General features: G+C 42.7%; 1 protein-coding gene across 3 annotated transcripts; it reads left to right on the top strand.

Moving 5' to 3' along the window:
• The first annotated feature begins 27,184 nt into the window (after positions 1–27,184).
• Positions 27,185–51,666, top strand: chst1 (carbohydrate (keratan sulfate Gal-6) sulfotransferase 1). Of its 3 annotated transcripts, none has more exons than XR_008831512.1 (3): positions 27,185–27,672; positions 28,233–28,358; positions 51,262–51,666. XR_008831512.1 is itself a non-coding variant. In XM_056413444.1 (3 exons), the coding sequence occupies exon 3, from the start codon at positions 29,510–29,512 to the stop codon at positions 30,779–30,781; it is 1,272 nt and encodes a 423-aa protein (XP_056269419.1). In that variant the 5' UTR covers positions 27,185–27,672; positions 28,233–28,358; positions 29,464–29,509; the 3' UTR covers positions 30,782–30,902. The 3 variants fall into 3 exon arrangements, 1 of the variants encoding a protein (XP_056269419.1); XR_008831511.1 differs by lacking the exon at positions 51,262–51,666 and adding an exon at positions 49,737–50,378; XM_056413444.1 differs by lacking the exon at positions 51,262–51,666 and adding an exon at positions 29,464–30,902.
• Positions 51,667–72,089: the final 20,423 nt, after the last annotated feature.

The following is a 72,089-nucleotide window of genomic DNA, read 5'->3' as shown; positions in this document are numbered from 1 at the left end:
TTTAGTTTTTTTGTATTAGGAGTATGCAGAAAATGTTGAAATTCTTATTCCTCTGTACTTTTTGTTGTTGTTGTTGTCCAAGTCCTTTCAGGTTTCAAGTTTTCACAGCATGACGTAACAATTTTATTTCAATGTCGACTTTGTAAATGTGTAAAAATCACACTTGACGTTTTAATTTGCGGTGAGGACAGCTGTTTGGGCGGTTTGAGTAACAATTATTTCTGTCTGAAGACAACGTGAGTGTTATGACTATGTAGTTGTTTTGTTTCAATGTTAGAAATATGATGATTTCCAATTTTTGTTTCTCCCCTCCATGCAGTAAGTGCCAGAAAACAAAGCACCAGGGAGAATAAGCACAAATAAAAAGCAGAATGGAGGGAAAAGCCACAAACTGATCACAGTGGAGAAGTGAAAGTTTAACCTTAAAGGTACATAAATTGACTGTTGTATTTAAATCATCAATTAGAAACTGTTGATCTGACAAAATAAGTCATTTTAAAATTTCACTTAAGACTTGAGATGGGGATGTTTCACTATTCCAGTTACTGTAAAAAATAAAAAGGTGTATTTTCTGGTTCTAAAATGATGATTTAGATCGTCATGATTAAATTGTTGTCCGAGTTAAATATTGCACGAAGAAAGCGTGTTTACTTTTATACTATTTAACAAAAGCAACAATCTTAACCCCAACTTTTCCAACGTGGGTAAGTAGCCTAAAGTATTTACGACATCGAACATCAACGCCCTCACAACTTCTGTACTTTTACCCGTTATTTTTGCGAAGCTACTTGAGCAATAAGAGGGTTTGTCTGGCTAACTAGCCCCTCCACTACAAAAGCTACGCAAAACACAACCCAGATTACAGTTTCATTCAGTTTTATGCTTCTTCGGGTTAAAAAATACACCAGGACCCGTCGACACAAGAACTGGAATTTACCGTGACGCTGCACTGAAGTTGCGGGGAAACACGTTGGTTGATATTGTGATTCCTCGTATGATAAAGATGTTGCGAGACACGAGGCTCCAAGCGGCACTTGTAATTTCAAAAATGAACAGGTTTGCCTACAATTTATTACTGAATGGCTAAAAAAATGCTTGAGTTTTAAACATGCTGACAAGGCAATATATGTCCTGAATGTGTATTTACCCGAGGAACTCTCTCTCCAACAACACTATCTGTGTAGCCTGACACACATTGCTTTTCTCCAACTCGACTTGACTTCAAGTCGGTAATTATTTGCCTCATTTTCACTCGGGAGGCTTCTGCTCAGATTAACACAGTTGCAGAGCATTTTTTTTTAATGAATTCCTAATAAACTGCAGCTGAATTATCATCAACAAATCCGCCTGAACGTCCTGGAAATCATTGCTACCTTCAGGCAACGATTTCATCATCACGGGACGAATGAAAGTGATCACGAACTCGAGTCGTAAGATGAAATACAAACTCTACTTCTCCTCTTTTTGTCCATACACTGGACTTCTCCATCTCCTTTGTAACTGATTTGCAGAGCCCATGGGTTGTCACATCAACCCCTTTAAGACGGACTTGGACGAAACCCGATGAATGAACAGTCAAAGAGTTGCAGTCATGAGAGAGGGGTTGTCAGAAGAGAGAGGGGTTATCGTGGTGATGGGCTTTCACAGAGGATATTCTCAAGGATCAGATCGGCCTCCGTCTGCAGGTGAGATGCTCATACTGAAACACACACACACACACACACACATTCCAGCCAGATAACATCCACGAGGCCCACCGGGGGCTGTATGCAAAACAAGGACACGCACACACTGTTTTCTGAATTAGCAGGAAACTTGAGCTGCGAGGGTCCCGAGGGTCTCGCATGTCAAAGTGGTCCATCGTTCCTCACCCGCTGACAAGGTCACCGTCTTCAAAAGCATCTTCTCAGCTAGTGCCAAATACACTTCCCTCAAAGAAGCCGTCTCATCCAATTAACCGTCGCGGCGCAGTGTTTGATTGACGACCAGAAACGATAAAGATCATATCAAAATCCAACTTAAAAGGGGCGATGTAAGTTCCCGAAGACGGTTGAAGTAGATCTAAATGGTGCCGACTATGGTTGTTCAGGGGATTTCAGTTAGCTGATAAGATCTGTACCTCAGCAAATAGCACGTAGGACTCACCGCAGAATATTTGAGTCTCACGTATTGTGAAGAAAAACCACAAAACGTGTCTTTCCAAACGTGAGCGTTGGTGCGGTTCAAGGGAATTCGTTCAGTTTGTGAAGTCCTCTGATCAAACTCCTGAACTGGTGCGGTTGCTTTGTGAGGTGGAAGGAAAGCAGAATCTTTCTAACTCTCCAGCTCTTCATTGCAACTGCTGGTCATGTGACTTGTCGAGGAAACAATACCCAGAAGCGTAATTGTGCAAGACTGTTAGTTTAATAATCTCGGTTACATGCATGCCAGCACATATTTGCTGATATTTAACTTTACAATATATACATTCGTAATGGGCCCTGTTGTATTTCCTGTTACAACGTAAGGCAAAAAGAAGGAAGGGTCATTACGTCATCGTGACTGCATTTACAATTGTGCGTCTGTGCCGGTTGTATTGAAGTATATGGGCGGGGTGGGGGAGGGGGTGGGGCACGCCAAGCCCTAGTATATATAACCCATGATATGTGTGTGTTTCCCTTGTTATTGGATACTCTCCCTCAGCTACTATTAACACTCAAGGCCGTTTGTGAAATAGTCACGAAATGCAATCTATTGGTTTCGTGCCGAGCGACACAAGATGTCCATTTCATCTACTGTATGTCGCTCAGCGCCACTTCTTTTTCGAGACACCATTGCGCAACGAAATAAAAGTTGGGGCTAAGGCAACAAAAACACTTACGTTTTGGGAAAAAAACGTCACGGTTTGGCTTAAAATAGCGACCTACAAAATCTAATTTGAAGACAACCATCCCAAGTTGGGGACTTGTCAGACACTAGCCTCGTAGTTTAAAGTCATGACCATCTCACCTCATCTTCAATGAAAAATGTCTATCAGAGGGAAAAGGAGTACAATCCGAGATGGATTGAGTCTGGGTCCTATATGTATTTCAGCAGCCCCTCTCTCTTAACCCTTGTGTTGCCTTAGGGTCATTTTGACCCGAATCAATATTACACCCTCCCCCCGCCTTTGGGTCATTTTGACCCGATTCAATGTTTCACCCTCCTGTTACCTTTATATTTACTAACATATTTTACCCTTTGGGTTCAATTTGACGCCAGCAATTAAAACCTCCAGAAAATTATTAGAATTAATATTGTTTTCCAAGTTTAAGTGTGAGGCACTTTATGTTTGTTTGTTGACTACCGAAAGAACACCGACATTAAACATTGAATGGGGTCAAATTAATCCTAAAGCGGGGGGAGGGTGTAATATTGATTCGGGTCAAAATGACCCTAAGGCAACACAAGGGTTAAGTAAAAAATATATATGAAATGTATTGCTCATAATCAAATGTTTGTGAGCTGTTTGTGAGAAGAAGATCAATAAAGCAGTAAAATGCATCACATTAGACCGTCACCAGAGTGTGATTCCCCATCATGATACAGGATGACGCTTGTCAAACTGCCCAATTATGAGTATGACCTGATACTTAATAATGTTAAAGTAGTCAGAACCAACTGTACAGTTGGTTGTCTCATCTGATGATAATTATAATTATAGTAATAAACAGATAACGGCCATACCCTCCCCCGATACCATTTGAAATTGGTGCAAATAACAAAAACACTAAAAACAATAACCATAACGTGACGTTAAATAACTGTGTGGAGGCAAAATGTCTATTTAGATTCAAAGAAAACGCATTTTATGTATTCGTATACTCTGATCTGATAATGCTGAAAACTGAGGTACTTATTATTCCACTCAAAATAACTTGACGATACATTAAAATAACATTAAAGACTAAATCAAATCCCTTTTGATATTTTTTCCTGCCTGTATGGATCTGGGTTAAAGGTCCTGTTGATCTCACACACCGAACACGATGTGAGTGAATCAGTCTCGGCCACCACTTTAGTAGCGGGTGAAGATTTGTGGTTTCCAACTACCCGAGTCCCCCCCATTTCTCCTCCCATCAAATCCAATCCCCATGTGGAATAACTTAACAGCCATTCAGTTTTATTCCCGCACATCCATCACGTTGATCCATTTGGGGATCATAAGGAGTCCGATCCGGCCCGCGTTCACTCCAAATGGATGCATATGAAATCTCAACCTTATAATATCATTACAATCTACAGTCTAATTGTAATGTAGTGAAAGTATTGACGTGTCGACAGTGCATACTGTGGCGTACAAAGCGCTCTCACACTGAAAGCAGGTGACCACGGAATATTCCAGAGAAGAGGAAACAAAATTAAATAAAAAAGCATTTCCTATTCCTTATCATCCGTGGCCAGAAATGGAGAGAGAAGATCTTATTCTCGAGTAAAGATTGATATCAACAGGTCCCAGTAGGAATTATGTGGCCATCTGCTTTTTCAAGGCTCTCTGTATGCTTAAAGGGGAGATACCCTGAAGCCTTTCGTGACCCCCCAACATCCCCCACATCCCCATAATATCTGACAGCATCATTTCCAGAGATGAAGTCATGATGAAGAGGAGGAGGGGAAGAGGGCATCTGTGAGTCTGCACCAAATTAAAGTATTTTCTCCCACAAGCACAAATCCCCCTTTTCCTTAATGTTCATATCAAAAATCGAATTTTTGAAAATGCGTAGTGCACATCACCAAATGTTACTGTTTGATAGCAGCTTGGGGGCTTTGTTAGTGTCCCTCCCTTTGCCCTAATTTACTAAAATGAATTGGTTTATGTGACATCATCACATAGAAATGTTAGTTAACGGTTGGATGTACACAAACGAGGTCACATATTTCAACAACTAAAACATGTTGTAAAGACTAACCTTCTGTTTCGTAGGTTTTAGCTCCTGAACTACGAATCACAACCTGTCAGATAAGATTAGAAGACGCGTGTCGATCTCGAGACGAAGTATTTCGGTTGTTGAAGTTGAAGGACTTGCCGCTCAAGAGGAAAAGCCCAAGTAAGCTCGCTGAATCAAACAAACAACAGCTCCTGTACTGACGTGAGATTTTATTTACACAGAAAGAAATGCTAAATCAGTCACACACACACACACGACACACACACAGACACACACACACACAGACACAGCTCGACTTAGCAGAAAGTTTTCTTAGTTCACTGTGTAGTCCCTGATATATAAATGTTTGTCAAATAGGAACTTTATTTCTCCGATTTATGAGCTAACGGTGATCCGTATGACCGCCCCGAGGAGCTAACGGTGATCCGTGTGACCGCCTTGAGGAGCTAACGGTGATCCGTGTAACCGCCTTGAGGAGCTAACGGTGATCTGTGTGACCGCCCCGAGGAGCTAACGGTGATCCGTGTGACCGCCCCGAGGAGCTAACGGTGATCCGTATGACCGCCCCGAGGAGCTAACGGTGATCCGTATGACGGCGGCGCTTGTAGCTGGCGTCTGCGTGAGGTAGAGAGTTCCACTACGTGATCAATTTACTTGACGAGGACTGTTTCAACCACAGATGATTTCACCGTTGTTGTTGTTGTTATTGTTGTTCGTTGAGAGACAATATGACTATTTTTCCCCATTATTATCTCCATGTGTGCACAATACCAGGTTTAAAAAGCTAATGAGACACCACAAGGCTAAATTTAAAGGCAGTAAAGAAGAAAAATGTAATAACATGTATTTAAAAATGTTTTCCCATATGTTGTCATACACGAAAATACCTCAAGTTAACACTTCAAGCGGAATACTTGCTAATAATAAGTGGATTAAACTATATATATATATATATATATACATATATGTATATGTGTGTGTATATATGTGTGTATGTATATATATATATATATATATTTGTGTGTATATGTAGATATGTGTGTATGTGTATATATGTGTGTAAATTATTCTGTCCCAAGCTTTTGGATCCAAATAAGGAGTTTACACTGTAAATCTGACAATAAAAAAGCATGTAAATATAACACAATGAATTTACGCGAACATAAATGCTAAATGACTTTTTGGACATGACAGCACAATTCCTCAATATCACCTCCATATTATATGGCCAAAATGTCAGAAGGGATAAACCTCAACCAATGTTATTTCTTCCTATTTAAAAATCGCAGTCATTTTTTACCAGTAAGCTGCCGCGGCCGTTAGAGAGATCAATGTCACTTCCTGATGGCGCCGCGGACGGCCGCCTCGGTGTGTTGGTGCGCGATGTTTTTTGTTGTTTTCGTTTTAAATACTGTTTTCTGCTGTGATTCCCAGAGCTCTTTCACCAGAGAAGAGCTCATGAACATCAGGGGAACAACTCCAGCGGATTTATTTCCAACGTTTTTAACTTCTGTGGAGTTACTGGACATTTTTGTAAAAGGTGTGCTCACCTTCGCCCACGCGTGAAACGCCGCGGAGAGGGAGACGCTCAGGGGCGCTTATACGGCTACGGAAACGGGGATCTCGTACAGCGCTGCCGGGCATATTTCTCTCCAACGTCCGCTCACTGTGCAACAAACTGGACGAACTCCAGCTGCTGGTGGGGAGAGACAGAGACTTCTCCTCATCCTCCGCCCTGTGTTTTACGGAATCATGGCTAAGTGGATCGATACCAGATTCTGCGCTCCAGCTCGCTGGCTTCCAGCTGTTCCGAGCGGACCGGGACACGGAGCTCTCCGGAAAAGCAAAGGGTGGAGGAATCTGCTTTTACCTCAACAACGGCTGGTGCAACGACGTAACGGTGATCCTACAGCACTGTTCGCAGGACCTGGAATCTTTATCATTCACTGCAAACCCTTCTACTCCCACGTGAGTTCGCTTCATTCATCCTGGCCGGAGTTTACATGCCGCCGCAGGGGAACGTGCACGAGGCACAGCGGACCCTCGCCGAACAGATACGGTGTGTGGAGCGGACCTTCCCGGACTCTTTAGTTATTGTACTGGGATTTTAACAAAGGAAACCTCAGCCACGAACTCCTAAATATAGACAGTTAATTAAATGCCCTACTAGAGAGAAGAGCATTCTGGACCACTGCTACACAACAATCAGCAGGGCCTATCACGCCGTCCTCGAGCTGCACTGGGAAACTCTGACCACGTCATGGTTCATCTGATTCCCTCATACAGGCAGAGACTAAAGCTCTGCAAACCTGTGGTGAGGAAGTTCAAGAAGTGGACCAGTGAGGCTCTGGAGGATCTACGGGCGTGCTTGGACTGTACTGACTGGGATGTCTTCAGGACTGCTACCAACAGCCTGGATGAGTACACAGAGGCTGTAACTTCCTACATCAGCTTCTGTGAGGACAGCTGTATTCCATCCAGCTCCAGGGTGAGTTATAACAACGACAAACCCTGGTTCACAGCGGAGCTCAGGAAGCTAAGACTGCAGAAGGACCAGGCATTCAGGAGTGGGGACAAGGACCTGTACACAGAGTCCAAATACAGGTTTAGCAAGGCGGTGAGAGATGCTAAACGTCTGTACTCTGAGAAACTGCAACAGCAGCTCTCAGCAAACGACTCTGCTTCTGTCTGGAGAGGGCTCAGGCAGATCACCAACTACAAGCCCAAATCACCCCACTCCATGAACAATGTGCTTCTGGCAGACGAGCTAAATGAGTTCTACTGCCGCTTTGAAAGACAATGGAGCAGTCCTGAGACCATCCCCCACAGCCCCATCAACATGCCACAGACCATCAGCCCACCCTCCCCCAGCCCATCAGGGGCTCACACCTCTGGAGCACCCTCCATCAACTCAGCGACGACCCTCGTCATCCTGGAGAGAGACGTCAACAGGCTGTTCAAAAAGCAGAACGCCCAAAGCAGCGGGCCCGGACTCCGTCTCCCCCTCCACCCTGAAGCACTGTGCTGACCAGCTGTCTCCGGTGTTCACCGACATCTTCAACACCTCCCTGGAGACATGCCATGTTCCAGCCTGCTTCAAGGCCTCCACCATCATCCCCGTCCCCAAAAAACCCAAGATCACAGGACTCAATGACTACAGGCCCATCGCCCTGACCTCTGTGGTCATGAAGTCCTTTGAACGCTTGGTCCTGTCACACCTCAAGACCATCACCGACCCACTCCTGGACCCCTGCAGTTCGCCTACAGAGCCAACAGGTCTGTAGACGATGCAGTCAACATGGCCCTTCACTACATCCTCCAGCATCTGGACTCCCGAGGAACCTACGCCAGGATCCTGTTTGTGGACTTCAGCTCTGCTTTCAATACAATCATCCCGTCCCTGCTGCAGGACAAGCTCTCCCAGCTGCACGTGCCCGACTCCACCTGCAGGTGGATCACAGACTTCCTGACCGACAGGAAGCAGCACGTGAGGCTGGGGAAACACGTCTCAGGCTCCCGGACCACCAGCACGGGTTCCCCCCAAGGCTGTGTTCTCTCCCCTCTGCTGTTCTCCCTGTACACCAACAGCTGCACCTCCAGTCACCAGTCCGTCAAGCTCCTAAAGTTCGCGGATGACACCACCCTCATTGGACTCATCTCTGGTGGGGACGAGACCGCCTACAGGTGGAAGACTGACCACCTGGTGACCTGGTGCAGCCAGAACAACCTGGAGCTCAACGCTCTAAAGACAGTGGAGATGGTTGTGGATTTCAGGAGGAATGCAGCCCCACCCGCCCCTCTCATCCTGTGTGACTCCCCCGTCGACGCTGTGGAGTCCTTCCGCTTCCTGGGCTCCATCATCTCCCAGGACCTCAAGTGGGAGCTGAACATCCGCTCCATCACCAAGAAGGCCCAGCAGAGGATGTTCTTCCTGAGGCAGCTGAGGAAATTCAACCTGCCAGGGAGAATGATGGTACAATTCTACACGGCCATCGTTGAGTCCATCATCTGCTCCTCCATCACCGTCTGGCACCCTGCAGCCACAGCCAAAGACAAGCGCAGGCTGCAGAGCATCATCCGCTCGGCCGAGAGGGTTATCGGTTGCAATCTGCCTTCCTCCAGGTCCTGTTCACTTCCAGGTCACTGAAGCGGGCCGGAAAGATTGTCGCTGACCCTCCCACCCTGGACACTCCTGTTCGAGTCCCTCCTCGGGAGGAGGCTGCGTCCATCATGACCAAGACCACCCGCCACACCAAAGCTTTTTCCCGACGGCGGTCGGGCTCATCAATGGACCCCGGGACTGACTGACTGTCACCCCCAGGACTACCACCTCTTCTTCCACCTTCCTCTCTCCTCCTTCTTCCCGCTCCTTCCTCTTCCTCCTCCTCACTCCTCCCTCCTCCTTCTTCTTCCCTCCTCCACACACGTCACTTTAACATGCACTTTAACTAAAACACACCACTTGAAGCACACACCCAAACACTTCACATTATTTGTTGTCTTTCTGTCGTGTTGATTGTTGTTTGTTTGTCATGTCCAAATGTTGCACCTTCCACCAAAAAAAATTCCTCGTTTGTTTGTGAAAACATTCCTGGCAATAAAACTGTTTCTGATTCTGATTCTGATTCTGATGTGAGGCTGAACGATGAGCTGCAAGATATTCTAGAGGAAGAAAAGGAAGCAGAAGGTCAACCAAAAACAGGAAAAGACAAAGTAACCCTGAGGAAAAAGGTTGAATACACTCTTGAGTGAGTGCGATTGGATGCTTTTTCTTTTACAAAGATCTTGTTGGATCAATAGTACGAGAAAATATAACACCTTTATGAATAAATAGTGAATAGAAAAATAAAGAAATAAAGGTTCTCGCACTCAATTTCATCCTGTGCTGCTGTCTGCTTGGTAGCAGATAGTATTAAAGGGGAAATGTGCCACCTTTTGGATGTGGATGTCCAATCAGTATTGATGGTAAATGTAGTCAATTGAAGCACTAAATGTCTCATTGCGTGCTATAAGGACAGATGAAGACGAGTTATACTGCGTGCATCGGATTGCATTTGCTATTGACACCAAATGTTAAAACTGAAGTCAAGGATTATGTATAAAAAAGAAAAGATAATCTCTTGTTCTAAACTGTGTCGCGAATGTAGCAACATTATTACGAATGCTACGATAGTGAAAGCAGAATACCAACCCCCCCCCCCCCCCCACGCCCTCCTCTGCCTCCGATTGGCTTTCTCTGATATTTATAATCTGATGCATGAGTAGGTTGCGGCACAAAGTGCTTTATATTTTCTTTTTTAATGGGTCATCAGGGTCATATGGTTTAAACTTTATGAAACTAACACATTTACATCAACGCAAAAAAAGCTGCGTTAGCTTGCGTCTCCAACAACCACGCAGAAGAGGAATTCTGCGTGTTTTTGGTCATTGGATATTTTTTACACACAGTATTTGTAAATATATTGTTGCTGAAAATGTCACAAAAGCAAAAAGCCGCAGAGGCAATACACAACAAAGATGCTCTGAAAGTGAAAACCGGAGACGGAGCATCTTTTATTAACATCAGCCGAGTGTCGTCATCTAGGAGAGATTTTGCTTTTGTCACCCTGGATATGAAGGAAGGACTCCGACCCCGACTTCGAGGGGTATCGATGGAACACGTTTATCAGCGGCGGTGCAAAAAAATCTGTTCTTTCTGCGTTCCGCAGTGACATTGATGTAGTGGAGGCCAGGAAGAACTTCAGGCTTCGGCTTGGATTTGTATTCTCTCCCCGTCGTAGCCAAGTTCCACGGTATTCGTGGCACTCGTTATAGGAACTCTTGGCTTGGATTGCGAATGAGAGAAATTGCGTCCCAAAAATACGAGTGCACAGATTGCCCTCTGATGCTCTCAGAAAATTAGATAATTTTGTTGTGAATGTCGCCGTGGGATGCCGTGGCCGACGCCGACCTTGACAGTGCGTTACGATTTCCTAAATGAACATCGCGCTGTTTTGAAGAAGACTTGAAACTGAGATGATCAAGTGAGATGAGGGTCATTTTTTGAAGATCAGATGTCAGGGTCGGTAGTGGAAAAGAGCTGAGAGGATTTGCACAAGCAAAAAACATTAATATACTACTGTATGTTTAAAAAGAGCCCTGTATTGTTGATTTAAAAAAATAATGAGATTTTTCTCTGTTCCTTAAATGTCCACATATATATTAAAGTAAGATTAATACTACGCCTCTGGAAATGTAAATGGTTACCCCTCACCTGGTACATTAATCAACTAATCAGTCATGTTTGTCTTCGGAGATGAAGAATTATTAATGCTTTGTCGCTTTTCCACGTAGTTTTTTTCTTGAATGAGCACCTAACGTTTCTAGTGAGCACATCTCTGGAAACCACAAGTTTGAAGTGGTGTTTTATGTGCGATTCTTTGTGGAGAAACAGATTTACAAATCTGTCGAGTGTCAGATGACTGAAGAATTCCTTTGGTCGAGGACAGCCTTTGTAAAATCAAAGCAAGCCTTTTTAAAGTCAGTTTTATCCAGAGAAGCCACCGGCTCACGCCATTGGCTGAGCAACCGGCACCGATTGTTTTTTCCGACCCGCGGAGCAATGGTGACGACTCCCGAGAAATTAACAGTCTCCGGCCGCGTTAGCTGATCTGTGAGGTCGACGATTACATTCACGTCGATTCGTGAACATGGGAAAATTAGGACAAATGGTTCGCGTTAGCCTCCCAGTAGAGTGCACTGGGAATTTCTGAAACCAATGATGTCTCCCTACTTTCCCACAATTGATGATCAAATGGCTCAAATGTATTGGCATAGCTATTTAATTAGGTATTTAACAGCATTTGGGCTAACCACGTATGAATAACGCGTGTTTTTAGTTTTTTTTCTTCCCCATTCGACGTTGCATCACTGCATCGTTTTACACAGTGGTATTTTTGAGCAAAATGCTGATATGCTAACGTTAAACAGATAATGCTTACAACGTTATATATGTAAAAAAACAACTATTTGCAATAAACGGGTGAGGCTGACGGCATTATTTTGCAGGTGTTTGCAAAAATTACTTGCAGTAGTGATGTTTTATGATTTACTTGAAATGGTTTAAAATAACGAATGTTTTTTCTTTGCTGACGACCTTGACGTTTCTGTAGAGACTTCTTTAATGAAAATATTGTTCCTGAATGGAACAGATTTGTATTTATTGTCCTCTGCACAAAAAAATTGTTGAATGAGGAACATGAAATGTTATCGGTTAAGTTCTACAAAGCTGCCAGAGCAGCAAATGAAGAGAAATAAACAGATGATAGCAAATTGCAATATAAGCTCATCATATATCATTTGAGCACTCAGCAGTTGTGGTGAAAGAGCAAAGTTAAATCAGATGGAGAAGTAATGTTAAGCACCACTACATAGTCCACATATCCAATGTCATCTCATTTTGGCTCCCAAAAGAGGTTCGCAACGATATTGCAATCATTAAAACGAGAGCAAAGCAATTTCTATAAACAATACAAAATATAACTTCTGCAGTGTCAAATGTGTCCACGAGAACCGAACACTGCGACACAAAGAAAGGCAGTATTACTTTTTGGGTCACCCCGTTTTCATCACCCTGTGTAGAAAATGATGTGCAAACTTCCGTTTATTTCACCATCTAACTGCTTTATGGAGCTGGCATTTGTCACGACAAGCCTAAACACACACGGATCATTCATATAAACAGATGCCCAAGGATCTCCTTTCAGCATTACAGAGTTTGAAATAGCTCCTTTCAGCCGGTGCAAGGCTCCAATGAGGCGTGAAAGATGGAACAGCGGCACTGAGGACCTTGACATTGAACCGAGTGGAAAAAAGGGGAAACACGAGGGCCCCATAGGCTGCATCTCGTGCATGGCTGCTCCCTACACATGTAAATGATATACTTTGAGTGGCCACCCCGGCACATCCTTGTATTCATGCTAAGCTGAATGGTTTTCCCCAGAGGAAGGAGTGGGGATAAGGACAGCAAATGGGGGGTGGGGCATTCGGGAGCTGGAGCTTTACAGAGGGAGGTTGTTGGGTGAAAGGGTGAAAGGGGACCTCGCTCTCTCCAAGGATTGGGTGAAAAGCCGTCTGCGTTCAACCCCCCCTCCCGTCCTCGACCTCATTCCTTTTCATTCCTGCTTTTCAATAAAAAAAAGGCGGGCGGGGCGGGGGTGGGCTGTCGCACATTTGTGTGGAACAGAGAGGAACGCGACATCGGACACCTGATCGGTCCGCTCCACCTCCCGGTTGCAGCTGATAGAAATCGCCTTTGATTGCATCCCCGTTGGCTCCGCCCATCCTCGGCGTAGACTCTGATCCCCCACCCGACAGACAATCCGGTGAAGGGTGGAACTCGGCTCTCTTTGGGTCGGGGCTGGGCCTTTATTTTTCTTGTTGTGTTTTCAGATGTTCAAGAGGAGTTATTTATGAATGTCTAGGTCTTGTTGTACCAAGAGGAAAAAGTTGAATAATGTCACCGTTCAAAAAGATCCGTGTTGACAGCCCTCAGGTTGATGCCTTCCTTCATGCACTAAGCTCACAATGATAGGAATAACCAATGCAAGTTAAGTTGTATTTCTTTTTTTATTCCTGTCACTTTAGGGGGAAGAATTTGTCTTTTTTTACTACAAGACTACAATTTTATAAAAATAAAATCATATTCGACCACTTGTTTAAATGTCAAATAGGAACAATAAGAAGCCACCTACATGATTTTTTTGACCTCAGTGTTTTTCTTCAAGGCCATATCAAAAGGGGGAGGGGTTTAGGTTACAAACTACATGAAGAAAAAGCCTGTGTTTGTAATCTTTGCATATTTTTGCTTCAAGGAAACAATATATATACATATGTAGAAAGTCCTACACGCATCCCAATAAACCCAAAATGTACACCCTCCATCAAACACGCATATTAAGTGTTCTGTGGCAAAGTCGTACAAGCGCCTTATCGTCCGTGAGCTTGAGAAGAAAACGTCTCGTGGCATATCTGGGTCGGAAAGCGGCACGAAACGTTCTCAACTCGCTAGCAGAAGCAACCGTTTCAGTTTGCCAAAATGGCCGTTTTGGAGACCTCGCCTAAATTCTCTGGACTAAAACGTCTCTAACTTTGTTCTGCTTCACTTTTTCAAAGTCAAACTTTGCAGGGAGAATGTTAACATATTGTAATATTATTTAATAAATATATATAAACCTTTCAACTGGCTCATTCCAAACATATAATCATCCTGGAAGTGCTTTTTTTCAATTCGGACCTGACATTTTTATAATTTTTCTGTGTGCCCTCTTCATTTACTCTTACCCAGTAACATATAGACCGATATGTACACATCTGAACTAAAGAAAAACAAATTTAAAAAGGTAAAAATTATTAAAATAGCCTTAGTGGTTGCAGAGATGCAGCCTTTTTAATTTGGTTATGCACTTTTCGGAGCAGAGGCCTAATAAAAGCTTGTTTCTTAAAAGGTTACGGGAAGAATTCGGCGAGTCTTGTACGATTTCCTGAGAAAAATCGTTCGGCATCAAGGTCGAATGAGAACTCATCGCGCGTGGCACAAGGACAGGCGCTTCTAACTTCAGTTAGACGTGACAAATGATGGCGGAGAAGCCAGACAGCCTCTCTTCTCTGAAGTCAAACTAATAGTCTTTAAGTGATAGATTGTCACTTAAAGAATTAGACGGAACACTTTCGAGCCATTTTGTGCTCCATCCAGGAGACGAGTGACAAAGACACAACCAATTAGTGCTATTGGATCAATATAAAAAAGGACTTTATAAATAACTTGGTTACCTAAATCACGCACTCGAGGACTGATATAGACACATCGCACAGCAGGACTCGATCTTCCTGAAGGTTTATTTAATTTTTTATTTCTTTTTTCTTTTGTCTATCTTGTGTATTTTTCATTTTATGTTTGAAATTTTGTAAAATGTTAAATATTATATAGGTGGAGGCTTCAAATAAGCCTTGTTGGCTTTTTGTCTCTTCCTGCATTGAGATATTTATGTATCTCTGTTGTGATTTTTGTTTCATTGTTTGAATTATACAAAATAATAAATGAAATAAATAAAATAAATAAATAAAATGAATAATATGTTTAACAGAAAACATGTGCCTAAATAAATATATATATATATATGTATATATATATTTATATATATGTATTTATATATATATGTATTTATATCTAAATTTATATATATAAATTTATTTAAATAGGAGGATATAATTGTCGATTAGCGGTTTGATCTGTAGGGCCTGTTGGAAGACGCCTGAGAGAATAAACATGTCTACAATGTCATACATCCTATTCATAAAGGTGTCTGCAGGATATTGTTAAGAGTTTTAAAAAGCTGTGTGCCGTCACCTCGAGCACTTTATCTCGATTTCTTTTCTTCTTTTCTCTTAAACAGATCACAGTATAAATCGGCGTGCTCTTCATCATTCACGTCCTTTTCCGGGAACACGCAGGATTCTTCCACAACTTTAGGGAGCAAAACGACATCATTTAAACTCTGAGAGAACACAAGACCCCATTTCTGAAACACGTCTTAATATGATTTATTTGGCTGCAGTAAAATGGGATGAATCTCAGATCGTTTGTGGATTTTCATTCCACTAACACCACTGTGCCGTTTGGATTATGACAGATGGCAGTGAAACAAGACTGTTAAAGATTTAACCCTTGTGTTGCCTTCGGGTCAATTTGACCCGATTCAATGTTTCACCCTCCTGTTACCTTTATATTTACTAACATATTTTACCCTTGAGGTCAATATGACCCCAGCTATTAAAATCTCCAGAAAATTATTAGAATTAATATTGTTTTCCAAGTTTAAGTGTGAGGTACTTTATGTTTGTTTGTTGACTCCCGAAAGAACACCGACATTAAACATTGAATCGGGTCAAATTGACCCGAAGGCGACAGGAGGGTTAAATATTGAATCGGGTCAAAATGACCGAAGGCAACACAAGGGTTAAGAGACTCATCCAAATTTTTAAAAAACAAAATCACAGCGATAAACACTCAGACGCGTGACCTTAACTTCCAGTCCAACGTTGCGTTGAGCAGCAGCATGCGTCTGCTTTTCCCCATTTTCCTCTGGAGCCCAGTGGAGAATATTCAAATCCAGATTTTATGGCATTGATTACCATGGCAACAAAGACGAATTTGGGTCAAGCCTGACAATAGCATGAGACCATCCAACTGACAATTGTTTTCATCTTACTGACAATTGGTATGAGAAACCTTCATTATGAGCTGGAACCAAACATGTGTGTGTGTGTGTGTTTTGCAAAAACAATATACAGATTCTCCATAGAGCTTCTATCCGTGTGAGATGAGATGAGATGAGTTGACACCTTTTGTGCGAACATTTGGGAGCACATGATGCATTATGAATGACTTACCCTGCAGATGTGGAGCGGCTTTCACTTAAATGTTCTGTATAATACTATTTCCTTTATTTGAGGACCACATTTAATATATACTACACCTACACCTTGTCAAGAAAATTATAAAACCAATACTGACCTCTACCATTCCATCAGATGGCCGATCAATTTAGAGCAGGGGTGTCACACTCATTTTCACCACATCAGCATCATGGCCGCCTCTTAAAGGGCCGGTGTAACTGAAACACTGTTTACACTGAAGCTTTAATAACTACTCCCGAACATATCGTGAAATAACTCTCTTTGTATTTGATTATTGTTTATTCGAGCGTAGGAGTATATTGTACATAAGAACATTTCCATAATTGTATAATGATGCAACCTACAAATTAAAAGCATGGGATATTTTTCTTACATTTCTTCAAGAAAAGGTGATCATACTGTATGTCTTTCAAGCAGGGATTCCAGAACTTTAATTTGAAACCTTCAAAATAAAAGCACAGGATATTTCTCTTACATTTCTTGAAGAAAAGTTGATCATTGGTCTTTCAAGCCGTCGTCGGGCCACATATAATGACTTGTCTGGTTCACATTCGGCATGCGGGCCTTGTGTTTGACACCTGTGATTTAGAGACTCCACAGACTATTGGGAAGAAGAAAATTCTATATTTTAACCAAAACTTGCACGAACGATCTTACATCGCGGCCGTCTCACGCGCTCTATTCCATTTCATGTTCCAGACGAGGTGCTTTAGCTGTTTCTCGTTTCAGAATCAGAATCAGAATCAGAAACAGGTTTATTGCCAAAGAATGTTTTCACAAACAAACGAGGAACTTTTTTTGGCAGAAGGTGCAAGAATCGCGCACCAAGACACCGAGGCGCCGTCCGCGGCGCCATCTAGGAAAGGGTGGATGAAAGATGACAGCATAACATGAGGGAAGAGAGGCGAGAAAAAGAAAAAGCCACCCCCCGACTATGCCCCTAGAGGGGTACAGTGTGGGAGCAGGAGAAACAAAAAACACCATTGCACATTTGCAGAGTCGGAGCCGCGTGAAAAAGAAAGAAAAAAAGCCGATTTAAAGCATATCTCATAGAACGTCAGGATAATGCAAACAGGCTTTCAGGGACCCGGAGTTCAGCCCACTGCATTAGGCAGGTCAATAAGAACAGGGCCCTTTTATTTCCTCTTATCTCCATAATTACACATAATCTCCTAGTCTGTCAGTACATACGAGAAAGAAATAGCAGGTTTTGATGGGTATCCCGCAGGGACGCAATGATTTAACTGGAAGGCTTTTTCCGTTCTATTTTCGCTCTTTTTTAGATAAGGGACTCTTCTCTAATCTAGCATTTAGGAAGTCTGTCACACATAAATGAGTTATCCCACAAGCGCATTACATGCCAGTCAGAGCAGCGGAGCGATGATTCACGGAGGTACAGTGGCTCCGTGACAGACGGATAACGTGCCCTCGCGACTTCCACGGCCAAAAATCCAAGCGCTGGTGAAATGACATCAGAAAGAAAGTTTCTACATATTTAAATCGTCTGAAATGAGGATCACGACAACTCGCCGTGACACAACTGGGTGAGCGTTGAAGTATTTTTTGGGGCAGCCCAAACTCCTATTTAAAGGTGTGCACATGAACAATTAATCATCATAATGAATTATATAATCATCCATTGAATGGTCAAATCATTTTTGGTTTTCAAAAGGATTATTTTAAAAACAATTAGAGTTATACATGTGATTAAAACGTATTTATATGGAAGATGTATGCGGATATATATATATATGTATTATTTATTATCGTTTTTTTTATTTTTCTTTATTTTATATTAATTTTCTGATTTATTTTATATTAATTTAGGATAGGAATATATAAGCATTTTTTGCTTCTACCTATAGATTTTCACTCTTTCCGTTTTGTATATCAGATAGAATAATATTGTATTGTATTGCAATGATTGACTGAATAAAGAAATACACAAAATAAAAATAAAAATATCGTACTTTGTATGTAAATAAAAAGGACTTTGATGAGAACATTTTTGGAAATAAAGCCTATTTGCATAGAATGGGACCAATTTTGTGCAGCAATTACACATTATATCCATATATATATTTAGGGGTGCTTTTATGGCGCAATTAGGGTGCACTTAGAGTATTAAATTGGGCGTAGGAGCATTTTTAGTGTGTGTTGCTCCATTCTTAACACACTCTTTCAAACGTTCCCCATGCGTGACTGTTGTTGGGTTTATTTCCTTCGTAGAGTTTGTTTGCGTTGAGCCGACGGCTCGTTGCTGTCATACTTTCTCAAAACACACCTTCTGTTGTCAGTTTTTATACCGCCACTGGCTGCCTCCGGTCTACCCCCCCCCCCCCCCCCGCTACTCGGAACCGGTACCCGGGGTGATGACACGACTGAGCGGACACGGTGGAGGAAAACGGTTCGCTTCCCTGTTATCGTTGTTTACGGTGTGTTTGGTTACCACCCACACGGCCGAGGACCTCTCAAAAAACTGTTTGCTCGAAACACTTGAAGCCTAAACCACCGCTCCACGTCGCCGATTGAAATGACAACGTATGTTTCTTTTTTGCACTCTTGCTTCCTGTCCAGCAAATAATTTACTTTTAAATCCTGCTGAATGGTTTAGGACCTGAATACATGTGTGACCTGCTGAGACCTTATGAACCACCCCGACCCCTCAGGTGGTCTGGGACTGGTTCCTCAGGTGGTCTGGGACTGGTTCCTCAGGTGGTCTGGGACTGGTCTACTTCCTGTTCAAAGAGTCAGAACTTAACGTGGAGAAGCAGCGTTCAGGTTTTATGCTCCACATATCTGGAACGAGGACCCCGAGAGACCTTGAGAGACCATCAGAGACCCTGAGAAACCCTCATAGACCCTGATAGACCCTCAAAGACCCTGATAAACCATCATAGACCCTGATAGACCCTGCTATACCCTCATTTGCCCTCTTAGACCCTGAGAGTCCCTCAGAGACCATCATAGACCCTTAGAAACCCTCAAAGACCCTGAGAGACCCTGAGAAACCCTCATAGACCCTGAAAGACCCTGATAAATCCGCTTAGACCCTGAGAGACCCTCAGAGACCCTCAGCCCCTTTAAATCCAGATTAAAGACTCTTCTGTGAGCTGTTGCCTTTAATTGAACCAGATTCCAGGATATCAATCCATGTCTATGTCTCACTGCTGCAACTTTGACTTTGTTTCTTGCTTTTTGACGTTTTTTTTAAATGTATGTTCTTAATTCTGTATCTTTTTTGTGTTTTTGATGCTTTGACTTGTTTTAATGCGAAGCACGTTGAATCGCCTCATTGTTGAAATGTGCTCCACAAATGAAACGTGCCTCGCATTGAGCGAGTGAACCGCAGTCTGGTCCCTTATGGTTCGTCTTCATTCAATCAAACATCACAGGTGTGGTTGTTGTGGACACACCTGGTGCTCTGCTCGACCACCTCTATGGTGAATCAGTGGAGAGCGTTGCCGTGGGGACATGTTTGAAATGTGTGATGTAACAGGAAGTGGGATTTTTGTTTCCTCTTCATTTGACACAAGCCCCACTGCAGTACTTACTCTGGAGGGTTTAGCACTAACCCGGTTTACTGTGCGCTCCGGCCGCCATCAGCTCGCCATCCAGCCCTCAGCTGAGAGTCCACCGGCCCGGCCAAGTCTCCAATGTTCGGCCCACCGAATGATTTAGGGCACCGGATAAGGCTAAAGATGTTCCAGAATCATTTGGAGCTCCAGTTAATCTGCTGTCGGCGGTGCCGTTCTGTGTATTGCGTTAGCTTTATGATGGCTGGTTACAGGAGCTGGAGGTCTCTGGTTCTGGTGGAGGCTGCACTGGGGCTAATGGAGACTTAGCCACAGTAATTCCAACTTCTACTCGTGGCTTAAATTCCTGGCAGCATGACACTGGAGAGGATATTTGAATACGCTCGTAACTGAGTTGTAACGATATGAAGGATTTACGACTTCCAAAATGAATATCTCGGCAGCATGTGAACACTGATCACCTCGAGTGGTTTGTGGATTGAAAGCAGGTTTTTCTACTTTATTATTATTGTATGTCTGGTCCCTAGAGGGATGTCCTCTCCACATAGTTCCACTCGCTAAAGGCTTTTCGCATCGCGATCGAAACGACACGGAAATGCGAAACGCGAGCATGCCAATTTGATATGTTTTGGGCTTTTATTTTGAAATGTAAGAACGGAAAGAGTGGATCTGGTGCCCTTTTTTAGGCGAGGTTTAAATTTGCAATAAAGATGATCGTTTTTTCCACCATCCATCCATTCTCGTCCGCTTAGTCTGGGGTCGGGTGGCGGGGGCAGCAGACCCAGCAGGCTGACCCAGACTCCCCTCTCACCCGCAACACTTTAGCTCATTCTGGGGGCTCCTGAGGCGTTCACAGGCCAGCCGGGAGATATAATCCCTCCAGCGTATCCTGGGTCTTCCCCAGGGTCTCCTCCCAGTTGGATGTAACTGGAAAACCTCTAAAGGGAGGCGTCCAGGAGGTGTCCGAATCAGATGCCTGAACCACCTCCACAACCCGTTCTGCACAATGGCTCCATCCAGATTTTTACCATCAATATTCTTACCAGCCTTAAAACCAAAGTATTAGGGTTTTACTCTTGTCTGGGTACAAGATGTGAGTCCCCACAATGTCACCATGGAAACAGATTAGTGTCCCCTGCTATGGGATGCGTACGCGTATATAATGTCCATTGATTTGATGATGTTATATGATCATAAACCCCTCACATGATGGAGAGTGGATTTAACGACCGGCAGTTACGCAACATGTCAATTTCCTGATTGCACCCAACACACGTGTCAAATATTCCTTTTTTTTAATTATAGTTAGTTTTAACCATGTACTGGCTCTGTGGCACTCTTGAGATTCTTGGATGAATATATACAAATATATATATTTATATATATATACAAATATAATCCATTATTATTTATCTGAAAAAAGGTACCGACTAATTAATACAAATATATATATATACAAATATATACAAATATAATCCATTATTATTATTTATCTGAAAAAAAATTACTTACTCATTAATACAAATATATATACATACAAATATATACAAATATAATCCATTATTATTATTATTTATCTCTAAAAAATGTTCTTTCTCATTAATACAAATATATATATATATACAAAAATAATCCATTATTATTATTTATCTTTTAAAAAATCACTTACTCATTAATACAAATATATATATACAAATATAATCCATTATTATTATTTATCTGAAAAAAAACCCAGAGATGGACCTCATTGTCAAAAGTATCATCCGTTCTGACGACTGAGATTTAAATAACTACCTGAAACAGATTGAAACCTACCTCTATGGGCCCCAGTGGCAAATTTAAGATTGTATTCTTATTTGCAGTCAAATGTGGTTCGTGTTTCCTCACGTGTGTGAGTGTGAGTGTGTGTGTGCTCCAAATGTCATGTTATTGTGCCTAGGCTATACATGAAGTCGTTTCTCAAAGGACCCCCGTATACATATGGATGGCGGTATATGGTGTGTATTTGATTAAGGAGACCTTTTGACAAAGGAGCCCGTACGGCGTCGTGACAGCTGAAGCTCAGCGGGTTTACACGGCGCATAAAGCTCAGCCCTGAGGGACCGGCGCTGCTGGAGGAAACCCACGAGACGGGAGCCTTTTCAGGTCACTAACATATTCAGCCTCGTGGATGCAGATTGGGCACTTCTTGTTTTGTCGGTGAATATCAAACAGTAGACCCAAAACACACTCCCGGAATAAAGCAGCTCTGGAAACTGGAGAAGACTAAAGTCCAGGCCTTCGGGAGGCGACGGTAATCGCAAAAGCAGCCACTTTCATTCAAATAGATTCATAAATCTCTCAATAAGAACACATTGTCCACGCTTTCCAAAACAGAAGTATAAGTGCGTCATCCGCAGAACAAAACGGCCATGGAAGATGTTGGCCGTGTAATCGGGAACCGCGATTACACGCGTTGGAAAACAGCCACAAAAAAACACTCATTTGAATACAAATGTGCACTAATGACTGAAATTCAAAAGCACACTTCTTTTGAATTGGAAAAATCCCAATGAGAAACCTTCGAAAAACTCATCGCGGACCTTGCACCTTTATGATTGAATGCGCGTCATGACATCATCGCGTGTGCGGGGATAGCGCGAGATGCCGAAGGCGGACGCCGCCGACGAAAATGGAACAAAAAAACAGAAAATTGAGCGTCGATGGTGCTCAACTCACAGACGTCTGCAATGCGCCCTCGTTGGACTCTCGATAAGACACCGCGAGGACGGTTGAACAAATCAATACTCTGCTTCCTGCTATGATGTCATCGATTGGCTCGTTTATACATTCGGAGACTTGATTAAAAGCTGCCTTCGCCGTTTCCAAGCCCCATAAAGTCGCGGCCGCGGTTCGACTAGCGTCTCGGGTAACGCTACTTTTCCCGTGATGGGTGGAGCTCATTGGATTGTAGGTAGTTGCAAATGCGTTGGAGGATTCTGCACCACATTGACAGCCCCCCCCCCCACACCCACCCCCCTCCTTTGTCTAAATGTCTAAATATAGTCACTTGCCCCTTTGGCTTTTGGTTTGCTGTTTGTCTAAATGTCTAAATATAGTCACTTGCCCCTTGGGCTTTTGGTTTGCTGTTTGTACATTCTGTTTATATAGAGTTGTACATTTCCACTGTTGACCATATCTGCACTGCATTTTTTTAAATTAATGATTTATGGTATACTGCTTCTTTGCACTCTCTGGTCAGATGTAAAACTACACGTCGCTGACCTAGTGCCTTTATTTGTGCAATCACAATAAAGTTGAATCTAATAATAATAATGGATTCCATTTATAAGGCAATCTTCATCCAAGGCCCTTCGAGTGCCACATAGCCAGTACATAGTTAAGACAATAAGTCATACAAGTCAAATAAAAGTGATAAATGCCTCTCTGAATAAATAATAGTAATAAATAATCTGAATCTGAAGAACGTGGCGTCGGAGGTCCCAACGCCACCGGAGACGGGCCCCATCACCTGTTCCATAACTCAGATACTAGATAGCTCACAGTTGAACCTAAAGTTTGGGGCTTTTCAAATGGACTCTAGACATCTAAAGGTTGTATTTCATGTATTTCAATGTTCTCAACTTTAAGAACTTAAAATGACTTCATTGCAATCAAACTGCAGAAATTATGGTTTAACAGGTTGTGTTTTAAACGGAGACGTATCAAGAAAAACTACCAAACCGCCATATTTTATAGTCACAAGTCATAATAGGGAGGAGCCTTAAAGAGACAGGCGCTAAAATGAGACATTTAAGAAAAAGTTATTTAATTTAGGTATTAATAATGTGTTTCCTGAATATTAAAGTATGTAAACAGGTCCAAGTAGAAACCCCTCAAATCACGAAAGAACCTGGAAATGAGCACTTGTCACACTTGACATTAAATGGCATTCGACTTAATTTATTCAGAAATGAATTTTTGTGTAAATATAAAATAGTTAGATGTACACTACCGTTCAAAAGTTTGGGGTCATCCAGACAATTTTGTGTCTTCCATGAAAACTCACTTTTATTTATCAAATGAATTGAAAATTGAATAGAAAATATAGTCAAGACATTGACAAGGTTAGAAATAATGATTAATATTTGAAGTATTAATTTTGTTCTTCAAACTTCAAGCTCAAAGGAAGGCCAGTTGTATAGCTTATATCACCAGCATAACTGTTTTCAGCTGTGCTAACATAATTGCACAAGGGTTTTCTAATCATCCATTAGTCTTCTAAGGCGATTAGCAAACACAATGTACCATTAGAACACTGGAGTGATCGTTGATGGAAATGGGCCTCTATACACCTCTGGAGATATTTCATTAGAAACCAGACATTTCCACCTAGAATAGTCATTTACCACATTAACAATGTATAGTGTGTATTTTTGATTAATGTTATCTTTATTGAAAAAACAGTGCTTTTCTTTGAAAAATAAAGAAATTTCTAAGTGACCCCAAACTTTTGAACGGAAGTGTAGTTCAATGGGCAGACAACATGAGAGGCACTTTATCGTACAAAACTCATTTATTCTACACGTGTGGTTTGAGGTAAACGGGTAAACAACTCCCACGACGGTGCACGATAAGGAGCGTCGCGCATCGATTCAATCGCGGTTGCGGCCGCGCACTCCCAAGATCCTCTCTGTTCCGCCTCCTCCTGTTGCGTTCGACGGGAACGAGACGATCCCGAGAAACATCGGAGTTCCAAGTTGTAAAAAAAGGCCATAAAAAAAAAAAAGCACCGTGTGCATACTGGCAACAGGATAATGGAGATCGAAGAACATAGCCCCCCCCCCCCCCTCCTTCACACACATGATTTAGCTTGGCATGTTATGAATCTATTACAGATCCTTTCACAATGCTCTGAAAAGGCCATCGCGCCGCAGCAGACGCCCCCGACATCCGCGTGGGAGTGAATGTGTTGATGTAACTCTGTAACGATTCCTTCTGGTCACATGACATCTATTGCTTCTGATCCTCCTCTGTTGCTCTCCTGAAGGGTTCTTCACATTTTTTCCCTGTGAATTTTTTTCTCTTCAATTTTTTTTTCCTGATCCGTTAAGAGGTCAAAGGTCAGGGGCGTCGTATGTGTTCTGCACAAGTCTCACTAACTTCATTTAAATAATGCTCACGTGTTATTTTGCATTTTCTTATCTATTGGTGTTGTCACCTTGTCCTGCTTAATGCCGATGCCCTGTTTGTTTGTTTGTTGTTTGTTTGTTGTATGTTGTATGTACTCACCCTGTGAACGAAAGCTTCCTCTAATGAAGGGTTATAACAATAAATGATGGCGACATGAAAAGAGGCCATTTCTCTCCCAAAAAAAAGCATTTTTTCCAGATTCAAATCATTTAAAATGTGAATTATTTATCTTAAACAGAAGCATTTTATGAATATCTTTTTGTGCGTACAATTTTTTTAAATCTCGAAGCTTACCGATTTCCCGCTGGACAGCGAGGACTCCGATTGAATTGATGCGGAGCTTTAATTTGTATTTTACGAGCATCTAAATATTTACGACACCACTTCAAGTCTCATATGACACTGGCCACCAAATATGCTTTTTTTTTTAATAGCCGCCACTCGTTGCTCCGCCCCCATGGACGGCGCCCCGTTGTATTTCACGTGACTCGTGGACTACTGGAGAGTCGAGCCGTCTCCGGACCCCTCTCTTAATTTTAAAACCCGGTTGGCGTCGCGAGGCCATTTGACGTCTGTGCGGTGGAACTCTCTCTCGGCCGCTTCACGGCGTTTTAACCGCCGGCCCCCTTCGAGAGCGGCGTAGGAAACCGATTCCCCGAGGGTCCCGCATCTCGATAGGCCGTCTGCTGGATTCACGAGGTCCTCAAACGGGTCCAGGTACGGTTCCCCAGACTCCCCAAAGCCGGACTGCATCTCTCTTAGACTTAGACTTAGACTTTCTTTATTGTCATTGTTACAGAGAACACGTTCAAAGAACAACGAAATTGAATAGCAGTCCCCTCGACGTCTCTTTTGAGATTCCTCTGGGAGATATTTTAAATCTGGAAAACCTTGTATTGACAATCTATCGAGTGTTAGAAAAGAGAAACTCTAGAAAATATAGCCGAAAAGAAGAAAAAAAGGAACGTTTAGATCCATGCAACCGTTGTGTCTCCAACGTCTTCATTGATATATATTTATATATATTTCAGGAGGTGTGATTTATTCAACAATAGCACGGCCATTTTATTCCATTGCCGAAATCTACCCGATGATGTCATGACGGTGGATGTAAACCCTTATTAATAATATTGGCGTATCTATAAAACATTAATACAATTATGAGCTGTTCGTAAAAAAATAAAATCATAAATATTTCACAAAAGATGCCTTGTTAGAACGCGGTAACAAACTCTATCATGTGTTCGAGCAGCCGGACCTAAACCCTTTAACAGGTGTGTGCTCCACACAGTTATAGACGTGGTGGGTGTCACTTACTTATCCTCCTCCTCCTCCTCCTCCTCCCTCATTCTCTTAACTTTTATATATTTTTTTAGTCTTCAGACACACTTTAGCTATATCCTGTTCATTATCTGCCACCCACTCCTGTACCGGTTAGCGAGGGCTTTGCAGAACCACTGAGCCCGAGGCGGTACTGCTGATGTGACGGGTTCACACAATAAGAAAAGATTATTCCACTATGTATATATACATATATATAAATATATAAATATATGTATATGAATAAATAAATATGAATAAATAATATAAAATAATATATATATGAGCGTGAGACTGAGGATGATGATGATGTGTGTGTGAGTGTCATGGTAAAAAATGCACAACCATATTATGCATATCTATGTGCAAACTTCATTTGCATCATTTACGAAGACACCTACTGGCAACGCCCTCTTGTTGCTTCATATGCACTGAAAGTAAAGAGGAGACAGGTCGACACCTCTGGTCTCACTTTGGGTGTCATGGAAACGGTGAAAAGGCCTCCGAACACCAAGAGATAACCTGTTGCTGTGCACATAAAGGTGTGTGTGTGTGTGTGTGTGTGTGTGTGTGTGTGTGTGTGTGATACACTATTCTGAACCACTGACTGCAGAAGCATGCTGGCTGTTGTAACTCAGAGAGAGAGAGAGAGAGAGAGAGAGAGAGAGAGAGAGAGAGAGAGAGAGAAGGGGGAGGAGCCTGTGCTGGTCCAGACAGTCGGTCCTTGTTTAGCTGTCGCTCTACCTCACACACTCTCAGCCTCTGCGCATCATTTTAAAAAGGGGAGCCCTGCTGTCGCCTATTTCTATTCCTCCTCTTCCTCCTCCTCCTCCTCTCCGACCGGCTGCTCGACAATAACACCACCGGCTCCAGCGTGTGTCCACCACTTTTTATTTTGTATTTTTTTATATATAATCTCTATTTGTTTTCTCCTCTTTTGATTTTGGCGTCCGAAGCTCCACCAAAAAAAAAAAGAAAAAAGAAGAGGAAGAAGAAGAAGAAAAAGAAGAAGCGTTTCAACTTCAAACCGACTCGCGCCCTCCGGTACATGGGAAAATACGGCTCCGCCAGGCGCATTTATTCTCTCCAACCGGAGAGGTGGAAAAACGTTTGAGGACTTAAAAAAAGAAGAAGACCACCCCCCCGACCCCCCCTCCTCTCCTCACCTCCATCCCTCCACCCGCGAAAAAACCCCACCAAAACAAACCCCGCCGCGCTCCGTGGACGCAGCAGCGCACCATGAGAACACCACCTCCTCCTCCACCACCTCCACCACCAAGGTACAGCGGGATCACCGCGACGCATCCGCTCCATCATCGGCGTGCTCCATCACATTCACGCGGGGAGGAGGAGGAGGGGAGGGGGGCTGTTTTTATTATTTATTTGTCTTACATCGTGCTTATAACACTTTGCGCGATGCGTTTTATTTGCGGGGGGGGGGGGGGGGGGATCTGCGTCGCCGGGAGATAGACCTCCTGCTCGGGAAGCCGAAGCCGGTGTCCCCCCCCCCCCCACACACACACACACACACAGACACACACACCCGCCGCAGCAGCAGCAACAGAGAGGGCTTTGCTTTTGCTTTTATTTCACTATAATTTGGGGGATGAGAAGAACGGCGTCTCTCTCTCTCTCTCTCTCTCTCAGCACGAGTTGCTGTCAGTATTTGGTGTTGTAAAGCCATAATCATCACCCCCCCCCCTCCAGCCCCTCTTCACACCAACAAGAGTAGGAGGAGAATTTAGATTGTGAATCTGCTTTCAAAAAAAAAACGGTCTGTGTATTTTATTAATATATTTTCTTCTTCTTCTTCTTCTTCTTCTTCTTCTTCTCTCCTCAGATGTTATTTACGATAGCCTCGATCCACGCCGCGTTGGAGTCAGAGGAGATACCCCCGGATGCGTCGCTTCTCTCCGGACCTCACGCGTCTCCTCGTGCGTGCTCTTCGGAAGTGACGATGACGATGGTGAGCATCAAGGCGTGTGACACTAAAGTGTTGTTTCGGGGGGGGGGGATATCTAAAATAGTATTCTCACTCCTTAAAACAAAAACAAAACCCGAACTCTACACTTGCAGCATCGTTTCCCCTTGACGTGACATTGGACGCTTTTAAACTATTTGTTTGTGGCGTTTTGTTCCCCTTGATGAACAAGTGGGCCACGGCGCGGGGCCCCGGCGCTCCAATCAGGCCAAACAAGGTCCTTGAGTTAGACGCAGACATGTTGGAGGAGACAGCCAGAGGCTGGATGTATGGGGTGCTACTGCAGCACAGGCTGTGGGATCGTGTACTTCAAGTAATCGGCGCCTCTAATAATGATTATATGTTATGCGCTTGGGGTTTTTTAACCCGTAAAAGCATGCTACTGGAGAGACGAGCAGAACATTCAATGTAATATTGACGGAGAAGCATTGGAAGAAAAAAAAAGAGAAAAGAAGAATTCTTCCATTTTTAGATACGGTGTCCAGCCTGTTGTCGTGTGTCGGACTGCTGTCGGCTTGTTGGCAGTCGGTGGGAGCCGATTGGACAGGAACCAAAAGTTAGAGCGCTCCTCTTTATCAATTTCCAAAAATTAGGCTGTGGCAAATGAAGGCGCGACGGGAGACAAATTGAATGATGAAGTCACCCTCCGACTCGTGGGCCACAGCGATCTCTATTAAGGGCTGCTCGTCTTCTTCTTCTTCTTCTTCTTCTTCTTCTTCTTCTTCTTCTTCTGCATACAGTACCATCTTCAACGCGAGTGCCCGAAAGTGAATGAAAATCAGTTTTGTCCCCTGGAATCATAAATAAATTACCGCCTTCATATTCAACCCGCTGGTGACTCACCCCCTCGATTCTAAAAATCAATCACATTTCACGTGGCCCCGCCCCTTAATTGGCATATTCCAATGAGATTACGCGGTAACGGTCCTCTCTCTCTCCGCTGCGCTGTGTCCAAGCGTCGTTTCAGGACCGGGAGGGATGGAAACAATCGAGTAAGACGTTCGAGAACTGTGTGACCCCCCAGAGGGCCGAATGAAATAACGAATGCGCTCATTTCCACGGAATAAAAAGAGACGTGTTTTGTTCACAGGGAGGAGCTGGCGTGGGCCGCTGTGTCTAAATGAAGAGGTTCAGCCATGCAATGTTCCTGGAAGGCAGTGATTCTACTGGCCTTGGCCTCCATCGCCATCCAGTACACGGCCATCCGGACGCTCACCTCCAAGCCTTTCCAGCTGTGCCCGTTGCCCAGCCCCCAGAACTGTGGTCTCGGGGGCCAGGAGACCGAACCCCCCTTTGAGCGGGCGGGCTGCGACGACTACCCGTACTTCTCTGTCAACGCCACGCGCAAGACGCACATCCTGGTGCTGGCCACCACCCGCAGCGGCTCCTCCTTCGTGGGCCAGCTGCTCAACCAGCACCAGGAGGTGTTCTACCTGTTCGAGCCGCTGTACCACGTCCAGACCACGCTGATCCCGCGCCTGTCGCACAGCCGCAACGCCGCCGACCGCCGCGTGATGCTGGGCGCCAGCCGGGACCTCCTGCGCAGCCTGTACGGCTGCGACCTCTACTTCCTGGAGAGCTACATCAAACCCACGCCCGCCAACCACACCACGGACCGGCTGTTCCGCCGCGGCGCCAGCCGGGCGCTGTGCCAGCAGCCCGTGTGCGACGCCTTCGGCCCGGCCGACGCCGACGTCGAGGAAGGGGACTGCGTGAAGAAGTGCGCCGCCCTGAACATGACCTCGGCGACGGAGGCGTGCCGCGAGAAGCGCCACGTGGCCATCAAGGTCGTCCGGGTGCCGGAGATCGGAGACCTGCGCGCCTTGGTGGAGGACCCGCGGCTGAACATCAAGGTGATCCAGCTGGTCCGGGACCCGCGGGGCATCCTGTCGTCGCGCATCGAGACGTTCAGGGACACGTATCGCCTGTGGCGGATCTGGAGGGCGACGGGGCGACGTCCCTACAATCTGGACTCGAGTCAGCTCACGGTGGTTTGTGAGGACTTCCTCAGCTCCGTGTCCACCGGTCTCAGCCACCCCTATTGGCTGAAAGGGAAATACATGTTGGTGCGCTACGAGGATTTGGCCAGGAACCCGCTCCTCAAGACCAAGGAGATCTACGACTTCCTGGGGTTGCCTTTGGATAGAAACGTGGAAGACTGGATACACGCCAACACCAGGGGAAGCAGCGAGCCCTCGGCCAAACACAAGTTCGGCACGGTGAGGGACTCGGCGGCGAACGCCGAGAGCTGGCGCCTCAAACTGTCTCACGACATGGTCGAGTACACGCAGACCGTGTGTCACAAGGTGCTCCACCAGCTGGGATACAAGGCGGTGAAATCGGCCGAGGAACTGAAGAACATGTCCCTCTCGCTGGTGCAGGACAAAACTTTTGTACCCTTTTTGTAACAAAGATAGTTCTCTAATGACTATTTTTGATATATTTATAACTGTCGCCTTATGATTTCCCTCCGCGTCGGTCTTCGTTTCTGTACTTTTTGGGGTTTCTTGAAGAATTTGCACTAAAGATTTTGAACTCTTTTCTCTTCTATTCTTCTTAAGACCTTTCTCTACTGCTTTTGGAGGGGAGGTCTGTCTCCCTGAGCCTCTTGTCCCTTTCCTCAATCTCTCCTCAGTCAATGTCCTCTCCTCTCTCTGCACTCTCTACACTCGTCTCTGTCATTCTCCCTATGAAGTTCTCTCGATGACACCCAACTGATCATGCTCAACTGATCTTCAAACTTCTTTGGCCCTCCTCAATCATCTACATCTCAGATCTCACTCTCTCAGTGATGTCTGATCACCACCTGAAGATCAACCTCAGAGATCATCCCCAGGGAACTGCCCAGGGAAAGGCTGACACCCTCACACTCCTGACTACCGACTTCAACAGCTCCTATCACCTTCAGGAGACCTGTGCCACACCCACCGGGGTGCTCTGAAACCAACTGTGAGGGCGACCTGACCGCTGCTCTGGCCAGCCATGCTGCACAATGCACGACAACATCCCTTCGCCAACATCTCTTTATACACCCTTCTTACTCAGAAGGCGGCGAGTCTCTGATCCACTCTGACTACTGCAACTCCTCCTGGCTGGTCTCTCTCCTCCTGCCATCCCCACTAAGGCCATCCCCTCCAGGCTGCAGCTCGCTATCCTCATCCGACCTGTCTTCAGCCCAGCCTCCAGCACCTCACCCCTCCCCCGCCTCCTCCGCCTCCTCATCTACTGTGGCTGCTCGCTCCGCTGCTGGTCTGGTGCTGTTGCGGGGGCCCCGCGGGGGCGCGGATATGGTCTGGCCCCGTCACGGGCACGCCACCCGCACACCCACACCGTCCGCACGCTCTGCAACAGCGCCAACAACCAACCTCCGCCTGCACAACGAGCTAATCATAAAGACTGTTTGTTTGCTGTCCTGGCTCCTCAGTGGCCACTGACATCAGGACCACAGCAGACAGGAATCAACTCTTCTTTCCGTCCGAGACTCAAAACATCTTTCCGCTTTTATATATATCTGGAAAACAGATTTAGCAAGATTCACACTTAGATAGATAGCACTTATGGTACTTTTTTTTGTAGTTCGACTTGTGGAAATGTTACTTACTGTTTATTTGTTTGTTCTTAGTTTGTACTCTAGGTTGAAATGCACTTATTGTAAGTCGCTTTGGATAAAAGCGTCTGCTAAATGACATGTAATAATGTAATGTAATGAATGCACCGAGGGAACCGCCCCCCCCCCCCCCCCCATTGTTACAGAACAGCACACTTTAAAGACACAGAGTAATCAAACAAGCGAGTTTACAAAATGTCTTCATTATTTAGTTATATTTTCGTGAATAGAAGCTTCAGAATACAAGGCGCCGTCTTCACGAATTGTCCTGTACAAAAGAAAAGTTGCCCTTCGAGAAACTGGGAGGGGTCGCGGTGGAGCCGCCATGTTTCTTTTGAACCCGCGACGGGGAAAACATTCGGACCGTACGAGCCCGACTGTGTAATAAATAGTGAACGTCGCAGTCAACCTTTACCACGGTGGCATTTCTATCCGCGTGGGAAGAGGAAGAGATACTTCTGACAGACGGCCGCGCTCGCAAGGGATAATTGCCGACGATTAATAGGCTCTCGAGTTAAAAGGGGCAGAATCCCACCGGAGGTCGCGAGCGTTTCACCGGAGGATTTACAACCATCTGTGACGGCCAAACGCATCATAATGGGAGATAATGTCAAAATTTTTAATCGCTGTAGGTGTTTAGAGAATACACCTCAATTGTCCAACATGATTACGCCATTATAGACGTGGATGTAGACACAATATAGGTCCTGATTCAAGTAGACGCCGAAGCTCTCCGACGAAATGTGTTTTTTTGTTTGTTTTATTTATGACTTTTCTTTTAATTTCTCTTGTTTGAATTTGTTGTCCATTTTTTCTGAATCATTCACAGTGTGAAATGAACATGGCCTTTTGTCTCGGATTAAAAATTGTGAAAGATATCGTCGTCCAGTGGTGGTATGACATCGACAGGGAAACAGGAACAAAAAGGATTTCCTTGTTTTTATGTCACCAGATAATCAGGGAAGGTATTAAATAAAAGAAAACTCAACGAAATATCTCTTTAACGGTTCATATTGGATCTATGTTCATCCTCCACATGAAAGATTCATAACCCAGGAAGACGTGTCTTTGTGGAACACGTTGCACGAAGATATTTATTATTTATTAATAAGATGAGTGTATCAAGAAGAATCCCCTGATCGTTGAAGTATTAGGGTGGAAGGTCACGGATGAAAAGACAAACAGCGAGGCTCGGTCAGTGGCACCAAGCCGCTTTTATGAGTATTATGTTTCCCGCGGGACACGAACAGAGGTTCTCCCGGTGAAAGTCCTGGGTTCGTTCGTCTCTTCTAGAGATTCGAAGTCTCGCCGAGTTCGTCCACGTTACCTTCGCTGCAAAAATAGTCTGTAAATTTAATTTTGGACTGTAAAGCGACGTCGTAGCAGCGACCTCACGACAGCTTCGATGTCTGGATCGGTAACGTGTCACAGACATGGGGGGGGGAAAAGTAAATGTGTATTTCCTACTAGATTCTTTCTGTTTCTATTTCAAAATAGAAGCGCTCCCGCTTCTTTCTGCCGATATTTGCAAGACATCGTTGTGGAAAACAAAATGATTTGTGTAAATTCTCCGGAAATTAATTAATTAAGTAAGTACCGACTTACCGAGTACCGGGTATTTTCTTATCACATAAAAAGGAGCTCACGCTTCTTAAACACCTCTCCTTCTGTAAAATAAATATCTATCACGTTTGTACGCCACAGTTATGTGTCCTCCTTTTTTTATGTTTCAGCCTACTCCTTTAAAAAGTAACGCTGAACACACTGGACGGTGGTGGCTGACAAACTGGCTTCAAAATTCACAATTTCCTCAACTCAAGCCCAAAGTCAAATTGAAAAAAATTGCCAATGTTCCGGTTTTGTTGTTGTTGTTGCGACGGTCAGTTTGCCAAACTGTCTTGAGGTCAGTGTGCGGACGACGCGATCGCCTCTGCACCGCCTTCCAGAACCTACCCCCGCTACTGCAGCGGCTTAAATTGAGCGTCGGGTTCGCTTTAAGTAGCACAGGAACAGTCACACGGCAATATGATGACGCTAAATGCATTTTTCTTTGGTCCATCTTTATATTCGGTCGATTTGGCTTTCTTTACATTCCTGACGTTGAGCGTTCCTCCAGTGGCAACGCTGCAGGTATCGACGTGGAGCCGCACGCGTCCCTTCATTTCCATACAATGACCACTTGTTTACCCATAAGATATATACAGCCTGTGAATGGCTCATCAGTATTGGTGACCGGATGTCCATTGAGATGCAGAGCACAAACCTTTGATCCTCCTCTGTGCCGAGGCTGGAGGCAATCTCTCTCTCTCTCTGCCTCCATCATCCACCTCTTTCTTTTCTTACCGAGATCTCAGGGGATTGTCCCTTTTTGCTTCGGCGCTCACTCTCTGTTTTTCACTTTACCTTAAAATCTTTTGGATGTGCTTGGCATACTTTGAAAAGTGCAACCGAAAAGAAAAAAAACGGAGAAAATGCTGCAAAGCTGGGAGTGAACATGCATAAAAGGTGGAGGTGGACTTATTTGCCCCCCCCCCCCCCCGTCGGGAGAGAGTGTGAGATTAGAAGATCGGCACTTTTCTCCCGTCTGTGTTCTTTGCGAAGCAACGACGAGCAGCTGCAGGTTAGCTTAGCTCAGCACACACGGTCTGGGAACACTCGGATCCCATTGGACGTTTAAAGAGAACGGGGCGCAGCGCTGGGCCGTGAAACCAAAATGTTGCCTGGACCTTCTGCCGACTTTCCAAATCTATACGGGCCGTAGTGCAAGAACACTACGTGAACATGAGTCGCGATTCAGCTGCTCGGGCATTTTACAACTTTGAGGAGTGACTGATGTAAATGACTGCTACTCAAGTCAGGGGTCACATACATGTTGATGGATTTCCAGGACTTTTCCTCGACTTTAACCTTTTAAGAAATAAGCTTTTTTTAGGCCTCTGCTCTGAAAAGTGCATACCCAAACTAAAAAGGCTGTATCTCTGCAACCACTAGGGCTATTTGAATCATTTTTACATTTGTACCTTTTTACACATTTTTTTCTTTTATTCAGATGTGTAAATATCAGTATATATGTGACTGAGTAAGAGTAAATGAAGATGGCACACAGAAAAAATATTAAAATGTCAGGTCCGAATTGAAAAAAAGCACTTTCAGGATGATTTATATGTTTGGAATGAGGCAGTTGAAAGGTTTAAAACTCTCACAAATCATATTACAATATGTTAACATTCTCCCTGCAAAGTTTGACATTGAAAAAGTGAAGCAGAACAAAGTTAGAGTGCTTTTAGTACAAAAACCTCTCTAAAATGTCCATCACCAAACATTTTGTGAAATCTCGGTGCATATACGTGAAAAAGTGAGAAAGGGTCGTATTCAAACTAAAAATGAGAATTCCAAAGCATACAGTATCTAACCTTAAATGACACGAATGAATGAGAGACAATAGTTTGATTAAAAGAATTAACATTTATCTCTTTTCAGTTAAGGTGCGTTCACTTGCAACGCGAAAAATGTGCGAGTATCAAAGAGCCGGCTTATATTTTGAGCGTCGTTCTTTTAAAAGCATATTCATTATTTAAAACTCAGCGTGAATGCACAATATGAATATAACACATTTCCATGACTTTTCCAAAACTTTGGGGATTCCCCCCCCCCCCCCCCAAGAACTTTTCCAGGCCTGGAATTTTCCATGACCGTACGGACCTGGAAAATGTTTCGCTGCTGGTGGCTAGCTCCGTCACCTCAAAGGAAAGAGGGGCCTGGGTTTGGTTCCTTCTGTGTGGAGTTTGCATGTTCTCCGATGGTTCCCTCCTGGGTTCTCCGGCTTCCTGCAGTTAATTGGACTCTAGATTGCCCGCAGGCCAGGGTCGACTGGCTGCCTGTCTGTGGATGTGCCCCGCGACACACTAGTGACCCGTCAATGGCGAACCCAGCCGGGATCGGATATGCGGTTCGGATAATGGAACGAAAAAAAACCCAAGTTATTTTTGTCCCAGTGGCATTAACGGGACATAGTCGTTAATTCCACTTCCAAATTGGATTCAAACCCGGCGCTCTTCCTGTGGGGCTTTGGTGGAACAGCTCGCTCGTGGTTTAAAAGCTGACTATTGAACACGTTGCAGCTCGTCCTGTGTGAAATCTAAAGCATCAGGATTGCCTATTTACACTGTGACTTTTTATTTTCCCGTCTTCATTCTACCTCCAAGCTTCATATTTACCGTGCGAGCCAAACGGAGAGTGGTTATCATCAACCTTCTCGTCTCACTCTCCTCGCCGCCATATAAAAATCGACTCAGCGTACGTCCCCAAACATTTTTTTTTTTACTCGTCTGCAAAAATTCTTATGCGCGCCGAGCTTTGCCGCCTCTTTCGGTTTCAGAATAAGATAATGATGTCCACGTGCTGGTGGAACGGTTCCAAGCTTTTGTAGGACAGTCTTTTTAGTTTGTCACCTGTGCAGCGACAGTAAATCTCTCTTTATGGCCTTTAATGGCTTCGGAGAGAGTCCATCAGCAACTCTCCGGCCTCTGAAAAGCTGAAACTGGATTGTGTTTTCGCTGTGTCATTTATACCTCGGTTATTCATTGCGACTGACCCGGCTGAACGGGCACTTTATTTTTTAAACTGAAGCTCTCAATTAAGCAGGGTTCATTCACAAGTTGACCAATAGGTCTTCAGGCCTTTAAACCACATTTTCTGGACCAAACGTATTATAAAATCGTGGTGTATACCCGGGTATAACCTCAAATGAGACACAATAGTTTGATTAAAAGAATAAATATTCATATTCTTTAAATCAAAACTGCGTAAATGAACAATAATATAACAAACTACCATGACTTTCCCAAAACTTTTGGAATTAAATTTTTTTCGAGGACTTTTTCAGGCCTGGAAATATATATATTTTTTATTACATGACTTTTAATAAACTGACCCCGTGGGACCGCACGACGGAGCGGAACCATATGTCCGCTTTTTACTGAGCCGACGGAACACATCAAGGCAGCTGCAAAAAAAAAACTACGATACGCGGAGAAAAATATCGGCTAGCTGAACAAATCGTGGGAACCGCGGCACTGAAACGCGTCGGTGTCACCGAGGCGATGACCGGATACGTTATGCAAGCGTTCCCGCGGCCTCGTCCGCTCGACCACCTCCACCTCCGTGGAACACTCCGGGCGGCCCGGGTGATTCAATCAGCCAACCCGCCGCCGCGCCGCTGTTAGCTAGCGCCCAGCCGTGCAATCAGAAGCATTTATGTGAAAATCACGAGATCGTTTTTTGTTCTTTTTTCTTTTACTTTCTCTACAGTTTGTCCAAGTTGTCATTTGATTGCTGGTGAAATGGCAGTGGTGCTGGTGTGTATGTGTGTGTGTGTGTATGTGGGGTAGGTGGAGAGGCGAGCTGGAGCGTTGCTCGGAGCGATATGAGCAGCGTAATAAAGCCGTCAGCAGGTCAGCATCAGAGAGGCGTAGCAACCGGGTCATTATGTCGCCGTGTTGGATATCCAGAGCGCCGTGATTTTTAATGGGCAGAGCAGCTTTGAAATCAGATTTAAAAAATTTAAATATTCTCTGTATTACCCGGAATGATAACTGTTTCATCGTTTCATATTACAGTTTTTGTGATTCGGTTGGATTTCCAATCGCTTTAATGGAAAATGTGGAGAAAGTATCCAGAATAATAAACACATAAAGTCCCAGCCCCTCCCTAAGGAAAATATACTTCCTAATATTAAAATCCATCTCTGCCAACAAGTCTTCCTAAATGCTACGCCGTTCCTTTAAGACGTGCTCCTGAAGCATTTCCAAGCCTCTTATGAATATGAAACATCCTATTAAGTAATATGGTCATTGAATGAATTACTTCTTCTTTTCCCCCCCCCCACTAGTTAATATTTTAAAGCATTAAAATCTTCTAGGGGATATTTTTTGAATAAGATGTGAAAATGTCTGTCGCTGAAATGCTCCGGGCCACAGCTGCAACTGGCAAGCATAGGTTACTCAGTCTGTCTCTCTCATTACACACAGAGACACACACACACACACACACGATCCATTCCCCCCGTGGCGATGTGGGTATAGGTGAGCGAGGCCATGTGTGTGTGTGTGTGTGTGTGTGGCGTCGGTCAGGCCGCTGAGCGCGAATTACGTCACTGTGGTCAGCTGTGGCTCTTTCTCCCTCCGGCTGGCCTGAAAAACTGAGAAAACATTAACACACACACACAAGCTAACAAGTATGAGCAGTCATGAGCTAAAAAACAAACACAAAAATGAAGCTGTGAGAGAGGGAACAGAGAAAACGTGGAAATACCTCAATTACGCATGACGCAGACTAAATGCCGTTCGAGTATCTGCATCATACGACGGGCACGAATCCTCTTAAAACTCATGAGTACAGGCACAATTGTTTCTCCCAGACACCGAGTCTGTAAAGTCTGAGCTCTGATGGCGTTGTGATGGAGCGTTGAATTGAAAAAGGCAGTGATGCCGGTTCTGAACAATATTATTTCATGCTAAACCGTAGTCACGTAATGGATTTGTCATCATCATACTACCCCCCCTTACATCTACACATTGGATAAAGAGGGCATTTATGATAAATCCTAACGGAGATAAGCACTTTGTTTTGCGGATCTGCAAGCAGATACTTTTTCCAATTAATTTCAGTACCTCATCGCCGTGTCAATGCACTTGAAATGCTTTCGGCGCATCTCCTGGAGAAAAAAAAACTGCTTGAAGTGGTAAACAGGGTTCTTACACATTTTGACCAATGGATTTCCATGACTTTTCCATGACTTTTCCATGACTTTAAACCAAATTTCCATGAACAAAATGAAATCTCGGTATAAACATGAACAATTTAGAAAATGCTGCGTATTGAGAGCGTACGCCGGCTTATATTTTGAGCGTCTTTCTTTAAAAAACATATTAATTATTTCAAACTCGGTGTAAATGAACATGTGATTATAACAACATGAATTTTCCAAAACTTTTATGATTTAAGTTTTTTCCATGACTTTTCCAGACCTGGAAATGACCATTTTAAAATTCCATGACTTTTCCAGGTTTTCCATGACCGTACGAACCCTGGGTAAAGAAGTAAATAACAATGACAACACCACATTTATACATTCAAACCAATAATAATTATAAACCTGCTATTTCGCGATCGATTTTGAAGTGTCTCTTCGGGTCTGTGCCAATGCCCTTTGGAAGTGCTTGCAGGCTGATGCTAGTTCCACTACTCAAGAGGGTAATAAGCGAAATCTCCCCACACCTGAAAAAGGATTATCCTTCCGAAGAGGGAGCTCCCGAGATTTACGAGGCCGAAGACACTTTCCACGGTAGCGCTGTGGGTCAAAGTTCATCGGCGTTCCTTATGCCGTCGATGCAGCTCACACCGTTGTGTAATCTGCATAAAAATAAAATATCGGACCCATCTTAACAAAAAAGAACACAGGTCTGACTTTTTTCGGGCCGCCTACGAGCGTTTGAAGACCTATTTATAGTCGACATTGAATGAAAATCGTTTTATTCAACAGTCGGGCAACCTCTCGGGCCTTGAGGCGGTTTCAAATTACACTTGATATAAACAAATAAAAAATCCACTCAAATCTGTTTGTGAGAACTTCCCTCATTTGATATTTACAGATACCTTCTTCCACTAAGTAACTACCCGAGGTCTCCGCCAAGTGAAATGGTGTAAAATATGAATATTTCTTGATGGATAAACACCACCCTGTAGATAAAATAGTATTTTATTTTCCATACATACTCCAGAGAGTTCCGAAACGTGCTTTTCCGGTCCATTCATTTGAGTGAATCCTCATTAATTCGTTCTACAGAATCTAAAGGGAATTCGAGAGGGCTCACAGTGGTTATTATCATACGGAGACCTTGGTGAGATCGCCTGATGAACGTAGTAATCTCTCTTATGGCGAGTATAGAAGCAAGGCACGCGTTGCTCTCGGGTTTCATCCGAATGTACTCGTTTTCATTGGCTTTCAATCAAAAGATTTTTGTCTCGCGAAGGTCAGACGTGTCGGAAATCGCAGACCTTACATATCTAAATAGATCATATGTCGGTGTCATCAGCTTCGACGAGCCGAGGGCGACCGTCAACCGCGGGGGTCACGGATCGAGTGAGGCAAGAGCTCCAGAGCAGAGGGACAAGACAGGACTCCAGGTCAATGAAACCAAAACTCACTCTTTACTGAGACAAAAGGGCCAACACAAAAAACTCAGGTCAGCGGCAGGTACAAAGACGGTAATCCAGACGGGAACAAAGAGACTCAGGGAGACGGAACTAAAGACAACAATCCAACAGCAGACAAGGGACCGACAGGTCAAATATACAGGGGGGAAAACAGGTGTACGGAGACACTAACGAGAGTGGCTGAGGGCAGGTGAAGAGAATGAAACTATCAGGGACAGGAAGTGCAGGGAAATAGAGGACACAAGATACATCGACTTCAAAATAAGACAGGAAGCAAGACTCCGGATCGTGACAGACTTTTCCCGTGTGCCGTAGGTTTGACGTTGAGAGAACATTGCTTTCTTTTCTCATGCCACGATATTTATGTGCGCCCAGCACCAGCCTCAGGTGGACGCACGGAAAGCATATGTTGTGTATTAAAAAGACCCAAAATGAACAGACATTATTCTGTACGTGAGCAGTTGATCAGTCACCGTATCCACTGTATTTGTTTCAACTATCTGGAGGACACACCACACTATGTGGTCAGCTTGGTCAATTATTTCTGCTAGTTATGGTCACACACATTCACGAGAATAATTGCTGAGATCTGGGAACACAGAGACATTGACAATAAAAAGTCTGACGACTTTTCAGAAAACTGGCTGAATATAAACAGACCAAAAATTCGAGTAAATCAGGAAGTTTCTCCATTAACGGATCAACAGACATTTATTGTCATTTTTGTTTACTACCAATTATTCAGACTTTCCATTCAGAGAATGTCAAATTAAAATGAAATCGGCATATTAATCTCTTTGCACGAAATGATGAGTGTTATTTATGCGGCTACATCCTAAAAAAAATGCTAACTTTATATTAATTTCAGCTAGTTCATGAATATAACATAAGCAGCCAGTATCCTAATGTGATTGTTATCCACCAACATACCCTCAAGTGTAGAGGAACATCCATATCCTAAATGTATCAGAGGAGATCCAATGAATGCATGTTATTTGTGATGGAGTGAACCAATTTCCTCTCTTTAAGTTATTCGACCATAAAGCTGCTGTCACATTGTTTTGTTTCTTTCCCCAAAAGCAGCGAGCGCTCTGTGACTCAATACTTCAGAAGATTTTGCGATGATGAATAACAGCTTCGCCACCTTTCGATTAACCAAAGGGAGCAGATGACGCTAAAGCTCGAGAGGGAACGACACACATCTGCGTAACATATGGCGCTCCGATCCTGGGAGAGCAGCCGGGAAACGGATCAAGTGAGTGAACCAGAAAAGAGGCTTGTGTACGATTTGATGTACTTAAGTTGGGGGATAGTTTATATTTCGCTGGCAAATTGTTGCCATGGGAATACCCAGAGCTCATCGGTGAACAGAAGACTCTTGAGACATGCTGGCTTGAGTAAAAGAGAATTAATACCTGCCTGTTGCGTGCTGCACATCCACGTTAGCTGGTGTGTGTTTAGTGGGACGCTCAGAGCATAAAGTTATAAGTATTGGTTGGATATCAGTGAAATGTGTTTAATCATGTGTTGGTGACCTGCTTATATTAAAAAGGTGCTTCTATGTTTAAGGGATTGGGTCTCCGTGACTCCGCGGGGCCGGCAGCCATGTTGAGCTAACGGTGTTGAGCTAACGATGCCAACAACACACACACAAAGGGAGAGTGACTTCATTATCGGCGACATTATGCGAATATACCTTTACATATAAAGTAGTTTAATGATAAATGAATGCTCTGTCAAAGTAAGCGCAAGTTATCACACGTTTGTCACTCACGTTAGCTTGCGCACGGCAGTCCTGCGTTAGCTTGACCCATCCATCCACCCCGACATCCTCCCTTGTTACATTACGTCACCCGACTTCCTCCTTTTGCTCCCGGCATAATCACCACGGACACTAACGGGCCGACGTTTAACTCTGTCTCTGTCATGTGTGGTCACGGTTGTCGCAGCGAGAGAGGACCCAAACGCCGACAATACTGCAAAAACCAATCTTTACTCCAACAAACCAGAACAGGACGACAAACACGCGGACCAAACAGTACGAAGCCACAATGGGAATGAGACAAACAGGGTTTACATACACAGGCAAGGTGAGAGGATTGGACAACGAGACACAGGTGGACACAATGAGGGCGGGACCAGCAATCACACAGAAGGAAATAATCAGGAACAGGGCAGACAATCACAGGGAGACAGACGACACAAGGACTTCTAAACAACACAAAACTAGACACAAACTCCAGATCATGACAGTACCCCCCCCTCAAGGGACGAATTCCAGACGGCCAAGCGTTCCACAAGGGTGGGTGGAGGGGAGCCGGAGGAGGGTCCAAGGCTGCAGAAGCAGTCCGGGGGGCGGGCCGCAGGACAATAACCAGGCTGAGGGGCGCGCTCTGGAGGGCGGGCCGGAGGACATGAGCGGGGAGCTAGGGGACCGGGCTCAGGAGAGGAAGTCCCAGGGGTACCGGGGTCTGGGGATGGGGGCTCTGTGGGACCAGGCGACGAGACATGGGGAACCGGGGCTGGACGGGACGGTTCACGGGGAACCGGGGATGGACGGGACGGAACCCGGGGAACTGTGACTGACCGGGACGGAGGCGGGATGGGGAGAACCGGGGCCGGGCGGAACGGAGGCGGAACACCGGGGACAGGAGCCGGCGACGGAACACCGGGGACCGGAACATCGGGGGCTGGAACCGGCGACGGAACACCGGGGACTAGAACCAGAACATCGGGGGCTGGAGGCGGCGGCGGAACTCCGGGGACCGGAACCGGAACATCGTGGACTGGAACCGGTGACGGAACACCGGGGACTGGAACCGGAACATCGGGGACTGGAACCGGTGACGGAACACCGGGGACTGGAACCGGAACATCGTGGACTGGAACCGGTGATGGAACTCCGGGGACTGGAACCTCGGGGGCTGGAATATCGGGGGCTGGAGGCGGAACACCGGGGACTGGAACCAGAACATCGTGGACCGGAGCCGGTGACGGAACACCGGGGACTGGAACCAGAACATCGTGGACCGGAGCCGGTGACGGAACACCGGGGACTGGAACCAGAACATCGTGGACCGGAGCCGGTGACAGAACACCGGGGACTCGAACCGGAACATCGTGGACTGGAACCGGTGATGGAACTCCGGCGACTGGAACCTCGGGGGCTGGAGCCGGTGACGGAACACCGGGGACTGGAACCGGAACATCAGGGACAGGAACCGCCAACACTGACTGCAGGGCCCGGAGGGACTCCCACATCTCCTCAAGAAGTACATCAGCATAAGCTGGCCAGGCAGGAACCGTGCAGCGGAAACTGCAGAAACTGGATCTTGCAGAGTCCATAATCTGGGGTTTGAAGGCTGGGTCCATTATTGGTGGCTTCGTTCTGTCATGTGTGGTCACGGTTGTCGCAGCGAGAGAGGACCCAAACGCCGACAATACTGCAAAAACCAATCTTTACTCCAACAAACCAGAACAGGACGACAAACAGTACGAAGCCACAATGGGAATGAGACAAACAGGGTTTACATACACAGGCAAGGTGAGAGGATTGGACAACGAGACACAGGTGGACACAATGAGGGCGGGACCAGCAATCACACAGAAGGAAACAATCAGGAACAGGGCAGACAATCACAGGGAGACAGACGACACAAGGACTTCTAAACAACACAAAACTAGACACAAACTCCAGATCATGACAGTCTCGTTGTTTTCGTATACGGGCGATGAGGCGTGTGAATGGATGGAAACGGCCTCCTGAACCTACGAACATGCGAAGCGTGCCCCTTCTAACGACACACGGCATTCACCACTGACGGCCATTCAATCGGCTGACAACATTGAAAGCGAGTGACCCGGAAGACAAAAAACAAAACAAAAACAAAGACATATTTTCTCTCGCACATCTCCCTTCCCTCTCCGCGTCGTGGATATCTTGTTAAGAGTGGAGCTGTGACTCAACTCTTGACACACAGGTGTCGAATCCTTGAAATGCAGGGATCGTGTATGCCCGCCGGCAGTGTGTGTGTGTGTGTGTGTGTGTGTGTGCAGGAGCCGCGCACACAACCCCCGACTGTGTGTGTGTGTGTGCACGTGCGCCGAGATGCAACATACATTTTAGGTTCATGCACGTTCACACACACTTGCTTACGCACAGAAATAGAGCTTGAGGCGGTCTGTGCGGGACCTTTTTTTTTTGGGGAGCCAAACCTTGATTGCCTCATTCTCTGGGAATTTCACCCCCGAGTTGATTTCTTGTGAAATATATGTAGGATTCATTTATTTTATCCATCTCCGCCTTGATATTCATTTATTTTAAAACTGCTGTTTAACGTTTCTCAATAACTGCATTATTATACAGTTACATAAAAGCTATCTTTCTCTCAAAGTTAAATATGTTATGTCCGTGTCAGAGGGGGGGGGGGATAGTATATTGTTCCTCTGTTGATAGAGAACTGCCCCGCACTATTAAATCATTGAGCTGTGCAGCCACTCGTTTATACCGTCCACAAATCTAGAGCACTTCTTACCACATGCTCGATGAAATGCCAGGAATGATCCGCTCCGTAATGCCCAGGTACCGGTGTCTCACACAGGGCGGCGGATGAATCAAAGGTGGAATTTCAATAATATTCCGCTTTTTTTCCACAGATGCCATCACCCAGAGTTCCTCCATACTCCGATCAATTTGCCGTGGCTGATCTATTGGCAAACACGGAGAGGGGATTTGGCAGAAAAAGGCTTTTTTTGGGGGGGTGGGGGCTGTTTTTAGGTCATTCACAGAAACAGCTGTAGCAGCTGATATATTTAGAAACTCCATACAGAGGAACAGAAGCTCCTCCACTGGCAGTGATTGCGGGGAATGGTGTCAAATTAAACGTGATCGTTCTGACGTTGGGAGAATAAATTACATCGAGGATCAGCCTTGTGATTAAAGCGGCGTTGGCTTTTAATGTTATTGAAACTACCATTAATTACTTAATAATATCCTTATCCATGACTAGTCCATGATACATATAATCAGATAGGAGTGGTCGTGGCTCTGGAGGGAGGGCGGTCAACCCCTAATTAGAAGAGCAGTCAGTATGAATGTGGATGGCTTGCTAAGTGGTCCCTAAGAGGGGAAAGGTGCCATATGAATGCAGTTTGTTTAGAAATAATTACATTTTCTGCAACTTTATTTTTCTGTTTCACAACATTTTTACATATTTCCATGTAAATATTGCAGTTTTTCACTTTGTTTTACGAGTCAATTTGCATATACAGATTTTTAGAATCAAAACATGACCATTTTTCAAAAATTATCAAATACTACAATAATATAATGTTGCTGGCGACATCATTCTATCAACATTTCGCGGCATAGAATACACATTAATCATAGTATTCTGCAGCTTTCGTGACTGCTGGAGCTTCCGAGTTTTAATAGAGAAAAAAAAGAAGAAGCTTGCGGAGCCTTAGGTGATTTTATTTTTTGTGAAACTACTTTTTCCAGTGTCAAGAATGAACTGTCAAACTCAAACTATAAAGGCGGATTGATCTATCGCCTGGGGGCTTAATCACCGTTTGGATTCAGCCGTGGGACAAGATAGGAGATTATGATCGATAGGCCCACGGGATCCGAAAGGATGGGTGAAGGATTCAAGAAGAAGAAGAAGAAGAAGAAGAAGAAGAAGAAGAAGAACGGCTCGTGATTTTGGAATTGGCAAAAAAAGATGAAAAACTGTAAGAATTTGTTGGTTCTATAATTGTCAAAAAAAACAAAACAATGCCATGCTGTGTAATATGGCTCATTTGTTGCATCCAGTTGAATTCCTGGCGACTGTATCCTGGATAATCTGGATTGGAGCAGAAAGGCGTGACTAATACCGCAACACAGTGAGACGCAGTACTCTAGAAATAGAGAGATTAGTGAATGACTCATTTGAAACAGAAAGAAGGGACCTGATCATCGGTGGGATTTTTGTAAAAGAAGCTGCTCTGTATGTCTCTCTGTAATCTCTTTAGCATGTTTCAAGGCGAAATACATGATTTTAAAACAAAACAATAATGCTATGGTGTAAAAACAAAGCATGCTGAGGTTCAGAGAGTCCTTTCAGGTCGGTGTGTCTTCTGTTGATCCGTTCCCTTCACAGCTTCTTTCTTTTATAGTTACTGCTTCTCCCCTTTCTTCATTGCTTCTCCGGTTTACACAGAGAATAATCAACAGAGGAAAGCACTTTCCAGGGAGAGAAAAACACATTATTAATCCAATGGTTACCAACCAAGAAGGCATAACTGTTTTGGTTGTGCAAAGCCGAAGCGAAACATCCTGCTTCATGGTGTACAATAATTGAAAGTTCATATCTATAATTACAGAGAACAGAGTACTTAATACTTTTCACCAGAAGGACCACAGTAAGTGTCAAATCAGCGAAGCACTCGAGAGTCACTTTGGAGGACACAGTGACAAATAACTTGCTTTCTGAGAGAAGGAGTCATTCAAATTAAAAAGTATTTTTAAAGTAATTACCTTACGAGCCACTAGTCAGATACCCCGAGAACTCGTGGGTCGTCTTTAAACGGAAAATAAGTCCGGGCTGGTCTCATCCAGCATTAGCAATACCTTACCTACAACAACAACAAAACGCTGTCATCAGTAGACTTCTTTAACTTCCTTAATCGCCAACGAGGAAGTTTCAAAGACCGCAGAAGCCCTCCTGAGTGGAGGTGCATGTGGCCGATAAACAGCGATCTTTTAACCACGTACTTTCATCACGTACTTTTTTTCAACTTACTTTTTTCACGGAATCTTTTCACGTACTTTTGTCACGTAATTCTTTCACGTACTTTTGTCATGTACTGTTTTCACGTCATTTTTTCAAGTCATTTTGTCACATAGTCAAATACTTTTTTCGCGGAATTTGTTCACTTATTTTTTCACGTTCTTTTGTCACATAGTCACATACTTTATTAACATACTTTTGTCACATACTTTTGTCATGTACTCTTTTCACGTAGCTTTGTCATGTACTTTTTACACGTAATTTTCCACATACTTTTTTCACGTAATTTTGTCATGTACTTTTGTCACGTAATTTGTTCACGTACTTTTGTCATGTACTGTTTTCACGTAGCTTTGTCATGTACTTTTTACACGTAATTTTCCACATACTTTTTACACGTAATTTTTCACATACTTTTTACACGTAATTTTGTCAAATTAAGATAATGCAGAAATAACATTGCAGGGAACATTTTATCGAATGTATACTAACGGTTGAGTGATGATTTTGTTACCCCGACAAAATGAAGTCCATGTTGAATGGCTTCACACGGGCATCGGTGTCCCAAGTTAAAGTCCTGTGTTCGTTCCATCCATTCACCGCCACCTCCTCGTCCATGTGGACTATAAACACCATCACATGGCGTCCTTAGAGATGGCCCTTCACGTCCTGGCTCAGGATGACGTGGGTGGTACATGAATTCAGCGCATTATTCATTGTAGGTTTGCTTTAGGTGGAGCCGGCAAATGCCTGAGTTGTTGATTTAAATCCAAATTGACATTCTGACTGCATTTCCTGTTTGTATTTCCTCATCAAACTAAATCGTTCAAGGCCAACAGGGCCAGAGGTGTGTGTTTTTTCTTTCTCTCTGATAGCACGGACAAAATGCAGCATCAACCATATACTTTAGTCAATACATGCCGGTACCTCAGGAAGTTCTAGTTATTGCTCTCATAATCATTTTCTGTATTGGTCTGAGCAGCTGGTAGTTAGAATGTCAGTATGCACCTTATTTCCTCTTTTAAAAAGCAGGAACACCGTGTATCAAAGAGCACATCGGTGTAAAATGCTCCAGTGAAGCGCATTCAGATTCAAATTCAGTGTGAAAGAAATACCTCGCCCTTATTATCTGACTGATTGCACACGGTTATCGTCTTAATTAAATTCAGGGAAAAATCCTACCAGAAAATTTCGAAATATTCCCATTAATGTATTCTTGACAAGAGGGTGAAAGAGGGTCGTCATAGAAATCTGACAAAAGAGTTACAGTCGGGGAACTCGGAGACAGATTGCCTCAAAGGCAAAAAAGCAGGGGTGGGGGGGGAGGAAGAGGGGGGGGTGAATGATGCATCACATGACCTTCGGGATTCAGTGACCCGGGCAACATTTGTTTCTCAGCTTGAAAGTGACCACTTGCAGCAATCATCAGGGCGCGGGAGACATCTGTGGTATTGTTTTCATCATAGAGGGCATTAGGAGACATTGTGTGTGTGTGTGTGTGTGTGTGTGAGCTTCTCGTGGTATTGCCAACGCTCTGCATGCATGTGAACCGTTCTCCCCTCCAGCCACCTTCTGCTCTCTTAATTGCAGCATGACCGCAATTCACGGTTCAACGATCGTGTCTTCAGTTTGAACATTTCCTGACTTCAAAAAAAATAATTATGTAATACATTTTAAAAAAAGAAAGTCTTTCCCATCTTAACTTTCAGCAGAGAGATGAACATCGCTTGATTGCCGCTTTGGTTGGCACTGCGTTTGCCTCCAGAGATTACTGTGTGTGTGTGTGTGTGTGTGTGTGTGTGTGGGGGGGGGGGGTCTTTTTCTGCTGATCTCTTCAGGCATAACCTGCCACATCGACTTAACGGATCAATTCACACCTCGCAGGTGCACCAGATGGGTATCACGTTGACTTTAAATGTCGAAGCTGGTTTGTATGTGACAAGCAAAAATACAATTTTTAAACAGCAATATAGATGAATAGATACACAATAAATATAAATAAATACATTCCATACACTTTCTTCTTTTTTGAACGTAACACTGTATTAAATGCGGTAGAAATGAAACACAAAAGAAGGCGTTAACTTTGAAACAAACTAACTTTTATAAATGTTTGAATTGAATGTAAGTGGTTTGTTGAAGCAGATGTGGATGTGCTCTAAACCGGCCTTATGTTTAATGGTCGTCAGGGGCAACTGTTTTGGACGCAACAACAATTATTGCATTGGAAGTCTTTGATTAAGAAATTACGCAACTTCTCACAGGATTTATTACCACCGTGTAAACAAAAGTTTATGTTTTCAATCGCTAGTTTCAATCATTTTTCAGCTAAACTGCAACAGTTTCTCCCGTCACTTCTGGTTGCAAAAAAAAACCAAGATGGCGACGGCCAAAAACCAAGATGGCGACGGCCGAAATCCAAAATGGCGATGGCCAATCTGGAGATTGTGATGGTTGTGTGTGTCACCAAAACATCTGAACTCTGACGCTTCCCACAAGCAACGCTGGTTTTCTTGAAGACATGAAGACCACGACCGTAACCACGTGTTTATTATCTTAACCAAGATAATGAATAAAAAGGTACCGGTTACTGTATGTGCTTTCTCCCCTCCTGCCTTTCTTTCTTTCTTCTTCTTCTTCTTCTTTAGGGTTTAAATGGCGGATCGCAACCAAATTACAAACATGCATACCGCCACCTACTGTACCGGGGTGTGCACGTGTAATAATGTTCTTACCCTCCCCAACTCCATCCTTTGTTCCACGCCCTAGGCCCGTTTCCCGCCTTTCCTTCTCTCTCCCTCCCCCTCGTTTTCTCTTCAGGCGCCAATGAGCTGATTGGTTTGTCATGCAGCTCCTGGGCCCGTCATAACGGAGGAAGCCTGATGTGTTCAGGCTCTTCCGTTTGGTTCTCACCCTGATGCTGTTACGGTGTGAAGGGTAGTGGTGGGAGATTGAGGCCAGTAAGTGAGTTTGGGGTCCACTTTTATATTTATACATTCCTCTATAGACATTAGATTTATTGGTCTGTATTTGTTTTGGTAAAGAAATGCTCAGAGCAGCGTGTGAAGCTATTTTGTTCGTATTGTTTTCAGAGGGAGTTCGCCGGGACGAGTTTCGTTAAGACGTAACTAGTCCCCCAAACGTCACATGACGAGATGCCATTTAAACCTAAATCCCAAATCAAGCTAAACTTAGCGCAGCTGTGTCAAACCAGAGAACACATTTGTAACAATTTTGTGAATTATTTTTAGAGTCAACCGTACTGATTTAATGAGGAGCATTTAAAAAAAATGTATGCATTGACCTGAACTAAAAATCCTTGCTTTAAAAAAAAAAAAAACATTATTATTTCCACTTGTAGGGGCTTCTCATTGGCTCAGAATACTTAGAATACTAATGGGCTCAGAATACTAATTAGTCTCAATCAACTTGGTACAACTTGCTATAATAGCTTAATTTAATCATTACAATAGCACTCGGCCATATTTAATAAATCTTTTAGTCACATCAAGACCTTTTCTTTTTTTTAGGTACTTGCTGCTGAAAAACTGAAAACTGTTTTTATTAGTAAAGCGTTTTTTGAAACCAAAATGCTTTTCTACGATGTCCCTGAACCCTGCACCACATTGATAACTGACAAAAAGGGATCATGGCGGCCTGTTTGCTTTTATTCCGACTCTTATTTTTGGAAACACGTCGTTTTAAAAATGAATATCTTGAGTATTTGGCCTGAGTTTTCTTTTTTTTTGCATGACAGTGAGGTCTCTTGGGAGTCCGGACATGGAGAGTGAGCGGCGATCTCCTCAGGTGATATTCAGGGCACATCTCGCCACGGACACACGGGGAATTGGATGTCCCTGCAGAGCCGGGGGGGGGGGGGGGCTGCCTGTTGCCCGGCTTCGACCCTTTTCCACCACCTCCCATCACTCTTTTGGAGCTCGAGACCCCCTCCGCCCATCCTCCTCGGCCGAGGTCTGCCCCCGGGGAAGAGCTCACCACGCCAAGGACTTATCTTCCCCGGAGAAGTGGAGCAGCAACACAGATCGACAGAATGAGAGAAGAACTGGAACCCTCATTTGATTGCTTCTAATTGTGTTCTTGGTTTTTCATCCCTCACGTGTCATCCCATTTCTCATTTATTTCATTTTTCAAAGTTTAAACTCGGTTCCTATTGAATTCCCATCATAAAGGTTCCTTTTTTTAAATCAAGACTGTCCTCTCTTTCCCTCTTTGTCTCTCTCTCTCTTCATATTTGGGGTAATAAGTCATTTTCTTTCCACATTTTTTTTTTCAGAACTGGATTGGAAAGCCCATGCTGTGCAATTGGAGAGGGACATAAAAATAGCTTAGCATGTCAGCAGGGGTTTATGATGGCCTCCTTCCCTCAGAGAACTTCTATTACTTCCTTGTACAATGGAATGATGGCGCATCAAGTCCCATTAGCGTGTTCAAAAAAAGGATATTTCTCTCCGAGTGTTTCAATCAACTTGGTACAACTTGCTATAATAGCTTAATTTAATCGTTACAATAGCACTTAGCCATATTTAATAAATCTTTTAGTCAGATCAAAAAAAAAAATTTTTTAGGGACTTGCAAATCATGATAAGACCGAGCTTGACTTATTTCCGTGTGACCTCAATGTTACGTTCACTTCCGTTTCCAAGGGACAGATCCTGTGAGTGATTATGTCCACATCCTGCTTTATGTCCGAGAGAAATCATAAATAATTTAAACCAAATGGCTATATTGTCTTCATTTGATCCATCCAAAACAGTATATCTCTGGGACGAACCCTGGGGAGATTATTTATAGATACAATAAAGTCAGCAGAGATCTCATTTTAATCTGTGAGAAAGTGAAAACATTGCGTTAAATTGTGGGTCAAACTCCACATTTGGACATATTTAACCCTTGTGTTGCCTTAGGGTCATTTTGACCCGACTCAATATTACACCCTCCCCCCGCCTTTGGGTCATTTTGACCCGATTCAATGTTTCACCCTCCTGTTACCTTTATATTTACTAACATATTTTACCCTTTGGGTTCAATTTGACGCCAGTAATTAAAACCTCCAGAAAATTATTAGAATTAATATTGTTTTCCAAGTTTAAGTGTGAGGCACTTTATGTTTGTTTGTTGACTCCCGAAAGAACACCGACATTAAACATTGAATGGGGTCAAATTAATCCTAAGGCGGGGGGAGGGTGTAATATTGATTCGGGTCAAAATGACCCTAAGGCAACACAAGGGTTAAACATTCAGAAACTAGAACGGGCACTTGGTAGAGTGCATACCTTCGCATATCACAAGATTGGGCATTGAATTATGAACATGTTGGCATTAGTTGCATGCCAATTGGATAAAAATTGACCGCGCTATGGTAAAAAGAAGATTTTGACCTTTTCATGACATTGACCTTTGACCCGATCGATCCCAAAATCTAATCAAATGGTCCCCGGATAAAAACCAATCATCCCACCAAATTTCATGCGATTCGGTTTAATACTTTTTTAGTTATGCGAGTAACACGCATACAAATAAATAAATACACGGCGATCAAAACATAACCTTCCGCATTTTCAATGCGAAGGTAAAAAAGTAGAACAATGAATAGGCAAAAAAAATGCTTAATGTCCAACCCAATCATTTCAATCAGGAGATACTTCTTTTCTTTTCTTCCAGTTTAACAATAATATATTACAGCTGCATGTATTTAAACAGTGCAACGACTTTGGCGATTGATCGCCATCTTTAATCAGGATAAACACGGGGTCGTGATGCTGATATCTGCAAAGGCAGAACCCCCCCGGAGTCCAGTCGCTGGAGGTGGTGTAGGATAAGAGAGTTTGCTGTAACCCAATGATGAATGATGAGCAGGACTGACAGCTGATTGGAGGAGCCCGGGGGTGGAGGAGGGTCTCGTCGGTTTGAACTGAAATGACAACTGACAGCAGCAGAGAGGAGAACCTATTTTAACAGTGTGCCAACGACGCCGTGGGGGGGGGGGGGGGGGGGGTAGTGTATAGCATGCCGCACCATGACCATGTGAATGCATACAAATGTCACAAATGAAATGACAAAAATGACACAAATGTCTATATGAACATCTATTTATTGAACTTTAACAAACCTGCAAAGTGCAAATATAAAACAAATCTTTTTTGTGGCATTTAGTCCGGCGCTTCTTTAATGTGTCTTGTCCATATATTGAAGCAATATTGATAAATAAAAAAGATGTCATGTGCTGTAAACAATGCAACTAGTGGAGGCGGCAAGGTGCTCAGTGTTGCCAGATTGGAAACGGTGAAGTATCGTACCAAAGGCTCAACATGGTCGTATTTGGAGGATAATTATCGTGTAAGATAAGATAAGATAAGATAATCCTTTATTAGTCCCACAGTCGGGAAATTTCAGGATCACAGCAGCGGTGCACGTTAGAGCATTAATAAAAATAAAACACAATAACAATACTAAATACTAAATACTAAACTAAAATACTAAATATACAGAGTGTATCTGGCAACACTGAGATCGGTCGACCAACGACTGTTCTCTATACTGTCAGAGCTCGCGCAGGAAGGTGGAACGTAAGGGAGATACCATTTCCAAAACTTGTAAGGGGTAAATACTAGTTTGTGAAAGACCCAGAGAAACACAAATATCCGACGAAGCAAAATCCCGGACGTTTTTGGAATCCCTGCCGGACGCATTTCTTAGGTCTCAAAAAGAGGACATGTCCGGGGAAAAGTGGACGTCTGGTCAGCGTATGTAAGACGTAATGAGAGAATCAAGTTTACCCTGTGGTGCTATGGTGGGTCTGCCTATAGGGGGTGTTTGTCTTTTTGCCGCGATAACTAGGCCTACACTCTGTCTTGTTTCAAAATCATCCAAGACTGTCAGGGTGAAGGATCTTCAGGTTAGTTTTTAAATGTGATGTTGTTAAAAGAGTTTCAGATATTACCAACTTTCTTGTTGGTGCAGTTCACACTCTGCCTGGACCTTCCCATCTGGTGTTTGAGAGACAATACTGAAGAACTTCCCATCCAAGATTACAGACACAGGCTGTGGTTCCATCTGTGGTTCCATCTGTGCTCGTTGATGGTCCTTCTTGAACAAAATACTTTGAATTCATACAGCGCGTTTCTAGACACTCAAAGATGCGTTGAACATCATCTTGCTGAGACATGTTGTCCCACCAGGCCAACTGTAGAATGTATGTCATAATAAAACTAAGAATACTTTCATAGTATGCCTTTTAAATAAAATAAATTGGATATTTAATCACACTTCTATTTATCAAATGAATTGCAAAATGAGTAGAAAATATAGTCAAGCCATTGACAAGGTTAGCAATGCTGATTTTATATTGAAATATTAATGTTGTTCTTCAAACTTGTGGCTCAAAGGAAGGCCAGTTTTACAGCTTCTCTCACCAGCATAACTGTTTTCAGCTGCGCTCACATACAAAGTATTTTCAAGGGTTTTCTACCCCTCCGCTAGTCTTCTAAGGCAATAACACAACGTACCATTAGAACACTGGAGACGGGCCTCTATACACCTCTGTAGAGACTTCATTAAACACCAGAGAATAGTCATGTACACATTAACTATGTAGGGAGAGTATTTATGATTCATTTAATGTTATCTTCATTATAAAAACAGTGCTTTACTTTGAAAAATAAGGACATTTCTAAGTGACCTAAAACTTTTGAACGGTAGTGTATAACACCCGCCTCACCCTCAAAGTGAGCATGATTGTGAGCGACTCCTGCCACCCCTCACACGGCCTCTTCAGCCTCCTGCCCTCTGGGAGGAGATACCGGAGCCTCCGGCTCGCACCACCGGACTGTCAAACAGCTTCATCCACCAGGAAGCTGAACTCTCTCCGCCTGACTGCTACTATAACAGAGACGTAAAGTTTTTTTTAGAGTTCCTAATTTATAATTCACATATTGTCTAAATGTTCTTTACCTTCGCATTGAAAATGCGGAAGGTTTTGTTTTGATCGCCGTGTATTTATTTATTTATTTGTATGGGTGTTACTCGCATAACTAAAAAAGTATTAAACCGAATCGCATGCAATTTGGTGGGGTGATTGGTTATTATCCGGGGACCATTTGATTCGATTTTGGGATTGATCAGGTCAAAGGTCAAGGTCAAGGTCATGAAAAGGTCAACATCTTCTTTTTACCATAGCGCAGTCAATTTGTATCCAATTGGCATGCAACTAATGCCAAAATGTTCATAACTCAATGCCCAATCTTGTGATATGCGAAGGTATGCGCTCTACCGAGTGCCCGTTCTAGTTTATTGTTGTTGTTAGCTGCTATTTTTACTATTATCACTACAATCACTTTATGTTGGACAAGAAGGAAACGTACCTTCAGATCTTCTGTGTTTGCACAAATGGAAGAAGTGACAATACAGATGACTTTGACTTGACTTTGAACTGCAACACAAGCGCTTTGGTTTATGAACGACTTCCTCCAGGCGGTCGGGGAGAGACGTGCAGCCAAAGGTAACCGCCTTCAGAGTGCCGGGTAAGCTCGGGGGAACCCGACACAAGAATAAAGCGTCTCTTCTGACTGAGGTCTGAAGCTCGGCTTCGTGTGCCGACGTTCACACTTTGAACACGCCGTTTGTTCTCGGGAGATTTTATGGATGAAGAGTGAGATGTGACGCTGTGGTGCAACGTGTGCTCGTATTACTGTGATGAAAAGTGTGCGCCGGATATCCTCGCTCCGAAAGGGAAGATACCCGGGCAGGATTGCTCCATGTCTCCAAAAACAGGGAGGACAGAGCTCTGATGGAGGCTGTTATGGAGCTGTGATGGAGCTGTGATGGAGCTGTGATGCAGGCTGTTATGCAGGTGTGATTTAGGCTTTGATAGAGCTGTTATGGAGCTCTGATGGAGATCTGATGGAGCTTTTATGGAGGTGTGATGGAGCTGTGATGGAGGCCCTGATGTAGCTCTGATGGAGGCGTGATGGAGGCCCTGATGTAGCTCTGATGGAGCTGTGATGTAGCTCTGATGGAGGCGTGATGGAGGCCCTGATGTAGCTCTGATTAGCGCATTAAATCCACTCGGAGGAAGCACACCTGCGTCGCAGCCGATGCAATCACCTCGTCAGTCGCTGCTCTCGACAATAAGAGAGGGAGGAACGGAAAAAAACAACATCCACGTCCGTCTTTTCTGAACCTTTCAAGACGTCCTCCGTCCAACACCGAGTCTCTCAGTGCATTCGTCAGAAAGTAGAACAATTAGAAAAGAAGAAGAAGGAAATAATCAGATTGCTGAGGCGCGTGGGAGCGGAGCACAGTGACTGACTCCATTTCCACACGTTCTTTTCATGAATAAATTGTCACATACCGGGAGCGACAGGAACGCACAATTAACAGTCGGCTGGATTGTTCAAGAGAAACCAGACGGCGCCTGCATGCCGAGTGGGGAGCAGACTTCATGCTGATTATCGAGAACTAGAATATCAAACAAACTTCTCAAGGGGAAATTTGACAACATGTATTGTTGCTTCCCACCATCCTCATCATGTCTCATTTCAGGAAGGAAACTATGGAGACGAGTGTGCAGGTAATTACATCGCATGAGCCGAAGAATTGAGCGTTTAATGGGATGTATTCCCCATCATAACCGCATTATTTAGCTAAGACCCCCATGTTCAAGGGTACCTGTCACATTTTGCAGTTCTTAAGTACTCAACGCTTAGGCTTTATAGAAATATCGGAAAGTGGATATGATGGTATCCACTCAGGGTACAATCGTGGGTAAGAAATAGATGATGCTTATACTTCTTGTTTTGACCTTTTTATATAAATAAATATATTTGTATTTTATTTATTTATGTATATATATATAATTAAAATAAAAAAAATATATACTGTATAGATATATATATAAATACAAATATATATACTGTATACGTATATATATACATAATATATATGCACTGTATACAGATATATATATAAAAAATAAAAATATATATACTCTATACATATATATATATATATACAAAATATATATGTATACTGTAAATATATATTTAAAAAATCTAGATATGTATACAAATTATATATATATAGGTGCAATATAAAAAACCTGAATATGTATTATCTCTGGTTAAATTGACAATAAAAAAATGTTATCTACTTAATTAATTGGCAGGAAATCAGCTGACTGACCACTGGACCCCTAATGTTGGGGACATACCAGATTCAGCACCCTGGACAGCGGCCATGATAAAGACACAAAGGACCTCCTGACATCGTCAACGGCAGTGCTTTATTATTACAATAACAATAATAATAATAATACGAATAATACATACGGATTGTTAAAACATCTTGTCCATTTTCTCTTCCTCCCTTCATCCAGACTAAATTAAAATGGAGATTTAAGCCACTTTCTATACACACACACACGCCCACACACACACACACACACTCGGGTTGGTAACCGCAAACATGGTCACTATACAGGATATCATTGACGGATCAGATCAACACGCTGTGCCGTTGTGTGTGTGTGTGTGTGTGTGTGTGTGTGTGTGTGTGTGTGTGTGTGTGTGTGTGGCCTCATTATCACAGGGGGAAGATCCTGAGATCCTTTTTTTTTTAAAGCCGACCCTCTCAACACCTTCTCTGCTCAGAAAGAAAGAAAAAGAGACATCTCGTTAACAGCGGGTCTGTAGGGTCTGCAGGTTCTGTAGGGTCTGTAGGTTCTGTATAATTTCATGAACTGTGCCGTTTGAAAAGAATCAGCAGCCAAGTCTGTTTTTTAAATGTAATACTTTAAGTGTCTGTGCGGCAAAAACAAATCAGCTTCATGTCTCAACAGATTGCGCTTAGATTGCATTTTTTACGACGCTCTATTGGAACAACTTATCACCTCAATCGATAACCTTCACTGGAATTTAACCCTCTGGGGTCTGGGGTCATTTTCTCGATTTTACACAGTTTCTTAAATTCATCTTTTTTAAAGACACTTGCATGTGAGCTCTCTATATAATGAGGCACAGATGTAAAGAGATAATGTGGCCCAAAAGCTGAACATTGAGGTTCGATTTTTATAAATTCTTCATATCTCTGGTGAAAACATACTTTTACTCATGTGGACAAACTGTGTTGGTGTTTGAAACGGGTTTAATAAAAGATATTGGGTTCATAAAATTAGTGGACTCTATGAAAAAATGGTAGATACAATTTGAATTCACCTTTTTTCCAGTCCAACCAACTCGGATCCCCACCAATCAACAGCATACTAGACTTCTCTAATACTCCTTCGGCCCGCTAACAAGCCAGAGCCTCCAAGACCAAAGCCTGGATGAGTTACTAATCCTCAGAGGTATTTCTTCCCCCTTGGTTTTCAGGAATCTGCTTGCTGCATGATTTAAATAATGAAGAGAAGGGAGGTGGTGCAGAGACACATGTGGGAGTGGGTTAATGAAATTATTAGAGAAGCACAACGGATGGGGTTGGAATCTAGCTCGTGGAAATATTATTTTAAAGATGTAGCAAAAAAACTAATTTCACTAAACTCTTCCGTCTAGGTGAACGATTCACTGTCCTGACTATTAAAAAAATGTTACATGCGATTATCTGCCTTCATGCAGTTTTGTGTGTATGTATGTTTGTATGTTTGTATGTATATATATATAAATGTGTGTATATACGCATATACATACACACATTTATATATAAATATATATTTATATACACACAAATATACACACATTAATGTATATTTATATATTAACATTTATATATATTTTTATATAGACATACAGTATATACACACATTTATATACATACACAAATATACACACTGTTATATATTTTTATATATACACGTTTATACATATTAATATCTAAATATATATATTTACACATTTATATACATATGTATATATATATTTACACATTTATTTGTATATATATGTATATATATATGGAAATATATATACATGTATATATATACATGTATATATATAAATATATTTATATATACATTTATACATATTTACATATTTATATATATATTTTATACATGTATTTATATTTACACATTTATATATATATATGTATGTATTTATATATATAAAAAGGCTATTTGAAACAGAAAATGTTTGTCCTCAAAGCTTATTAAGTGATCCTGACTCTTCCCAGTCATCTGCAGCGCGTGCATGTTTACCAGGTACGAGGCGAGAATCATAATTTGCTAAAATAATTACATATCGTTTGCTGTCTACACATTAATTCTCCGTCTAGGTGAATAAACAATCCCAATCCTTTGATCCTTAATTTCGGTCACAGAAGTATTGCCTGTTGAATATGTAATATGCCGGCATGAGAGAGAGACGAGGCCTTCTTTCTCTTTCTTTTCCCCTTTATCGTGTTTCCAGAAGCTCCGCTTGAGCGGTGACTGACAGCCTTTGATGAGGGCGCCATAACGACAATCATCATCGCATAACCGTCTCACTAATTGCCGTGTCATCATCGCCGCCATCAAGGAGTTTTAACGACGAGTCCTCATTTGCAAGAGTGGGGGTGACACGTTTACGCTCCTCCGGTGGAAGTTGAGCGAACCGGAATTTTAAACGATGATACTTTAGAAAATCTCGAGAGTGACGCGGCAGAAAAAAAAGAAAAGAAAAAGGAGGAGCAGTTACAATCAGTGATTCTGTTCCCGCTTTAACCTAGTACAGCCAATATAAAATACAAATATATATAAAAATTGGGTACAGAAACCGGGGCTCATTTGCAAGTCGACGAAGCGACGGAGCGCGGGAGTTCGTGCGGTCGGAATCGAAAGCGCCTGTGAAGGGAAATCTCTACCGTGCAGTTGTTTGTTTGTTTGTTTACTTTCTCCCGTTCCCTCCGTTCCCCCCAGTGGAGCAGATTGGATTATACGGAGCAGATGCAGTTAGAATTATTAGTGTTGGATCGCTGCGTCGCGCATATGCTCCCCAAGGGGAGATGGTCTTGGAGACAGAGAGAGAGAGAGAGGCTAGTTGAGTTACTCACATGTTCAAACACCCCTGGGCAATAAGTGTGTAGTGGTGTGTAGTGTTGACACATTGTCGCGCTGCAGTGGCTAGATAATGAACACCCGGCACTCGAGGAGGAAGATTGTTCTACGCTCCAGTAAAAAAAAAAAAAAATAAAACGTTAAAACAAATCAATGCTTGTTGTAGAAGAAGAGCAGCATAGTTTATCTGTGTTTTTATATGGAAAATTAAATCCCCTTTACGTCTTGGAATGGGATGTTCAACAGAATCAGAACCTGCATGTGTCATGGCGGACGGTGCGACAATAGACAATAACATTAACGACAATCAACACAGTGCGAAAATTAAGAATATAAATATTAAAAAATATAAGATAAAGTGCACATGGAAGGTTTTTCCAACTTTAACCAGTGTAAGTTATTTTAAAGTGACACGTGTATTTTAAAGTGAAGAGTTACGTGTATTTAAGTGTATTTTAGTGAAAAATAATGTGTACTCAAGTGTATTCAAGTGAAGAATTACGTGTGTTTATGTGTATTTTAGTGAAGAATTACGTGTATTTTAGTGAAGAATTACGTGTATTTAAGTGTATTTTAGTAAAGAATTACTTGTATTTTAGTGAAGAATTACGTGTATTTAAGTGTATTTTAGTGTATTTTAGTGAAGAATTACCTGTATTTTAGTGAAGAATTACCTTTATTTTAGTGAAGAATTACGTATATTTAAGTGTATTTTAGTGAAGAATGACGTGTATTTAAGTGTATTTTAGTGGAGAATTATGTTTATTTAAGACTATTTTAGTGTATTTTAGTGAATAATTAAGTGGTGTGCAGGGGGGTGACCGGAAAGCAAATTGTCCTGGGGATGACGGTCAGTCAATGGGGGACAGGTACAACGTTCGGGTTCCTTTTCTTATCCCCGATATCTCGCTACCAGCACTTTTCTGGCTACCAGCCCTCCCCACATCTGATTAATGCCTGCCCACTTCAACTTGTCTTCTGCCATTATTAATGGTGGGAGCACCACATGAGGAGACTTGTCGTGGCACCGAGATGAGGCCGGTCCGATGACCCGTCCGATGCCCTCGCCACTGGCGACCCAGACACTGTTTATAGGAAACAGGATAAGGTGGTCTCGTGATGACCATGGGGGCCTTTTTCTCGTTTCCCTTTTTTTTTTGGTTACATCCTCCATTCCTTTCCTTCGCTCACAGAGATGTGGGTGGAGGAGGCAAAGAGAGGGGAGTCGAGGAAACCGGCATTTCCGCAAAATTAAACACCCTCGCCTCGGAGCAGCCACACGTCATGTTGTATTTTATGAATCTCGGTCAGATGTTTATTTGTATAGCTCACCAAACAACAACAAATTTGTCTCGAGTGCTTTTTCAATCTGTACACACAGACATCCCTGAACCCAAACCTCCACGGGGACCAAAAAACTCCCAACAACCTTCAGGGAAAAAAAAAAGGAAAAGGGGAGAGAGGAACAACAGAGGAGGATCTCTCCTAGGATGGACAGATGCAATGAGATGTATGTGTACAGAAGGACAGTAGTTAAGTTAAAATACATGAAATGGATGACAGTGTATGAATAGTTCATAGTAGTAATATTCCACGATGGAGACCTCCACGATAGCAGGTTAGTGATAACCAACAGCAGACGGGCAGAGATGGATCCAGCAGGTCTCATAGGATCCATGCATCGATGACCCCATGAAGGAGAAGGTCAAGGAGAGTTAGTAACGTGCAGGAGAGAGATGAGGTGATTGAGAGATGAGAAAAAAGGAGGATATGAGTCGTCAGAGAGATAAAAATTCATCATAAAGGAGAGAAAAGGAGGGGGAAATTATGGCTCCAGGGCAAAGGTAGAACACCAGCAAAGCCCTAACTAGCAGGGAGCCAAGTCCTGGAAAAAGAACATAGCGTCTCAATAACTCCTAAATCACTCAAGGGAACTGTGGAAGCCTAAGTCTACTCCATAAGACTGGTTCCAAAACTTCCATTCTGGGAACTAAAAGAGGCTCAGGCTCTGGAACTAAACAAACTACTCTAGCTCATTCTACTTCTGAAGTTTGATGCGACTGAAGTAGTCTGAAATATGGTGACAAGCTCGAGAAAAAGAATAGAGGAGTGCGACTTGCTCCTTAAGATATGAGGGAGCATGCTTTTTATAGAATTAAGAAAATAGAGCAGCTTTTGCAGGAGTGATGTGATTTCCAGTGCAGAGCAGCTTGTCTCTTTTTCTTAGGATATTCTCTTTTCTGGTTCTGGTGAGAGACTTAGCTGGAGCGACTGAAGAAGATTTATTAGAGCAAGGAGAGATTAAGGAGCAGTAATCCAGTCTCAATATCCAGTAGTAATTGAACCACGAGACAACATTGCTTTTTTTGAGACAATTTGATTGAAATATGAGAAATGATGAAAGAATATTGAAAGAAGATTTGCTTGAAAATATGAAGTTAGAGGAGAAGTCCCGAGAAAAAAAAGAAAGAGATGAGATAGATTCTTTACAGTTGAAATGGGCCGTACAATGATACATCTACAGAATAATTGCTCCCAGAGATTAAAATTACCCGATTTTAATTAGGTTTAACATCAAGTTTTTGCAGGTCATCCATGTTTTTGTCCATGTGTTTCATTTCCTTATTTTTCATTTTTGTTTTTCTTGCTGCTAGACATGCTTGAATTCTGTTGTTTCTTGCTCTCATCTGGTAAGTGTCATCTGTATAGTTTTATGTGTGTGTAACAATGAAATAATATGGAGAAGGAGATAAAATAAAGGTAAAAAAGGAAGAACCTTGTGGAAATCCGTGTGAACCTTTGATTAAACTTCGTGTTTATCGGTTGGTTCATGGTAAAATACAAACTTTCTGATATTGATAAAAAAACAAATTAGATAAAGTTGTTGCCCTGAAAAAGTGCCGTGATCTGATGAAATGGAACTGCTCCAAATGGTATCAGTCTTGAATGTCACATGTCTAACAAGACCAGAGCAGAGAGAGAGGACTTTTACTGGCATTCTTTGGCCATCAAGATTTCATTTTGTCATTGGTCATTTGTGGTGTTGTGTTGGTGTTCTCTGTGCTTGAAATTAAAAAAATAAATCAAAATATCTCAAATAAAAGTCGCACAACTGATTTGCGACTTCACTTTCCAAAGATCTTGGGAGAGGGAGGAGGTTAGAGGAGGGTTAGTATCGGTCTGTCTGGTCTGGATCCAGAGTGGGCTCGAGTGGAGTTCTTTAACAGCCACCTTAAAGTGCGTGGCCTGCCTGCAGGCGAGACTGTTGATAATATCTAATAGAGAGCCGCCAATTAAGGCAAAATATTAAAAAGCCAGCCGTCTTTAAGGATGGGGTCAGGTCAGGGACAGGTAGAGCGGTGAGTAGAAAAACGTTGAAAAAAAATTGAACGGTTGTTGAGAAAATCCTCAAAAATAAATAATATATACCAGGGCATACAGCGGCAAGCCACCATTCCACTTGGTTGGGACACAAGAGATTATTAGATTAGATTATTAATCTTGTTAATAATCTTAAATCATTTCTTTTCAAGAAGTTCATTACCACTAAGTTACTAGGAAAGCTCGGCTCCAATGAGCTGTGACTCTCTGCTCTCTCTCCAGCTGCTGAAGAGAAACCTGGGGAAATTTTTTTTTTTTTTTTTTTTATCTATTATTGATGAGTACAGGCTGCTCTGGGGAGAGGGCCTTTTCTTATATTTTTAAGACTATCGCCAAGCGGAATTCTTCTTGAGTTGAGATTGATTGCATGCCATTTCAGCTCAAGCTTTATGCTTCAGTTGCTTGGGTCTGAGGGGGTTATAGGGAGCAAACCTCCTCTTCCTCCTCTGTCTTCTCTTCTTCGGCTGCTCGAGTCCAGTGTCATTCTCAGAGAGCCTATGGCACTGTCAACAAGATGATCAATCTGGGACGGACTAAAGTTAGACCAGGAGTCCTCAGATGAGCGCAACATTGTCTGCGACATCTATGTTTGCTTTTGACTTCAATTCATCGTGTGACCAAGAAGCCTCCTCGCTCCTCGAGAGGCTTTTTTTTGGTGAGATTATCATCGATATACTTGTAATTTATTTAATTTTTCAATTAAAGTTGAATTTAGTGTGCTCTGTATGTTTTCTTGCATTGTAAAAATATTTGGGAAATAAAATATTACCAAAAAAAAGAGTGAGATCATCATCTATTCACTTTATTTATTTTATTTAATTTCTTCTACATGTGTATTTATTTATTTATTTCCTTAACTTTTTGTGTAATTTTTCATGTAATGTTTCATATAGTGTTCTCTGTATTCTCTGCATGTTTTCTTGCATTGTGAAAATATTTGGTAAATAAAATATTACCAAAAAAAAGAGTGAGATCATCATCTATTCACTTTATTTATTTAATTTAATTTCATCTACATGTGTACTTAAAAAAAAAAAATTTAACTTTTTGTGTAATTTTTCATGGAATGTTTCATATAGTGTTCTCTCTATGCTCTGCATGTTTTCTTGCATTGAACATATTTAGAAAATAATTTATTAGGGGGAAGAAAGTAAAAAAAGAGTGAGATCATTGATTTCCGGGTCACGGGCCCAGAGGAATCGAGGTGGCACGAAATCGACAATTGGTAAAAGGCTACACAGACGAGACCTCACGTTGATTAGAGTGTGTGTTTAAGAAAACATGCAGAGCATACAGAACACACTATATTAAACATCACTACAGTGTGCTCTGTATGCTCTACATGTTTTCTTGCATTCCGAAAATATTTAGAAAATAAAATATTAATGAAAAAAAGAGTGAGCTCATCAAGTTTCCGGGACACGGGCCCGGAGGAATCGAGGAGACGAGGAGGCACGAAATCGAGAATTGAAAAAGGCCCCAGAGACGAGACCTCACGTTGATTAGAGTCTGTGTAACAAGTAAAGGTGTATAAGGAAAGATTGTCTTACCTCCTGAAATAAAAAGCCTCTTAACAGCCAATAGATCAACAAAGCTGACAAGCAACAACAAAAAACAACAACTCAACTCTCATGACCGATTAGGAGGCGAGTTGTCAACTATCGCGTTACTTTCCTCAGCCGGTAAACAGAGTCATAAATCGACAACTCCGGAGTAATTATCATGACAACAGCTGGCACTTCATCCACATGGCAGCGTGATGAGTTTAGCGACGCGTGGCGGCGGCGGCGGCGGCGGCCGCAGATGTGACGGCTGTGAGGGACACGGCAGACAGACGAGGATCGCGCTTGTGATTAATAACTCCTGATGTCTGAACACGGGAGAATCAAGACGAGGCGCTGTGTGTTCTATGAGACGACAGCCGCCGTTTATTACATTGAAACGAATGCATTCAAGACTGCAGGGCAAATTCTAGAATAATGTTCGTGACAATATTTCGGATGAATTTCGATGTCAGTGTGGATGTTTTTTCCAACGTGAATACAATCAAACAGAATTACGTTATGCATAACGAGAGTTGTGTTTGAAAAACAAATATTTATAATTTTTGTATTATAAAAAGGAGGCTCTGCTGTCCGAACCAAGACAATAAACAAACAAACAAACCTTTAATCCTTTCACGCCAAGGTCTTGTACAACAAAATGAAAGGTTGTGGGTTCGAGTCCCATCTCGGGTGACAGTTGTTTGCCTTCAGTCCTGCAATATATCATATTTTTCTGCAACCCATCCCCCACTGTTGAAATCAGTAGCCTGGCCCGCATGATCTAAACACCAACGTTAGCTGGCCTTATATTTACATGCTCTGTAACTTCTGGTTCTTTTGAACTCATAATTACATCCATCATGCACACCTTAGAGCAGGGGTGTCAAACCCATGTTCACTGTGGGCCAAATTAGCATGATGGCCGCCCTCTTAAAGGGCCGGAAACACTTTATAAACTCCTCCAACATTTTGTTAAATAACTCTCTTTGCATTTCATTATTGTTTATTTGAGTGTAGAAATATTGTACATATGAAAATGTCTCTAATATGAAAACATAAATCCATTTTATTCTAAATCTTCAAAATAAAAGCACGGGATACTTTTCTTCAATTTCTTTAAGAATAGGTGATCACGCATCTTTAAAGCCGCCAGGGGCCACATAAAACGATGCGGCGGGCCGGATTTGGCCCTCGGGCCTTGTATTTGACACCATGTGCCTTAGAGCAATTTAAAGTTGTTTGTTCTCGTCCCTTCATTCAGTCGATATGGTACCTGTAGAATTATGTTCTACAGAAAACACAAGTGAGATATCTGGATTACCAAACTGGCTTTTTATCATGAACAAACATCGAAATCCAAGAAACGGTCTATTTTATACTCTCATCCCGCTTTTTTTTACTTCAGGGATTCACTTCCTGTCCAGAGATTGCCTGGACTCGCTCGCCGCAGTTTGGGTGAGAGATTGGTGAGAGTGAAAGTAAAAGTGAGTCACACCTACGCTGAAACCCTTTCTTGGGGCAGCTGCAATGCATGCTGGTCTATTGAGGTTATTCTTCCAGTGAAGGAACTGGCATCTCCGCCTCTTCAAAGTGGATTTTGACTCTTTTCTGATTGTTCAACGTGGGTTCTGGAGAGCAGCTTGTGGACCGTAGCCTGACATTTATTTGATGTATCGGATTTAATGTCTTAAAAAAGAAAAAGTAGTTACATCTTTGAAGAAAATTTCCCCAGAGCGAGAAAAAAAAAGAAGCCAAAATGACCAAAATGCAGTCAGCGGTGAATGTAATTGTGTTCCAGAGTGACGTTTTATTCCCAAAAAATCTCATTATGAGCATTAGCTGCCGAGCGGCTCTTCCTCCTGAACCACAGCCTCCTCTTCATCGACTTCAAACTCTCCGGTACGGCCTCGTTTAGCTCCGGTGGGAACGTTGATATTTAACTTTGAGTCTGTGTCTTCTTTCCAGTGTCAATATTTCCACCTCACATATATAATAATAAAAACTGGAATGATAGAAGCTGAAACAATATTAAATAAAGCAAAGAATGCTACGTTAATACAGCATTTTGACATAAAATCATCATGAGAATAAACTGCCGACGTCAGCAGTTACCATCGCCATCACACACACACACACACACACACACACACACACACACACACACACACACACACTTGAACAGATTTCTGACATTTTTTGATGAATGTTCCACAGTTATGTCTTTTCCACAACAACCATTGACCCCTAAACATGTCAAAATACAATCCAGAAACCCCGGAACAACGATTTTTTTTCTTGATGGCGTTTTGATTTGAGTTATGACCTTTGACTTTATGTCTCAGGGAAACACAAAGACCATAACATTACATAACACAGTGTGCAGAACTTTTGCGAAAAAGAAAACTGGAACAACACAGCAAGAGAACGAGGCCGGAGCACTTCTAAATGATGAAGACGGACGTTTATTTATATGAAGATAAGATTAAAAGAGAGAAAAAAAGAAGCAAATGCCCGGGACTCCAAGACCAAAGAATCCCCACTACCTATTAAATAATAATAAATACTTATTCTGCTGAACCAAATAATAATAAAATAAATGAAGACACTGGTATTGTATGAAGCCAGACGACCAAAGGAGTCCATTAGTTCCGATGGACTCTGTTTTTCTAGCTTGTTATTTGTGTAGTCAGATTTTAATTGGATGAATAATAAATAATACATACTATAATAAGAAATACATGTGTTTCCTCTCATGTCAAGTGCAAATAAAGACAAATAAAGACTGGATTAAGATATAAACTAAGCTTTTGAAAATTAGTTTGTGGTTGGAATTTTTTTGTAATATATATTTTCTTTTCTTCTTTTCTTCTGTGTTCTATCATTAACCAATAAACCAGTAGCACATACACTGCTAATATCTTAACTAATATATATATATAAATACATATATACATATATATATATGTATACATGTATTTATATCTATATATATAAATATATATATAAAAAGAATATATATATATACATGTGTAAATATATATACCTGTATATAAATTTGTATATATATATAAATATATATAAAGTGTTTTTCTGTATTTCATACTGTTGATCTTATTAAAATAGCCCTTGTGTTGAGGAGATAATCTTGTTTTAATATGGGCATGCACACCATTTTCCATCTTTTAGAAAACAAGGCTTGGTCAATACAGGTCGGGCTGACTGGCCACAAAACAGCAGAATAAATACAAATAACCTCCAACGCCTCGTTAATGAAGTCGGCGAGTCGAACGCAGACGAAGGATCGAGAGGTTAACGGAGCGGTGTCGAGGCGCACTCGATAAAAACACACAGCGTGATCAGTTAACAGCAGCCTCAGCAACACGGAGTACGGGAGTGAGAGATGAGATTCAGGCGTCAGGCGATCCAGCTCAGAGAAAAGGGGGCGTGGCCAGTGACCAGACGAAACTAATCTGTCTTTTACACTTATATTTTGACATTACAGCACGACAACATTGTCAACGCCTTTTATAGTGTCAAGTTGATCAGAATCATCTTTATTGTGTGTGTGTGCACATACATGGGATTTGACTCCGATTACACGCACGCTCTTATTGTACATACATGTAATTTACAAATAGTAGGATGAATATATACATATATATATAAGACATTGAAGACAAAAGAAAAGCAACATGATTTCACAAACCAGTGAGAATTTATTGCAGAAAGACTCGACTTCATTCCAACCAGCATCTCTTCTTCTCTTTCTTCTTCTCTTTCTTCTTCTTCTCTTTTCATCTTAGATTCTTAAACACCACCAACAACAGGTTTTGAAGTGAGAAGAATTGTTGGTTTTGAGAGTGAAAAAAAAAAAAGAGTCCGACTGAAGAAGAATTAGTTTCTCTCAGCAGCGTGCGTTAGTTTTGAGGTGAAAGTCGCGCTTGCTTATGAACATGATGCTTGCTTTGATGTCAATCCTCCAGTCAAAAGCATACAACAATAAATACAAACAATAAATAAAAAATAAATAATAAATAAAGAACAAATACGGCGTGTTAATATTCAGAATCTTATGTGCGTTGTATTTGTTATCCCATGCAGCGCGTTTCTTCTTTTTCCCTTGGTGTGTTCCTTGTATTTGCTGCTCAACTCGGTGTGGTATGTGTTATTCCCTTCAAAGCCAGAGATTCAGATTCTCTCATCCAGAGATTCACAATTCCTTCCCTCTCAGACTGCAATTCCTCCCCAAAAAAACTCCCTCTCTCTAATACCCTCCTCCTCCTCCACCTCCTCGAGCATGCCCTTGTATTTGGTCCTCCCTGCCCTCCTGCCCCAGCCTGCTGGGCATCCACTCCAGCAAAAGAGAGCAGATAGACAGCAAGTCTTTCAGAGTGAGCCTTTTGAAGAAGAAGAAATTTGCTGTGTTGCTGTGTGTGTGCCTGTTGTGTTGTATACCACACTCCACAACTGGTTAAACTACAAGGCCTTTACAGTTGGTCGGAGAGCCGTGGCTAGTGTATAGACGTGGGGTTTCGTCAGAAGCAGGTGGAAGAGCAGAAGGAAAGCAGAAAAAACACAAGCAGAAAGTTTCAGTCAGAGGGAGTCAGAGGAGAATACTCAGAGTCAGAGAGAAAAAGAGCTTTTCTTCAACTTCACTTTCAGAGAATTTGAGAAAAGAAGAACTTGAGAACCAAGAGACAAGACAATACCCTTCCAGAACCAGAATGTATGTGAACAAGCTGTCGTGGTCCTGAAACCAAATCACATCTGATGATCCTCCGGTACAATATTTCATGTTTACTGTCACTTTAAAACCTAAATTGTAAATAATGTGTACATTCTGTCTTACCCGCCGCAACTGTTGTAGAATATGAAGAATATCCGGACGTAAGAATAAGAATTAGAATAAAGACAATTATTTTTTTAATGCTAAATTTCTTGTTTTTAATTATTTTATTTCCACGGGTATTACATAGCATCATAGGTACAGCATAGCAGAATAGAATCAGCACTAAGAGAGATGAGTCCATTCATCTCTTTCTTTATATATATATTATATATATTTACATATTATATATATATATATTATATATATAAGCAGGCATTTTGGGGCAAGGGGGGCAAAAAAAAAAAAAAAAAAAAATAAAAAGCACAAATGCCAAAAACTGATGAGCATAAGCAGCAAGCATAAGCACTGATGATTCTCTACCTGCGCTTCTCCTGGCCTCTCTGACAGTTATCAATTATTATTATATTATTATAATTATGAATAAAGATGAATTATTATACAACAGCATGGTATTGTTACTGGCTCGGCCTGCATGCCGGGTCGCCATGCCATTCCCTGTCTGACCTCTCTGGATATATCCTCATATCAAATTATGATGAACATCATCAACAGCCAAGAGCAGATAGACATCAACAGCCAAGAGCAGTGGTCTCAAAGGCCTCGCCGGGGCCGCTGCGCCCACATTTGGCCCGGCCAGTCTTTTTTCTGAACAAGAGCCTGATTTTTTTTTTTTTCAGTTGAATAACGCAAATCCTAGACATCTCTCTCTTCTCTCTCTCTCTCTCTCTCTCTCTCTCTCTCTCTCTTCTCTCTCCTCTCTCTTCTCCTCTCTCTCTCTCTTCTCTCTTCTACATAACTAACGTCAACAAACAGCTGCTGGATGAGGCTTTTGAAATCATGGATTTGGTTTTTTTTTTTTTTTTTTTTTTTGTGAAACGGACCACCAGTTGTGACGTTTTTCAGCAGCAGCGCTGTTAATGTTGTGGTTTGCAAAACACAAAAACAACGTCAGACACACACCCCATGGACTCATGGCCTGTGTGTGCTGGTGCTGGGTCAGAGAGGAAGAGGTGTGGTTGGTTGGTGGCGGCGAGCACTGCGCGCGGAGGAGGGAGAGGAGGGAGGAGAGGGAGGGCGTGGGGGGGCGTGAGCGCCGCGGAGCATGTCGGGGCGAAATTCTCAAATAAATGCCCAGTCGGATATTAAAACACATTTGGGGAGACTTGATGACAGAAAGAGTAACTTTTATTCTTAAATCCTGATGAATGAAAAAAGTGGGCTCCAGCAAAAAGGGCACTTTTCTCATCCAGGGCAAAAGGGCTGGTGCTTGAGCACCACTAGGGCTCCATCTGTGCACGTGCCTGAATATATATATAAAGAGAGTGTCAGTCTTGCCCTTTCCAAATGGACTTTAATAATGGCATCTGGCATGCTGTGGAATTCAGAAAACCACTAACTCACACACACTATAGAAGTAGAGCCAGGTTGAGTTCAAGCAAAACTATACACTATAACATTTCCTCATAAATAACACATGGAATACATGTCACCGACAAACCACCAGCACATGAGTATGCGTAGGTGTATTCCATCAGTGACACAAGTAATCCATTTTTATTGTGACAAGGATGTTGTTTTTGCTGATGAACTCTTTCTGTTTCCTCTCATGCCTCCTGTGGGCTGATGGAATACAATCTGACCGATGACTCATCGAGTCGAGAGGAACAACGGACGCCAGACACCAATCCATTTCAAATATCTGCCACTGTACATTTATCCCCCCCAAAAAATAATGATGGAACATACCTCTTTGAAATGGTTTATTTTTCACACCCTCTACATATTGTAATAACAATACAATTGGCAGATGCAGATGCTTTTGTAATTATTTTTTTGAATTTTTTAATGGCCTTGACCTAAATGCATATTATACGTGAAATGTTGCCTCTTTTCCCGCATGCTCCCAACGTGTTTGTTTTTCACATTTAATCATTTACATAGAAGGCATTTCATATTTCATTTATTAACGGCTTTGATGTTGTCGCTCTCATGAATAAATGAACCAAATCATTCTGTCATACACACACACTATCTCTCCGAGCTTCATATTGTAACTTCTTTTAGCGTGATTCCTGTGAAGATAAGGGGAGAAAAGTGAAGACAGACATAAAGGAGAAGGGAGTCATACATTTTGAGCTGACATAAAGTGTGTGTGGGTGTGTGTCTTTTTATTCCGGCCTTTGTGAGGACCAATGTCTGAGACCTTCAGAGTGAGGACATTGCGTCCAGTCCTCGATGTTTGAGGGATCAGATTTGGTTTTAAGATTAGGCATTTAATTAGTTTCATGCTAAAAGGTGGGGTT

This window comes from Pseudoliparis swirei, chromosome 4 (assembly GCF_029220125.1).
Source record: "Pseudoliparis swirei isolate HS2019 ecotype Mariana Trench chromosome 4, NWPU_hadal_v1, whole genome shotgun sequence".
Classification (NCBI taxonomy): Eukaryota; Metazoa; Chordata; class Actinopteri; order Perciformes; family Liparidae; genus Pseudoliparis; species Pseudoliparis swirei.
Note: the sequence above shows the minus strand (reverse complement) of the source record. Positions and strands in the feature narration are given on the sequence as shown.

Coding starts and splice junctions, on each gene's coding strand:
- chst1 (XM_056413444.1), top strand. CDS start 29,510: ATGCAATGTTCCTGGAAGGCAGTGATTCTACTGGCCTTGGCCTCCATC.